Source organism: Tauraco erythrolophus, chromosome 11 (assembly GCF_009769465.1).
Source record: "Tauraco erythrolophus isolate bTauEry1 chromosome 11, bTauEry1.pri, whole genome shotgun sequence".
Taxonomy (NCBI): domain Eukaryota; kingdom Metazoa; phylum Chordata; class Aves; order Musophagiformes; family Musophagidae; genus Tauraco; species Tauraco erythrolophus.
Window position 1 is genome coordinate 2639526 of NC_141475.1, and position 70521 is coordinate 2710046.

General features: G+C 54.8%; 1 protein-coding gene across 1 annotated transcript; it reads right to left on the bottom strand.

Moving 5' to 3' along the window:
• Nucleotides 1–7969: 7969 nt before the first annotated feature.
• EPHB1 (EPH receptor B1) lies at nt 7970–59460 on the bottom strand. The gene is made up of 16 exons (XM_086618601.1): nt 59406–59460; nt 52267–52331; nt 47631–48312; nt 27987–28142; nt 25283–25618; nt 20967–21148; nt 19552–19714; nt 17209–17317; nt 16941–17005; nt 14054–14176; nt 12756–13003; nt 12311–12526; nt 9915–10064; nt 9111–9304; nt 8405–8560; nt 7970–8078 (listed from the first exon to the last, which is right to left on the bottom strand). The coding sequence occupies exons 1-16, from the start codon at nt 59458–59460 to the stop codon at nt 7970–7972; spliced, it is 3009 nt and encodes a 1002-aa protein (XP_086474727.1).
• Nucleotides 59461–70521: the final 11061 nt, after the last annotated feature.

Here is a 70521-nt window from a genome sequence, read left to right on the forward strand (position 1 = left end):
AGGTCAACCACCTCCCCAGGGAGCATCACCTGGATGGGCTGTGTGCCCCCAGCTGGATAAAACACCCGAGCGTAGCTGACGCAAAAGGAAAAATCCGTTTTCCTGGAATTATTGACCATAATCCTCAAGGCAAGCGGGTTCAGGCCGGGCATCAGCGTTTTCATGGACAGGCTCCGGCAAGACTGTGGAAGTGAGGAGCTGTCGCATCCCCGCCAGCACGGATGCCACTTTCCCAAGCGATGGCACACGAGGGCTTTGGAACGTACTTTGCGGAAAAATCAAACAAACCCTGTGCCAAGAAAATTCCTTCTCTCGGCTTTTTGCAGCAAGCGACCTCCGATAGGGATCACCAAGAATAAAGTCATTTACAAAGCGGAGAGCTGGATCTGATAGACATGGAAATCCAGTTCCCCAAATGAATATTCATGGAAAATATTCCCCCCAGCTCCCAGCCGAAGGGAAAGCAGCGGAAAAACTGCCCCTGGGACGGGGAAGGAGATGGAATCAGGCTTATTTCATCGTTTTTATTGAGTGCAATTTTTCTCTTTAGTACAATATTCTCTGAAAGTTACTGTTACAAACTGACGATTCCAACACAATCGACAAATTGGGGAAAGGAGGGGAGGAAAAGGGCAAAAAAAAGAAACCCAAATTACAAGGGGTGAAATCTTTTACAGACATCTCACTGGTTATGTACAGGACAAGGGGATGGCCGGGGGGCACAGGGCATGCCGTGGCTCAGGGCGGGGGGCACGGGGCTCCCGGGGTGCTGCGGAGACCTCCCGGCTCATCGGCTCGTGGGTGACGGTGGGGAGGGATCGACCCGCGTCAATCCCCTCTCCGGCGCTGCTGCCCGGCCACGACGCTGGACTCGACACCTCTGCAAGGCAAAAGGAAGAGAAAAGGGGAAAAATAAGGTGAGAATAAGCATGTTCCGTGCTTGGAAATGCAGCACTGCCCCAAAAACACCGGCTGAGCATCCCCCACCACCTCGTGAAACCCAAAGACTTCTTACAGCAGATACATCCTCTTAAAAAAAACCCCACGCAACACAAAAAGCTGTGATTAATTGTGTCAGAAAAGTGAGGGTTTCACTGAAAGCTCTTGATTTTCCCTTGTGGGGGCGGGAAAGGAATGGAAGAGATGCGTTCATGAAGCCAAGATGCTTTGGAGAGCAGAGGCTGAGGTTTGAGTTTGGGGGTGGGAGGGTTGCCGGGTCCCCCAGCAGCAAACATGGGTTTTTCTCCTCCCCTTCCAGTGCAATATGAGCAGCCCCGGGTGTAAAGCAGGAGTGAACCACCAAGCGCCATGAAAGGAAAGGGTTAAAAAAAGAAAACCACATTTTTTTTCCCCTTTTTAAAATATAACAGAAGTAATAGGGGAAGAACTCGGTCCCTGCATTGATTCCAGTGGCATTAGCCACGCGAGAAGCTTAACACCCGTAAGAAAAAAATAACCCATAAAGGTGGGCAAGAACTAAACAATAATATCTAGAAATACGCCCATTTAATTCAGGTAGAAAAGAGGCAATATCAGAACAATCTGTTTTCTTCGGAGAAATAAAAACATCTTATTGAACTCTCAGAATATCAGACACTCGCTTTTTGTGTTCCCTGATTTTAAATCTGCCCTGAAAGCAGCAGCAGCCCTATTTTTTCCCTTATTTGAAGGTACAAGCCGCTGCCAATATTTTATTGTTGTAACTCTTAGCTACGCGTGTTTGACCAGGGCTGTGTCTGAAGACAGTTTCGTCATCCTTTTGCCCTTATTAGCAGCTTTCTGAGTACCAAAGACTTGCAAATTTAATCTCGCTGCCTCAAGAGTACGAGTCGTGGCTCGTGCAAAGAGTTAAAGCGCAAATTTTATTTCCAAAATAACAAAACCCACCTGTTTTCTCCGCTGCCAGGGGGAAACCAGAAGGTTTCTGACCCAGAAAAGCAGCCCCAGGAGCACCTCCGTCTCACCCTGCTGCCAAGAAGGGCCACGCAGAGGCAAAATCCTATAATTTAGCCACTTGGGAGAGGCAAAGATGCTTATAATATACAATTAATATACAATTGCCCCATTAAATGACAAAGCAATTGACCGCTGCGTCCCTTTGGTCTGTCTTAGGCACTGGGGTTCATTTTTGGTGCCACGCTCAGAGATTGGGTTGGCCACACTGAAGCTGAAGCCGGGTGCGGGCTCCAGCCCCGGGCGCTGCTCCGTCAACCTGCCAACCTGCACGTGTCGAGCTGATCCTGAAGGACCGATCCCAAAGGACCCGAGGGACACGACGTCGCCAGAGGATGGGGAGGGGGCAGCGCAGTTGAGAGAGGAGCGGGTTCACCCCACCGCGATGGCAGCTCCCGTGGGGACGGGAGAGCGGAGAAGGGAACGCCGCAGCCCCGGCCGGGGAAAGCTGCCCAGCCTTGTTTACTCGGGGACGCGGAGAAAAGTTCACTCCAATTAATTTTTTTAAGTGGATAGGCATAATCCCTCTAACACTTCTCTAGAATTAACGCAGCCTTAAGCAGATTTTTGCCTAATCCACTCCCACATCTGCCCCGAAAGGGCGCGTCTGTTTTGGGAACCAGCAGAGTTCTGCTAATCCACTTAAAATTCCCGTGGCTGGTTTGTTCAGATTAACCTCCTCCAGCGTCGCCCTCCAGAGATGGGCCAGGAGACCTCGACGCTCATCCTGCCTCTGCCACCGGTGGGGCCACTCCGTCCATGGTCATCTCACCTAACAACAGTGCTGCTTTCGCCTCTGCTCGCCATCCGTGGGGCTTCACGGCGGCTCTAAATGCTGATGGCCAGAGAGGAGAAATGGGAGAGCGACAGATGATGGCAGCTCTCACACCTCCCAGAGATGCATTTCGGAGGAGGCTGAGCTCAGCTGGGACAGGCACAGCCAGTCCCCCATGGCAGGAGGGTTGGACGCCCCCATGGTCTTTAAAGGTCTCTTCCAACCCAAACCAATTCCATGAAAAACATCAGCCGAAACGGGAGCAGCGGGGAAACAGCCGATGGGGTGAAACATCTCACCATGGAAGACCTGTCAGTGTGGACTTCACCTCTCCTCTGTCATCACCTGGGTTCCAAAACTGAGAGGAACCTCATTGGGAACCACCAGAGAAGGCGTCCTTCAGGCTCTTTGCAAATAATTTGGAAGACACCCAAGTTGCAACGAGACCAGCATCCACCCTGGCAGGACCCTTCCTACGAGAGGAACCAAAGCAGACGATGACACGGGCACTATATAATCCCCTCGAGCTGCGGGGACGTTGCGGAGCAGGAGACACGCAGCGCCTGGCTGAGCGCACGAGCTGGATGCCAAACCCTGGCCCCACCGCCTGCCCTGCCATCTGTGGCTTAACGAGGACGGGTGGCCTTGGAGCTACGCCACGTTTCGGAGAGCTTGAAAACCCGTCGCGGGGTCTGTAAATCCATTCCTCATCTTAGAAACCCATTGATCCTTTTTTTTTTTTTTTTTAAAGTCAAATTCAACGTTTGAGAGTAACGATTTCCGAGCGAACACAGAGTGGCTTAAGTATATCGGCAGCTTTTATGGATCGGAGGCAAAAGCCTTAATTCAGATCCTAATGAACGGCGACGTGTCTGTCCCCATCACAGAACGGGGGCGTTCGGGGCGCTGCAAAAGGACCCTTCGTCAGCGCCACCCAATGGTTTATCATAGAATCATGGGATGGTTTGGGTTGGAAGGGACCTCAAAGATCATCCAGTTCCAACCCCCCTGCCATGGGCAGGGACACCCTCCACTACACCAGGTTGCCCAAAGCCTCATCCAACCTGGCCTTGAACACTTCCAGGGATGGGGCGGCCACAGCTTCTCTGGCCACAGGCCAGCTGCGATGCTCCCCTGGCTCCCACGGGGATGCCCTCGGAGGGCAGGGATGTGGGATGTAGGACAGGGATGTGGGATGTAGGACAGCCCTGTTTTCTCCTCGGGAGAGGAGCGTTACCAGCACCAACAGCTGACAGGCTCCGAAATACCGCTCTGAGCTCGCTCTTATTTAAGAACCGGCTGCCTGCTGTTTTCATCGCAAGCCTCGCGCTGACTCGCAGCAACCTTTAAAATTAAATATACATAAGTGCTTTCAAAGAACTGTTAATTTGAAGGTCATTAAATGGCACAAAATACACTCCTTTTTTTTTTTAAATTTTGTGCTAGAAAGAGGCACGTAATAATGCTATTAATACACACCCTGCTTCCACGTCCTAAAGCTCTCGCCTTGGATGCGCGAGCGGCCGAGTTCACCCTCGCGCGCAGCGGCGCGATGTCTCATTTTAATCCCTGCTGTTGAGAAAGCTGCTGCCTCCTCCACCACGTGGGGCACAGCCCGCCAGGGATGGGCTGTACGGAGGCACGACAAAGCCCAGGGGGAAACGAAGCAGCTGAATTGCCAACAGGGATTCAGCAAGGCCAAGGGCAAGGTCCTGCACGTGGGTCGGGGCAATCCCAAGCACAAGTCCAGGCTGGGTGGAGAATGGATTGAGAGCAGCCCTGAGGAAAAGGACTTGGGGGTGTTGGGTGAGGAGAAGCTCAACATGAGCCAGCAATGTGCGCTGGCAGCCCAAAAAGCCAACCGTGTCCTGGGCTGCATCCAAAGCAGCGTGGGCAGCAGGGCGAGGGAGGGGATTCTGCCCCTCTGCTCTGCTCTCCTGAGACCCCCCTGCAGTGCTGTGTTCAGCTCTGGGGCCCCCAACATCAGAAGGACATGGAGCTGCTGGAGCAGGTCCAGAGGAGGCCACAAAGCTGATCCAAGGGCTGGAGCATCTCTGCTCTGGAGACAGGCTGAGAGAGTTGGGGTTGGAGAAGGGAAGGCTCCGGGGAGACCTTCCAGCACCTAAAGGGGCTACAAGAAGCTGGAGAGGGGCTTTGGACGAGGTTGTGTAGTGATAGGACAAGGACAATGGCTTTAAACTCAAAGAGGGGAGATTTAGATCAGATATAAGGAAGAAATTTTTTACATTGAGGGTGGTGAGGCACTGGAACAGGTTGCCCAGAGAATTTGTGGCCGCCCCATCCCTGGAAGTGTTCAAGGCCAGGCTGGATGGGGCTTTGGGCAACCTGATCTAGTGGAGGGTGTCCCTGCCCATGGCAGGGGGGTTGGAACTGGATGATCTTGAAGGTCCCTTCCAACCCAAACCATTCTAGGATTCTATGAAAAGAAGGGCCAGTGCAAAGACGCACAAGGCTGCTGTCATGGCCAGGGAGGGATAACGCTGTCACTCATGGACAGAAAGGTTTCACGGTTTGGAAAACTTATTTCCCTTGAAAGAAAGAGCTCTAAAGAAACATAATGGTCTGACAGAAGTCTTCTGAATTTTTAATGGGTCTTTTTTTTTGTATGAAAAGCAAAAATCAAACATGGCTATTTTGCACTTTCCTCCTTGTTTTCCATTACCAGATCAGAAAACTGACAGCTTTTGATGAAATCGTCCATTTTGGATGAAAAGCCTTTTACTGAAAGGCAGGAAAGCAGGTAGCCAGTGGTGGCCCTCCCTCAGCTACCACCTTGACAGCAACCCCTTTGGCCAACTACGCCTATGGCCAACCCCCTATGGCCAACTATCACCGGAGGGATTTGTTTGCACCACCTTCAGTCTCCTTGCTCAGCGCTGAGCACCGTCACTCTGCTGCTGGCCCCTCACGTGACCCTGGAGGGGACATCTCCAGGTCCCCGAGCCACCACTGGTGGGCTGACCCAGGCAGAGATGCCACCCATGTGGCAAGGGCTGGTTAGAAGAGGTGGGATATGGGAATCACCTGCCACGACATCACCCAGGAGATGTCAGATGTCAACCAGCTGGTGAAGAGCAGCAGGGAGGAAAGCCCAACAGCCCTGGCATCTCCAATGGGCACTGCTGTGGCCACGTGTCACCTCTCGAGGGGACTCGCCACCCTGACCTCCTGCTCGTCTCCCTACGGGTGAGCTTCATCTGCTGGTGGTGTCACCCGGCATCCTCCTGAACCAAGACCCTGCACCCCATGGGACACACGGAGGTCCCCCCCAGCTATGGATAGCTCTGGCGTGGTGGGACAGAACTCACGCCCAGGACACATGGACAGGCGCTGGCAGTACGTAGAGGAAGGGCAGCAGCAAGCAAACCTGGCGGGGCACCTCCATGGCACAAACGCACATGGAGCAATCCCACGGCACGGACGGAGGCAGGGCAGTCCCATGGCACGGACAGATGCGGGGCACCCCCGTGGCGCCGGAGGACACCGAGCATCCCTCCAGTGCCAGCAGACACGGAGCATCCCCGCGGCAGGGATGGACGCGTGAGGATGGAGGGTTCCTCACAGACACACGAGCCACCGCACCGGTGAAGCCCGGCAGGGACCGGCAGCTTGCCGAGAGCGCGGTGATGGATCGTTAGGACTCGCACGCGGCCGCCTAAGTAAAAGCCTTATTAAGAGTTCATTCATTTTTATAAACTCTCGGCACGATCCGCAGAGGGAAGCGAGATCGGCCGGTCTTCCGATGTTCTGCGTAAACACCGACACGCAGCAATTTCAACTAAATCAATCTGCAAAGGAGATCGACAGTGGAATGAAAAAAAATAGAACATAAAGGCAAATTAAACACGGGGAAACATTCGCCGGGGAGAGGCTTTAAGGAAGCGAGCGGAAAAATACAGAGCAGGACAGACGGATGGACAGGGAGGCACGCGAGACAAACGGACCTACCTCTGAAGCCATGAAACCTAAGTCCGTAAATCAATATCAAAATCCTTAGTTCTGCAAGATGGGGGTGGGGAAAGTCCTCCATAGCCATCTTCTGCGCATGGCCGCGGCTCCGGAGGCCTCAGCAGTCTGTTTCCCAGAGCATCTCTCCTCCTCCTCCAGCCGTCACCACCACGCAGCCGCTCCTCCAGTCCCATCCCCTCGGCATCCTCCTCCGGCTGGCGGGACACCGAGTGTTTGCTTTGCCATCGGGCGCTTCCCAGTTGAAACCAGGACACACTTCCCGCTCCCGGGGGCTGGGGGTACAGCCCCCAGCCCACCCCCAGGGCTGGGAACCAGCCGGCCACGGGGTTGGTGGTGAGCTCTGGTTACGGACGAGCAGCAAGTCCACGGCAGGTTAACAACGTACACACGCGCACGAGCGCACACACACACGGGAACACCTCTTTCCATATTCCAGGATGGATTTTTTTCTCTTTTTTTTTTTTTTAATCCTTTTTTTTTTTTTCCTTTTTGCAAAAAAAAAAAAAAAAAAAAATGCAAGCAAAAGAGAAAAAAAAAAACCCAAAAACCAAACCCGAGGTTTTCTATTGAAGGTACATCTCTTCTTCAATATGAAGACATTAACTGGATTGAGTCGGATCCCCCATGCAGTGGTCAACGAAGTCCTTTGGTAGTTGCCGGAGTGGCACCCGGGCGGGATGGCAAGGAGCTGCGGAGACGTCCGAGGACACTTCCATGTGGTCCATGAGCAGAGGGGAGCGGGGCGAGCAGGGAGGGCCGGGGCAGGGAGGGAGGGCGAGAGAAGAAAAGAGAAAGGAAGGTGGTTTCTCCGGACGGGACGCTCCATCTCGTGCCTCTCCCTTCCCCAACAGCCCCTTCCTCCTCCTCAGTTTCGACCACTGCTCACTGGTGGTGGGACTGGAGTCTGGTCTCTAGGCTTTGGGTTTGCTTCCCCAACGCACGTTGGTTTGTCTTCATCGATTTTTGTGTTTGTTATTTTTTTTTGTTTTGTTTAGTTGTTTTTTTTTTTTTTTAAATATATGATTTGTACATATTTATACGTATTTATACGCCGTTCCCCACGACATCGGGTAAGTGTGCTTCTGTTGGCGAGGAACGGAAGTCGCCAGTCAGAGACGAGTCCCAGGAACGTCCTTTGCCCGCGGTCACAGTCCCCGGGCAGCGGTGGCACCACTCCGAAACGCGGCGCCCACCAGTTCCTCCCCTCCCACCTCCACCCCTCCCTGTCCCCTCCCCGTCGGTCGAGGGACGTCACGCCATCGATGTTGGAGACTGACTCATCTGTACTCGCATGGACTGGACGCTGTTCAGGATCTTCTTTTGGTGCCCAGCCAAAGTCACCCCTATTCTCAGGAGGTCTCTGGAAGACAGACAGACAGACAAAGGAACATCAGCAGGCAGGAACATCAGCTCAGCTGCTCCATGCCCCTCTGCAGCAGAATGAACACAGAGCCCAAGCACAGCCCTGTGAGCATCGCGGTGGCCAAGGTGGGACCCAAACACCCGCATGCCAATGCCAGGACGGTGAACGTGGCCACCTCCGGGACTCACGGTGCTTCTGCTGCCTGGTGCGATGGTCACTCACCCCCTTCTTCTGCAGGTGCCTTCTGCACCAGCCTGCCCACCCACCTCCCCGCCACGCCGACCCTCCCCGGGCAGCACCCGCCTTCCGGGCACCCAACTCACTCGGACGTCATCTGGGCGACGAGCTGCAGGGAGGTGAAGCCGGCGGTCAGGAAGCTGTCCCTGTACTGGCTCATCTTCACGGCGCTCAGCCAGTCGTCTACTGAGGTAAAGGCAGTGAAGTCGGGGATGGAGCGGTCGAGGAGGGGCTGAGAAGGCCTGGAATGGGACACAGCGCTGCCAACAAGCCCGGCCGGCGCACGGCCGTGCTTCCCGATCCCCTCCCCCTGAGATGAGGAAGGGTTGTCCCATGGGAACACCGCTCCGCCGAGCAGCACGTCACCATCCAGCTGCGGGAGCCACAGCACCAGAGGCACCGGCAGAGCCGGCACCGCATCTGTACGGTCACACGCCGTAAAGAATCAAGAGCAAAGAATTATGGCTGCTGCTTGACTGCAAACCACGTGCTCTTGGGCCGTCGGGCAGAGAGACGACAGAAACTCCCTCCCCGCGCCTGGCAAAGGATTTAGAATCATCATAGAATCATAGAATGGTTAGGGCTGGAAGGGACCTTCAAAGGTCATCTAGTCCAACCCCCCTGCAAGGAACAGGGATATCTCCAACTAGATCAGGTTGCTCAGGGCCTCGTCCAACCTGGCCTTGAACGTCTCCAGGGATGGAGCATCCACCACCTCCATTTACGGATTTACGGATTCCTCCCTTCCGCCGCGGCTCGGGATGCTGACCACGCGCGCACCGGGAGACTCACACGGCGGTGATGGTAGCCACAGTTTTGAGGCTCGCCGGGTTGCGGATCATCTTGTCGAGGGTGTTGACGATCTCGGCGAAGCGCGGGCGGGTGTTGCGGTCCTTCTGCCAGCAGTCCAGCATCAGCTGGTGCAGGGCGGCCGGGCAGTCCATGGGCGGCGGGAGCCGGTAATCCTGCTCGATGGCGTTGATGACCTGTGGGAGAAGGTGGCAGGACGTGAAGATGAGGGACTTGGAGGTCTCACGTAGGGAAAATCGCAGCCGTGGTGGGTGACGAGCCACCTCTGCCGCTTCCGTGCCGGAGCTGAGCCGCCTGCGTGGGCAGCGGTGCCGCCGGCTGGGAAGGCAGTTGCCAGCCCATCTGATCAGCAGCAAAGGGAGCGGGAGGAGATGCTCGTGGCTCCACTGGCACCGGGGCTCTCCGAGGTTAATCTCCGCTCTGATGCTCCGCGCGCCACAGCTCCTGCCGGCAGAGAGCTGCCACTCATTATCTCGGCGGATCGCGTCGGAGTACGGCAGTTCAACTACCAAAGCTCCTTCCCTGCTTGTAAGCCCTCTGAACATTTTCAAAGGCCCTGCAGCTTCCTGAAGTCCAATTACCAGCCCACTGGCTTTTCTTCCCAATTCCTCTCCTCGCGTCCTCTCTTCTCTCTCGCTCACCAGCCCGTTTCATCTCCAAAACCGAGCGGTGCCGAGGCTCCGAGAAGGAGCAGATAGCCCTTCAGGCAGGGCTTTCTTTTGGGAATGAGCTCACCCCTACACACCCCCCTCCCCGGCGCTGCCGGGACGACCCCTCGGTGCTTACATCTTGGTTGGACATGTCCCAGTAAGGCCTCTCCCCGAACGACATCACCTCCCACATGACGATGCCGTAGCTCCAGACGTCACTGGCCGAGGTGAACTTGCGGTAAGCGATGGCCTCCGGCGCCGTCCACCTCACAGGGATCTTCCCCCCCTACGGAAAAAAGGGAGAGAATTGGCAACCTTGGCAGAAAAGCCCGGCCACCCACGAGCCGGGGTCGGAGACACACCGCACACCCACGGCCACCGGCACCTGGGCACCCCGCTGAGGAGCTGACGGGTGATACCCAATGGGATGAGGACGCAGGAGATAAAAAACACCTCCGTGAATTTATCTTGTACCTGCACAGAAGGGCTCAACTAAACAAAACGACGAGGTTTATCCAAGGGTTTATCCCACCCGGGGTCACCTCCCTACTCCAGCCGCCCTGCGGGACCCAGCCCACTGGTGCCCCGTCCACAGGAAACTTCTCAAGGAGGGCCCAGGTAGGAAGAAGGGCTACGCAGGACCAGAATGAGCCGCAGGTACCCCCATCCCTCAGCCTACAAGGTCTAACCTAAGAGCATCCTCTACGGCATCACCTGAGCTCCTACAGCTGCTGGAGGGTCCTTCCAGCCCCACTTTTGGGGTGGGAAGCAAAAAGCAAAACACCTTTGAGCCCCAAAGGCGGCTTGGAGAGCACTGGAATAGGAAAGTGCCTTTGGCAGAGCCCCTCGTTCCTCCTGGAAGTTTAAAATCAGGCATCTCCAGCCACCCCATCAAAGCAGGGCAGGGCCCAGCTCCGGGCAGGACTGGAAGGGCTGGAGGCTGTGCCGGGGGGGCAGGGATGCCGTGGAGGGGCAGGAGGTACAGAGGGACCGTTCCCTGGGCAAGGATCACCAAGATAACCCCCGAAAAAAAGCCAAGGGGTGAAGGAAAACCAGAGGCACGGGCAGTGTTTACACGGGGCGGAACGGCATCGTAAACGGTCCAGCACAATCGTTTTCTGGAGCCTTTCTGTTGAAGCATCAGCTGCTCCCGAAGGATGAACAGCAAAAAAACTTTGATCTGAATAACTACAAATGGAGAAATTAACTGCTAGGTTGTTTTTCCTGCCTTTTCCCCGGAGCTAAAAACCTGCTGTGGGAGGCAGAGTGATGCAATCGCAGGCGCAGCATCGCTTCCCAGCTGCCGGGGAGCTCTACTAGGGCCTAAATTAAATAAAAACACAGATGAGATAATCTCTTTTATCTCAAAAGGTGAGGGAAAGGCTACTCCGTGCCTTGTCCCAGCAGATACTGCCGGGGTCTTGGAACACAAAATTACATGACGAGCGTCTGCTCCAAGGCCACTGCGGCAGGCTGGGGGTGGGCAGGGAGCAGGAAGGTCCAGGGATGGGGTGAGGAAACATCCCAGGAGCAGGGGAGGAAGAGCGAGGGGCTGCAGCTGGGGCAAAACGCCAAGTCAGCTTTAAAGGCATGTCCATGGGTTTCCCATTTTGGAGGCTGGAGCCAGCCCTGGCACCTTGGGCACAGCTCGGCAGCCCAGGAAACTGCAGGAGGTGCAGCCTTGTGCTGGCACCCAACGGACACTCTTTTAATTTATTGATAAGATGTGGGTGCCCCATCCCTGGAAGTGTTCAAGGCCAGGCTGGATGAGGCTTTGAGCAACCTGATCTAGTGGAAGGTGTCCCTGCCCATGGCAGGGGGGTTGGAACTAGATGATCTTGAAGGTCCCTTCCAACCCAAACCATTCCAGGATTCGATGAGATCAGCATGTTGCTCATCCCCTTCTCCTCTGTTCATCTTTAACACCACAAAGGGTCTCACGAGGTGGGGAGCTGGGGGGTCTCCGGAGCCATAAAGGCAGAGTGGAGCTGCCGTTACTACACATGAGCTATTTAAGGGCCAGAAGGGTGGCTGGGGAATGGCAGAGCTCCCGTTAGGCTCCTCTCTTTAATTAATGCCTGGAACAAGTTTCCAGCAGAGAAAGGCAGAGCAGACCTGGAGCACTGGGAGAAGGGGAGTTAAAATGTCGTCACTGTGCGGTCAGCAGATGCGGTGATCTACCTGCTTCCCCTTGCCAGGCTCCCCAGGGTCTCCTTCATGCATCTTCCAACCACGGAAAAGAGGGAAGAGGCTTATCTGGAAACTGCTGAGTGCAGAAAGGTGCTTGGGGGAGGAGGGTGGCAGAAAACTCATCAAAGGGAGGAAGAGAAAGGACAGAGAAGAGGACGGGAACGGTAGCCAGAGCTTCCAGGTCATGAGCCTACATGGTGGGAACCCTCCTGAGATGCTGCCGCCCATGGCAGAAGGTCCGGGGCTTATGCCCAGTGCCCTTCTCCCAGCTCCGGATGGCAGCGGGTGCAGGGCAGGCACGGAGGATGCTGAGCAAGACCGAGCCTTGCAAGGGGTACGTACCAAGGAGCTGGTGTAGGTGGGGTCGGATGTATCATCCTGCAAGTAGCGCGAGAGGCCGAAGTCCGACACTTTGCACACCAGGTTGCTGTTGACCAGGATGTTCCTGGCAGCCAGATCGCGGTGCACGTAATTCATCTCTGCAAGGTACTTCATGCCGGCGGCGATCCCTCTGAGCATGCCCACCAGCTGGATCACTGTGAACTGCCCATCGTTTTGCTGCGACCAGACAGAGCAGGCACCAAGGTGAGCGTGCAGACCCCACCACGGGACCAGAGCCGCTCACCCCCAACCTTAGGAGGACACCGCACCTCCCCAGAGGACTCCCCAGCTGCCCTGCCCTGCCTGATTAAAGCTGAGACGTGTGTTTTGGGGGTGTACGGCACGCTCAACCAGCCAACACCTCATCCCCAAATCCCACAGCCCGCATGGCTCTACCTCGCCTTACCCGCAGGAACGAGTCCAAGGCCCCGTTCTCCATGAACTCCGTGATGATCATGACCGGCCGGCTTTTGGTCACCACCCCTTCCAGCCGAATGATGTTGGGGTGGTCGAACTGCCCCATGATGCTGGCCTCGCTCAGGAAATCCCGCCGCTGCTTCTCGGAGTAGCCGGCTTTGAGCGTTTTGATGGCCACGTAGATCTCCCGCTTGCTGGGTAACTTCAGGCGTCCTTTATACACTTCTCCAAACTCCCCTGCAAGTGCGAGAGCATCTGCTACCACCTCCTCCTCCACACAGAGCATTACAAAGAGCACCTTGAGCTGCTCGGTCTCCAAATCAACGGGCTGAGAAACATCAGCCAGTTAACTCCAGTGATGTTCTCCTCTATAAAACTACTCGCCTGTCAAGGGGCAACGTCCGCTGCCGAGGACGTGTTTGGGCTGGCAACCTTCTCCAAGGTGACAGAGAGCCCAGCACTGACGGAGGCGGAGGCTGGGGCCGCTCTCATGAACCCCCGCAAGAAGGATTTGCAGAGCAGGAGCATCACCATTGAAGGAGCACCTCAAATACGAGGTGTCGGCGTCGGTAATCTCAGGGGCCTTTTTGCAAATCGCTTATCTCGGAACGGAAAATAATTGGGCTGCTGTTTTCATCGCTGCCCTCTGATTTAAAACACAGAGGAAGCATCCTCTCATTTCAGCTTTTCCTCCTCCGAGGCAAAATTTGCCCGGGGAGGGATTACATTTAAGCCAGGTTTGCAGCCACTTTGCCTTGATGAGCAGAGAAGAGGGGCTGATACATCGTGGAACTTGATTCCCACCGAACTAGCTCATCGCTTCCTTGCAGCTTCCCTCCCCGGCTTCTCACTTTCTCTTCTTCGAGGACGACACAATTATTTTAAAACGGCAACGAAAGCAGCACAGATGACACACGGATACGCGCACGCGTGCGTATATATACATACGTATGGGAATATGGCACAGGTGAGAGTGAGATCCGGCTTTTTCTCGTTATCTCATGGAAAAGCCAACTAGGAAATCCCAGGAGGCCCCGTGGTCACCCAGTGTACACGTTCATGGAGCCCTTCCCACCTCAGAGGAACTTTGAGAGCAGAAACCAATCTCGTGCCCACCATAACCCATCACAAACCCAGGAAAGCCTGATGCCTCGAGGCTTCCTTGGGGGTTTCCTGGTGAAGGACCACGTGTGCACCCCCAGAAAATTGCTCCGGTTGGGTGTGTGGCCATGCAGGAGCGGCTGAGAGGGCAAGGAGGGACGGGTGGGAGGGCATGGCGAAACCCACCTGCTCCAATGACCTCTTCGATCTTCACAAAGGATACATCGATCTCCTTGGCGAACTCTCGGACCGCCTCATTGGGGTCTTCGTAAGTGAAGGGGTCGATGTAGATCTTCATCCCTGGAGATCCTTGTCGTAGGAAATTTGGGAGCGATGGCGAAAGGAAGAGAAAACCAAGAGCAGTTGTGCCGTGGCCAAGAACTGGAGACCCTCGTGTCCTCACACTCTCCATACCTCCATCAAGACAGATGCCTGCACCACCTCCGTAGACCCTTATCGTACTCTTTGGTCCCTCGCTCCACCCGCCCCTGCCCCTGCATCCCTTCCTCTCCCTCTCTGCCCTCCGCTCCTCTGCCATTATCCTTCCTCTTCCTCCTCCCAGCGATGGGGAGCAGTTACAGACCTGAACTACACTGAGCTGCCTTTACGGTGAGGGCTTTATGAGGCCACGTGCGCTAGCGCAGAAATATTTATTTACCCAAAAAGGCCTCTGATAGCTTTGTGGCTGCTACTAAATTGACAGAGCGCAGCAATTATAACCAACACCTCGGACGGAGCCATCAAGTCCACCTTTGCCAGTTTCTGTGACGACGTGCGGCGGCGGGATCCGGCCACGCCGCAGGGAGATGCTGCAAGTGGGCTCTTGCGCTCTTCAAATGGGGGGAAAACCAAAACATGCCCCCAAACTCCCCAAAATGGGGTTTGTGGATGTCGTGTTCGGACACCCCGGGGCTTGCGGAGCTGCTGGGGGACACGGCCACAGGGTGGGCACCGCTGGCCCTGCAGGGCACCGGCGTTACACCGCGGTCCCCAAAAGGGACCCAGCGAGGCTGTGGTGCCTGCCGGGCCATTTCTCACCCAAAAAGGGGACTGGGGATGGCGGGACTCGGGAGGGACCCCACGGGAGCACCCTCATCCCCAAAAGGGGCGTTTCGGGGCGAAAGCTCTGCGCCGCGGAGGCGGGCAGGGAAGGCTGCGATGAAGCCATCTGTGCATCTCCCAGTTCATAAATCCCTTTACGGCTCTGTCTCATACACTTTAACTGCCCCATAAATTTTTTTACAAGAGCAGCTGATGCTCCAGCCAGGATTACAAAGGGATTTACAGGATCGTAAGCGAGGCTGACTCACCGATCAAAATATTGAAGAAATAAAGGAGACGATAATGCCAAAGTTTCCTGCCCACTGGCAGCACAGGCTGGTTTCCAAACACCTTCTGATGTGCCCCGGGGTCTGCCCGTGGGCTCAGTAAACACCAGGTTCAGCTTCCCCCCTTCCCTAATCCCCATCCCACCCGAGTGAGTGGGATTAGGGCACCTCAAAGCTCCCAGCAAAGCAGCGGCAGAGATAAACTACAACTTGATAGATCCCATCTCATCCCCAAACCCACCCGGGGCAGTCGCTGCCAGCAGGGACTCACCTCACCCAGCTTTAAAAATGAAAAAGCAGACAACACACTCCATTGCTTCCCCACCTGGTCTGAGCACCCGGGGTTTCGGGGCACTTGGGGCGAGCTAGGGACACGCACAGGGTGGGAGATGTTTCAAAACAGGGAGGGAAACAGGGAAAAATAAGTCCACGTGGAGCCTGACACGGGTTTAGCCATCAGGCAGCAAATCCGTCTTCCCCTGCCACCCACGGTGCAGAAAGGCAAAGGAAAGAGGGAGGAAAAGTGCAGGTCCATCATATTTAAGTATCACCAGCTGATGTTTGGAAAACAGTTTCTCGTTCGCTGGGAGGTTTATGGCCCCCCGCAGCCCTGCCAGCACGTTGGGAGGGTTCGGGGTGAAGCTGAGAAGGTCAGAAGAGATCTCATGTGGTGCTGCCGGCTCAGCTGAGCTCTCCTGGCTGCCTCCAAACCCCGTCCTTCCCTGCCAGCCCTCTCATTTCCTCTGCCAGGCTGATCACTCCACCTCCATCCCTCCCCTCTGCTCATCCATCCTGCTCCCGCGTCCCTGGCCAGCCTCCACCCATCCCTGCATCCCACTGCCATCCCCTTTCCCCAAGCAGATGGCCAGCACCCAAGGATGGTTTCTTCCCACCAGGCAGCAAAATGCACCTGGGAGTCATCTCTAGAAGAGCGTAAATGGGATTTATGTCCCATGGGGACAGGGCATGGTGCCTGCGGGCACCGGGTGGCAGCTCCTCACCCCTGGAGCTGCTGCTTTGCTGCTTTATTTTAATTTCCAGTGATGGCAACAGGCCACTGGCTGCTTTACCAGGAGCTGGAAGAGCACCTGAGCACACGTTACACACAACAGGCGCCTCAGATTTATCCCCATGTAGCTCCACCAAGCGCAAAGGTGTCTCAGGAAAACACCCGTTGAGCTCAGACTCTCCCAGTTGTTTGCCAAGGATCTGTTTGATCGGCAGCCCAAGGCCAGTCCAATCTTCCCACTCGCTGTCCACACACCCTTGCCCAGGGCAAGCCTCAGCTGCGCAGCCAGGATGGCAGCAATGCCAGCCCCGACTCCCCGGCCACCCTCCCAAAATCTGCTCCAGCACCAATCCCGGCACACACAGAGCCCGTGGCAGGAGATCCAGAGCTCATCCCCAATCCGCACACAGTCCCCCTCCTTCGGAAGCCTTCACAGCACCCTCTCTCCATCCCCTGTCCTCCTCCATCCACCCTGCCCCTTACATCCCTCCATCCCCCTAAATCCATCCCCATCCCCCAAATCCCCCCTCTTGCTCTTCTTTTCCCACCCACGGTGCTGCACCATCACAAAACCCCCCCAGACACCCTGACACGTCTCTACTCCCACCCTCCAGCCCTCTCCATCCGCCCCACGGGGCTTTCACCGCCCCACCGAAGGTGCCAGAAGGCCGGGGAGCAGGGCACGTGCCGGGCACAGCTTTAGGAGCGCTCCCCCCGCTCGCTTCTCGCCGCTCACCTCGCCCGGTGCTGTAGTGCTGTAATTTATCGCTGTACACGGCCTCCTTGCTGTAGGCACGCTTCCTGGGAAAAGAGGGGAGAAAACAGCCGGGTTTGAGGATCCAGCAATCGGCAACGGCCCCGGAGCGCTTCCCACGCGGCGAGTGGCGGCAGCTCGGCGCTCTCTCCGGGGGTCCCCTCCATCTCTCCCCTCCTACCCCAAATCTCTCCCAGCTACATCTTCCCACCTCCACCTTCCAGGGACTCAGCATCCCACGGGGACCCACCTGCTGCAGACAATGGAAATGGCCACCAGCGAGACGATGAAGACCACCCCGGCTGCTGCAGACCCCGCGATCAAAGGCAGCTGCTCTCTCAGCTCCGACTTGTAGTCATCTGCAAGAGAGGAAGGATGGGGTCAATTCATGCTCAACGGAGTAAGAGGTCCCATAACACCCCTCTGACTCCCTGGGTGCTGCTCCCGTGTGAGGGTGGTGGGACACTGGGATCCCGGCGGGGGTGCTGGTTGAGGCAGGCGATGAGTTGTGCTGCGTTGTGCGAGGAAGGATTGTCACACTCGGCTCACATGGGTTTTGGGTTGAAGAGATGGAAGAGAAGATCTGGGAATCGAGTCAAACCATCAGCATGTGGGCTCGGTTTCCCAAAGAGATGAGGTTTAAAAGATGTCTTTGTCCCTGTCTCTGGGGTTTCTCTTCCCTCAATAAGTTTAAAGCTGTCAATTGTTTCAACCAAATTTAACATGGGGTCTCGCCGACACAAAGTTTCCACCTGTTCCAGGAAATGAGGGTGAGAAGAGACCCTACTAATAACCAAACCAGCTGGGGAAGGCTGTGCCAGGAGCCCACCTACATTAGACACTGGAGAACCCACTACACGACAGTGAACCTCAAGAGAGAGGCCCAGGAGAATCCACCTTTGCTGCGTCTCTGCTCATGGACCCACCGGTCTTTACATCTCCAAGGACGGCAAGAGCCGACCTCTTTCGCAGAGCCGTGGCACCCACAGCACCCCTTCCTCACCAAGCATCCCCCAAACTCCCCCACATTTAAGGAAGAAAGTTTTTACACTGAGGGTGGTGAGGCACTGGCACAGGTTGCCCAGAGAAGTTGTGGCTGCCCCATCCCTGGAAGTGTTCAAGGCCAGGTTGGATGAGGCTTTGAGCAACCTGGTGTAGTGGAGGGTGTCCCTGCCCACGGCAGGGAGCTGGAACTAGATGATCTTTGAGGTCCCTTCCAACCCAAACCATTCTATGTGTTTTCCCCCCCATTTTCCCCTTCTCCTGGCCTGCCCCATCAAGGGTGTGGGCACCCAGAGCCACGTGGGTGGATGGTACCCGGCAGAGCCCCCGCTCCTGGGGGCTCCTGCAGCCCTCCAGAAACACCTCCCTTTCCATCCACACCCAGCAAGGTCTGCTGGGCTGGGCCAGCAGGCACAAGCAAGGGTTAAAAGAAAATTCAATCCAAAGAAAGCATTTAGCACATTTTTATCTGTATTTTTCTGCTTGGCAGTTAATTATTAGCAAGTAGATTTCTCTCTTGCACGCCGCTTAAATCCTGAGAAATTCTCATCTAACAATCAATTATTATTTAATAATCTACACTATCCATCCTTATTAAATTTCAATTAATTGCTTATTTGAGGCAGGATTTTTCTTCTCGCTTCTCTAATCCTGAATATTTGAGGCATTGGGGGGGTTTATTACCATTTCCTTCCCTTCGGTCACCCCGTGTGATTTTCCTCTTCCCGCCCCAGCGGGCACTCGACATGAGCACCAGCACGGGGTGACCCAGTTTTAGGGAAGAAGGAAAATTTTAGGAAAGACAGTCAGAGAAGCTGGGACCCATGGGTGTCACCTAAGCAGAGCAGGAACCATGCTGGCAAAGGCAAGGAAGGGGGTCCCTGCAGGGACTTCAGCTCCCCAGTGTCCAGAGGGGCAGGAGGACCATGAATGGAGCCTTGCGTCATTCGCCGACTTCTAGATTTGTCCCAAAACCAGGATTAACGAAAAACCTTCCCATGAGTTATTAGTCTCTAAGGGAATCCAGTGTTTGTGGGTGCAGGGAAGGGCTGGGGCCAGAAGAACGACCGCACGACTCTGGTGAGGAGGCCAGAAGAAGTCGTGAAGGTCGTGAGCTGGCCTTTTCCCTTCGACACACCACCTCAGGGTGGACAATCGGCATTTAGAGATGGGTCTGACCCTTCCAGCTCAGATACAGCTCTGAGCATCCCTGGAGAGAACTCCAGGAGAGCATCCCTGGAGAGCATCCCAGGAGCCCTTCCTCTGGGGGGTCTACAACTCTTGCCCACCTTGCCGTGCTGGACTCCCAGCCGGTGGCAGGGGGGCTCTGCCACCACGGTCGGAGGCAGGAAAGCCAAAACCACAGCTAAACATCAGGGGAGAAGACAGAGGTAAGAGATTTAAAGCAGATCCCTCCTCCAGCTGGCGATTAATAAGGCATCGCTGTAAATCACCCGGCTTTGGCCACGCTGCCCGCTGGGACAGAGCTTTGCGGAGACAAGTTCGTTTAATCCAATTAGATCCCGTAGCTGCTGCTGGAAAGACAACCACCCCCCTTGGCCTCCCTGTCCCCCCCCCCATCCCGACTCACCATCCGTCAGCGTCTGGAAGCACATCTTCCCGCTGTACTTGCCGTAGCCGGCCACGGTGCGGGCTCGCACCTGCACCACGTACACCATGCCGGGCCGCAGCCCCTCGATCCTGGCCGTGTTGGTCTGGCTGCGGGCCATGGAGGAGTTGTACTCGTTGTGGTCCTGCGGGAAAGGCCCGGAGAGATGGTCAGCCACGATGGGGATGGGGGACAGCGGGGACAACAAGGTGCCCTGCAGCCAACCCATCCCCAGTGATGGCAGGGAGGAGGTTATCTGCAGAAGGTTGAGCGGTGGCCCTGGTTCTGCTCTGAGAGGACAAGTGCAGGAGCCTGGGCAAGGTGGCTCAGACCCTCCTGGTTGCCCTCAACCTCTGACATGGAGAATCCTGCAGGAACAGGATCTATAAGCTCTGCCTGGCCTCCAGGGAGCTGGGGAGGTCCCCAGCAGCCCCTTGGTCCCACCACAGCGAAGAGCATGGAGCAGCGGGGGGAAACAACAAGAGCATCCAGAACAAAAACACTCATGAGCAGCAAATTCCTCCTCTTCGAACCACTGACATCCCTGCAACGTTTCAGAAACACCATGGAAACACCATAACGTGCCCTACGAGACGCCGCTCAAGCAGGTCCAAGGGCAACACTCCTCTGCTGAGAGCCCCGGTCCCTACGGTCCCCGCTCCGCTGGCAGGTGGCTTTGTGCTAAGCCTCGGTGGAAACCTCAGGCACATCAAATCTCATTTTTTACAACGTTCCCCAGCGATTCGCTGTAAAGGGGCCGCTGGTGAGATCATCTAATTATTCACGTTTAGAGAAATTCATTAAAGCTGGCCCCCCGCGGCGGGCATGGAACAGCTTGGGCTCGGCACGGTTCACCACGAGGGTCGAGAGCGGGTCCTCTGCGGGGACGGACGGCTGCCAGCGAAAGGACCCGGCAGCAGGCAGTGACCCAGGACAGGGACAACCCTGATAACCTTCACTGCTCCTCGTCGTCCCCCTAATTCCCTCCCCACGCTCTGGGTTCCTGCTCACCCCAGCAGATACCAGAGCCAAGGCAGCACCAGGAATCAACGTGCTGGAGAAAACGCTGCCCACGGGGCAGGAATTAGCACCTGCAGCTGCAATGTTGCTTCCCTTCCTCTGGTTGCACGTGGCTCCCACCCTCCAGAGACAGTGCACCCATCCCACTGCCCATCCCACCACATGTCCCACCATGTGTCCCACTGCCTGTCCCACCACGTGTCCCACCGCATGTCCCGCCACCCAGACCCTTCCCAGCAAAGAGTCTGATTCAGAGCTCATCCATGTTCCTCCTCTCTCAGCAAGCTGAGGACCCAAGCAGGATCCTGGGCAGCATGGTACAAAGCTCCACATGTCCCCATCCCACCCTTCATCTCAAGGTTTCCACCAGAGCTTACCGCTGCCGGCCTGGAGCCCACGGTGCTGCTGACGTCGGGCGTGCAGATGCGGCTCAACTTCTCGTAGTAGCGGATCTCGTAGTCCAGGATGATGCCGTTGGGCTGCTCGGGCTGGGGCCATGACAGCGTGATGCTCCTCATCGTGGCACTCACCTGGTGCATGATGGGGACGGTGGAAGGTGCTGCCGAGGAAGCAGAGAGGGAGGGACAATTAATGGAGGGCAGTAGGACCAATGGCCCTGGGGAGGGAGACAATCTCCTGGGCACGTGGAGCATCCCGAATCTCCCCCACCTGCAGTTGCTCGCTCCATGGGACAAGCTCCCACGTTAGCAGTGGGAAGAGCGGCATCTCAGCAGCTTACGTGGAACCAGAGCAGCTAGCTGGCGTGGGAATTCTGGTATTTAAACCAATTACTCTTTTTTAATTAGAGGCTTAGAAATCCTCAGTGCCCCTTCTCCCTGGGATTGCTTGCTCCAAGGATGTCTCCCACAGTGGGGCAAAGACAGCAAAGCTCTCCTCAGCGGGGACAAAGCAAGGCTCGATGACGGTCTCCAGCTCTGTTTGCCATCTTCTGCCATAACAGCCTCTCTAGGGGAGTCAGCACCCAGCACCCAGGGAGCCTGCGCCACGGCTGTGACCCCACGTGCTGTCAGTAACAGGGTGTAGGTGGAAAAATCTGTCCACCCTGAGGACAATGTGCACTGGCAGTCCAGAAAGCCAACCGTATCCTGGGCTGCATCCAAAGCAGCGTGGGCAGCAGGTCAAGGGAGGGGATTCTGCCCCTCTACTCTGCTCTCCTGAGACCCCCCTGCAGTGCTGCGTTCAGCTCTGGGGTCCCCAACACCAGAAGGACATGGAGCTGCTGGAGCAGATCCAGAGGAGGCCACGAAGATGATCTGAGGGCTGGAGCACCTCTGCTCTGGAGACAGGCTGAGAGAGTTGGGGCTGTTCAGCCTGGAGAAGAGAAGGCTCCAGGGAAACCTTCCAGCAGCCTTCCAGTACCTAAAGGGGCTACAGGAAAGCTGGAGAGGGGCTTTGGACAAGGGTGTGTAGTGACAGGACACGGGGCAATGGCTTTAAACTGGAAGAGGGGAGATTTCCATTAGATCTAAGGAAGAAATTCTTCCCTCTGAGGGTGGTGAGGCACTGGACCAGGTTGCCCAGAGAAGCTGTGGCTGCCCCATCCCTGGCAGTGTTCAAGGCCAGGTTGGATGAGGCTTTGGGCAACCTGATGTAGTGAAAGGTGTTCCTGCCCATGACAGAGGGGCTGGAACTAGATGATCTTGAAGGTCCCTTCCAACTCAAACCATTCTCGGATTCTATGAAACCCGGACAGGGACATCCCAGCCCAGCTAGGGCACCCCAGGGTGCTGGAGCCTGTAGCACAGCTTTGGCTCAGCCCTGTCGCAGAGGAGGTGCTGGGTCCACTCTTAGAGGCGCTCGGGAGATGCCCATCCTCAGCACCCAACATGCTTCTCCCAGGAGTTTTATTTCTGAAGCCAAACTCTTGCAGAACAGTCTCAAACCATCCTTCAGCTCCTCGCCCACTCGAGGCCACGGCACAAGGGTGCTCAAAAGGCAGCACCTCCATCCCTGCAGCCCACAAGACCTCCGAGGCAGCAAACCACAGGGGGCTCAGGCACCTTGTCACAGCATCCCTGGAGAAAGCAAGATGCTCAGCACCAGCCAGGCATGCAGTCGGCATCGGATGGGAGCCTGGCATGGTTTGTCCGACTCCATTATCCTCAGCCCCACACCATGTTGCTCAGCAAAGCAGCCCACAGCACTTCAGTCCCTGCACCGGAGCAGAGCTAAGCCAGCAGGTTTCCTACAACAGCTGCCAGGCACATCATCCTCGCTGCCGCTGCTCCCGGCCCTGCTCTCCACGTGCTCTGGAGCAACCCCGGGGCTGCTCTGTGCCTGCTGGGGAGCCCGGCGTCTCTGGAGCTGAGCACCCCCAGAGCCGAGTAACCCTGGAGCTGAGCATCCCCGGAGCCAAGCACCCCTGGAGCTTAGCACCCCTGGAGCTGAGCACTCCTGGAGCTGAGCATCCCCCGAGCTGAGCATCCTGGAGCTGAGCACCCGTGGAGCTGAGCATCTCTGGACCTGAGCATCCCCGGAGCTGAGCACCCCCGGAGCTGAGCACCCGTGGAGCTGAGCACTCCTGAAGCTGAGCATCCCCAGAGCTGAGCATCCTGGAGCTGAGCATCCCTGGAGCCGAGCATCCCCCGAGCTGAGCATCTCTGGACCTGAGCATCCCCGGAGCCGAGCACCCCTGGAGCTGAGCACCCCTGGAGCTTAGCACCCTGGAGCTTAGCACCCTGGAGCTGAGCATCCCGGAGCAGAGCACCCCTGGAGCTTAGCACCCCCGGAGCTGAGCATCCTGGAGCTGAGCACCCCTGGAGCTGAGCACCCCTGGAGCTGAGCACCCCCGGAGCTGAGCACCCCCGGAGCTGAGCATCCCCGGAGCTGAGCATCCCCGGAGCTGAGCATCCCTGGAGCCGAGCATCCCCAGCAGCAGCAACACCATCCTTCCACCATCAAGGACACTGAGCCAATAAATTAGCCAGGAGCCACTTTTCCAAAGGCATTTTGCCCTCCAGGTTATGCTTGAAAGGGCCAGAGCCAGCCAATACAGCCCTGATCCTGCACTTGTTCCTACCAAAAGCCTCCAAGAAAGGTACCCAAGTCTCTCCACACCCACAGCAGCGCTGGCATGACCTGCTCGCAGAGTCAAGTCTCTATCCAGCCCCCTCTGCCCTCCTCCTCCTCCTCACCATGCCCAGAGCGCAGGCAGCGCTGGGCAGGGAAAACACCTCCTCCGCAGGGTCCAGGGCAGAGCCGAGTTGGCACGACCAGCCTGGGGCACAGCATGGTGCCATGGAAGGAATTTGGGGGCAGCGGGAGCCCCGCTCCACACGGCCACACTGGAAGACGCTGAGTGTTCGGCACCGCCTTTGTTTACCCGGCATATTTAATCCCGTATTATTATTATTATTTTTTTTTTTAATCTCTCCACATCCGCTCATCCGAGGAGATGCTCGTGGGCTGAAATTAAACACTTAGCTTGATTGCTGTTTTGTTAATTGCTGCGTTCCCTGCCCCGTCAGCGCGGATCGCGGCGGGCGGGCGGATGGGGCTGGGAGCAGCCCTGCGGGATGAGATGCACTAACCAGCCCGGATCCGGCCCCGTGCGGGGACAGCGGGTGGAAAAACCTACTGCAGAGCCAAAGGGATTTACAGAGGGCCAGCACCCATCCTGCCCTTGGCACCCCTGATACACTTCCATCAGGCCACCCCGTAGCCCGTTCTCCAGCACTGGGAGCATTTCCACGTCGAGATTCAGCCTTTGCAAGACAAACAGGGAGCGCTGGGGTATGGACAGACAGACAGACGCAGGTGTCCTGGCTGCTCCCAGCTCCTGGGTAGCCCGAGAGTGAGAAACAAGCCAAGAAACACCCCAAAATTCCCACCCCAGGAGAAAAGGCGTGGAGATCAGAGGCAGGTTGGATGGCACGTGGTTCAGGAGCCAGCGACGCCAGCTGGGCACAAGCGTACGTTCGTATTCCCCGGAGCTGGGAGACCAAAATATTTCCATCAGGTTTCCATCTCCTGCTGTCCCAAGGGAGTGGGTTGGCGCAGGCTGCCCGTGTTACACGCTCGGCACGAAACAGAAATTCCCATCCCCTTTCTTTGTCCAAATTCCCATCCCGCGGCTCCCTGCGCTCCTCATCACAGCCTGGGACGGGGCCCCCCCTCGCCATCGGCACACCCACCCCCTCGGCAGCCCCGTTTGGCCCAGGTGTGGCTCCCGACACCCGATCAGGAAGGAGGAGGGAGAGGGGACAGGGGAAAATGATGGGAGAGGGATGTGCCAGAGAAGATGGAGCCTGAACTCAGCCCCAAGATGTTGCTCCCCCTGTGCTACGATGCAGCCAGGCAGCGGTTTGAGGCCAGATTTGCCCCATTCTCCCTGCTCCCACTGGGAAAAGGGGGGAAGTGGTGATGTCGTTTCATCCCGAACAATCTACAGGGGGATGAAAAGCTGACATTGGTCCTCACCCCCTGCCCTCCTGCAATCCCGCTCTCGCTTTGCCCAGGGCACAGGCACCCCTCCACCTCCCTCATCCCTCTCCCTACTTCTTTTTTTTGGCTTTTCTCTCCGCTTCCCACCTTCCCCTTGGCTCACCTAAAGGGCTGGGTGCAGGTTTACTGCACCCATCGGACCCAACTCACACCCCGGGAGCTTTTTCCTTCGGACTCAGAGCTTGCAAACGGATTAAAATCCCCGGCATGGCATCGTCCCAGGACTCACCGGCTTGGTTGGTGGTGATGTTGACAGAGACGTGCTGCGGTGGGAAGGGGCTTTTGTTGGAAACCCCGTTGACAGCCTGGATCTCGAAGGTGTAGGGGGTGTGAGCCCACAGGTTGCTGATGAAGACCCGGGTCTCCGTCAGCCCCAGCTGCCTGGGGACAAAGTCCACGTTGTCATCGCAGCGGGAGCAGGCGCGGCGGTCCGACCGGCACTTCTTGCAGACGATGTTGTAGGTGACGTCATCCCGACCTCCCGTCTCCCGCGGCGGGTGCCACTCCAGGATGATGGACGTCTCGTTGACGATGGAGATGACGTTGCGAGGGCCGGATGGGACGCCTGCGGGAAAGGAGAGCATTGAGATGGGGCCTTCCTCAAAACATTACGCTCAACTCTACTGGGGGCTCCAGCACAGAGGACACCCCACCACTCTCCTCCGTGCCCGGCACCGCTCGCTGTTTTTCGGCACCAACCGAATGTTGGCCGAGGGATGAAAATTGCATTGACCAAATCTGCCGGGAGTCACCGCAAATGCTTCAGAGAACGGGAACCTGGAGCAGGGCCGGAGTCGATAGGGAGTGATTCAGGAGGAATCCAGGTGGGAGAGCACCATCGAGGCATAAACATACGTCTGCCCGAGTCTGGGGAAGGATTTGGGCTCACCAGGACGGCACCACGGACAAAACCACTAAACCCAGCTGCTGGGTTATATTAACTACGGGGAGCAATTAATTACTCATGCTGGCGGGCTTGGTACTGCACTTCCGAGGAAGAAAAAGGACTTTGCCACCATGGGGGGAGCCATAAAAATGATGGAGGACTTGACCTGCGAGGGAAGGTTAAGAGAGCGAAGCACACTCCGTCTTGGGAAAAAACATCCCGGGGGAGCCCTCCGCGTGTGTGTGCTGGGAAACGTCGTTAGCGGCTGCAGATTAATGAGCCCCGTTAGTGGCTGGGGATGGGCTGGCGTGACGTGGCTGGTGGGATGGAGAAGTCATCCTGCACGGAGGACCTGGCTGTCACCTTGCACCTGCCACCGCTGCCAGCTGGCACAGGGGGGGGTCATGGGTGGCCCCCTCCTGCCCAGCTCCTTGCCCGCTCCCGGGATGGCACCCAGGGAGGCACTTCGGGAGCCTCTCGGAGCCGTTGCCGCGGATACCGCGGATGAACACGTTTTGTTAAAACCGCCTGGAAAAACGATAGCTTTTAAAAAGAAAATGAAAATAAAGGAATTCCATTCCCTTGAATTCTTTTTGCCCTTTAGCGGAGTAAACACGTGGGGCGCGGAGCAGCTGCCGGCGTGGCGTCCTGGCTGGAAAGGGCTGTCGGGGGCTCCAGGCACCAAGCGCGTCCCATGGCAGGGCTCCCCCCAAACCCCATCAGCACGGAGCGGAGACGTCCAAGGGGGTTCACGGGAGGGGTGGGTGGGGGACACGGCAGGAGTGAGGGGAAGGACATCAATTCCACGGGGGAAGCAGACTGGGGAACCCGCAAAGGCTGGCGAGAAGGATCAATAAATAGTGAGTTACCCCTAACAAGCTGCGATCTGTTTCGGGAACCTTAATCCCCTCTTTGTACCTTTAAGCAGATGGCACCTTTTCAAGCATTTTTTTTGGAGAAAAAGATAGAAAACCATCTTTCTTCCCTGGCCCAGAGGCAAACCAGTGTGGCCTCAAATTCCTCACCCCCCCTCTTTAATTGCAGCCCCTTCCCTGCCCTGGCAGGGGCACGGGGCAGGAGCGGGGCTGGCGGGCATCACCCTGCGGAAGGGCTCTGGTGCAGGGCAGCGCCCGCAGCTCCACGCTGTTGTTTACGCCTCTGACACAGAGAAACTTAGTCGGTGAACAGCTGGCACCTCGGATGAGAGCGCTGTAAAATGAAGCGTCAACGAGAAGAAATAAAAAGCAGCAAACGGGGTTTTTTTAGACTGTATTCCTATACTGTAAATCCGCTACGTAATGAGACGTAATAAAGCCATACGGATTTATCTGCGGATGTGCTACCTGCCGACTCCCTCCGCCACGGCAGCTCAAGCATCCAGCAAAACGTGCAAATCCTCTTTGCTTCCAAAGTGTGTTTCAGGTATTCCCAAGCACCCAGGGCCCGGAGCATCCTTGTGCTAAATCTCCCCGATGGGCTGATTCAAGGACCTGGAGCGTATTTTGGAGTGGGGAGCCGAAGCTGAGCCTCATGTTCCTGGGAAGCTGAAGAGCACAGCAGCTCTTCCTTCTCTCTTGGGCTCTTTTCTCACCAAAAGACAGGCTGGAGGCTGCTGTTGCCATCCCAGGCGGCTCGGACAGAGAGCCGAGCAACGATCCATGGCACGCAACGCCACGCGGAATGCCAACGCTTAACACAACCTTTCTCCCTATAAAAAAATACTCCATCTGCAAGACTATGAACAAGACACCAACCACAGACAACTTTAAATTCTAATTTATCCTGAGGACTATCTCCCTGCCATCACCACCGCTGCCAGGGCGATGTATAAATTCAAATAGCTGACGGAGAGGCGGGTGGCGGGGCCGTCCCATCGCTCATCAGTCGGTGGGTATCACGGCGGTGCCGTGGGAAAGCAGCAGGACAGGGGGAGAAAATAAGATTCAAAAGCTCATGGGGCGAGAACTTCACCCCTACCGCTTCCCAAGATGCGGAGGGGAGCGAGACCCTGCAGCCCCCCCCCCATCAACCCCAATCTGTTACTCACTGGTGCAGGCAGCTGTCGGCGGGTCGAAATCGGCCCGGTAGTAGCCGTTGCGGCACGTGCAGAGCGGCGAGGCCTCGGCGGTGGAGCGGCTGTTGGAGGGGCACGGGGCACAGACCCCCGTGCCCTGGCTGGCCTTGAACGTCCCCGCTGGGCAGGCTGCAAGAGAAAGGAGAGGAGAGCGGTTGGGTGGCAGGGGTGAAAGCAGGGTCGTGTCCTTGAGACAGGGCAGAAAGAAGAAGAAAAGAAAGAAATAGAAGAAAAATAAGACATGGAAAAGCTTTGCACCTGTATCAGAGCCAAACGGGGTAGCACCTTCCTGCGAAGCCGGCATGACCGTAGTTTTCCACGTTGGCCATAAATTATTTCTGAAGCCACCAGGAAAACGCTGCCATCACCCAGCGATGGGCAAGTTTGGCACAGCGTCCCCCAGGACATCAGCCAGCCCCGGTCCCTGCCAGGTACCACCCTACCCACACTCTCCGCAACAACACCGTAATGAGCCAGGCAGAGCAAGGGGGCTGCGGCAGCCGCTTCGCCCCTCGCATCCAGGCAGGGGGACACGGACACACAGGGTATCAGGAGAGCGTTCTCCTTCCGCTGATCCCAAACATCCCTTTCCACCACCCCAACAGCACGGCTCAGGTCTCACATCTCTTTTTCCATGCAAAATTTGAGCATTTAAATGAAAAAGTTGATGCAATGCCCATGACAGTGTCTTATGGGTCCATCCCGTTAATCCGTCGCAGCCCGGGAATGGGGCTAACAACCTTCCCAGCCTTCGCCCTCTGAGTTCATTCAAGCAGGAAACGGCAACTAACTCATGAACGAGAAGATGCTCCAGTTATCGTTATGGCAAGGCTTTAATCAGCAACCAGGGTGGGGGAGCTTTCATTAATCAAGCATCTCTGTGGCTAGAGGGTGAAGATGGAGTGCCAAAGATGGGGTCCCTCATCCCTGCCCCACCCCACTGCTTCTCACCAGCTAGGCACCGATGAACAGATGCTCATCCATCCTTGAAGTCAAACGAACCCCTTGGGTGATCTCTACAAAACCTAAGGCTGCGGAAGGCGTCGCCTGTATTTTGGCACATGTACCCCAGGGACCAGACCTCTATCCAGGTCCACCACCTGGATGGGGGGAGATGGTTCCTGGCCTCGCACACATGGTGGTCCCACCTGCATTTGCCTCCAGGCTCTGCCCCCGTGATGCTGTCACCTCCAAGGCACGGCTCTGCAGAGAGACACCCTAAGTGTCTCATAAACACGGCGATGATTGAGATAATGGAAAGTGCCTCTTAGCCCCTGTCTGCTGCATCAGGATATGAGGCATCTCCTAGCAGCCATGAAGAGGAAATTAATAGGAGCAAGCAGGAGTAACCACTTTGATGCAATTTCCTTGGGAGATAGTGGACCATCTAATCTTTATTGGAGCCCTTTAACCTGTCATTCAAAACTCATGAAGGCCTCTTGCTCACACAGCCCTTCCAGATATTAAAAGATGATAAAAAAGGATAAATCAAAACAATATTTTACAATTTTATTATTCAGGGGATTTTTTTCCCCCCGCCTCAGGCACGCAACCAGCTGCGACAAACTGTCTCTTCCCAATGGCGTTAGCAGCTGAGCAGGGATGCGACACCCCAGAGGGACCCCCCACCATCTCGCACTGCCCTTCCTCCTCCCCACCACGGGAGGACTGCTGAGTCCTCCACGTCCTACCACAGCCATCCCATACATACGGCCTCTTATGGAAGCACTCGGAGCCATCACCCATCACCTCGTGCAAGTAGGCGGCTAGACGTGTGGGATCACCACGCACTCCAGGACACCAGACGGGCACACAAGGGCTCGAGGGGAAATTTCAGGATGCCAAAGCAGAAAGCAGCTGGATGCAGCCCCTTCCCCGAGCCACACACACAGCCCTGTGCCCCAGAACAGCACGAGAAAGCACAGAGTCACACCAGACACGCAAGGCAGGAGGCACAACCGCGTGCGGACACCAAGACTTGGAGGTGGATCTCCGTTTCTTCACCTCTCCCTTCCCACCAGCACCTCCCTGTGACGTCCCAGCAGCATCGTGCTCCCGCCAGCAAGCATCAGCACCCATGAGATGTGCAATGGGTGACCTGTGGGCTCCAGAGCTGGAGGATGTGGTCAGAAAAGTGCCTGAAACACGTTGGGCTCTTTGGAGGAGCAGGAAGGAGAGGGCAGCAGTACCAGGGAACAGTCACCTGGATTTGGATGGAAGGGGATGGGAGAGGGAGGGGAATGGCACTATGAACGCACCGTGGTTTTAAGCACAGGGGCACGTCGGTGGGTCGGTCGAAGGGGTTTGTTAACTTTTAATTACGATTAACCCAAGAGATGCTTTGGCAAAACACCTGAACAAAGTCCACTCTGCAACCCGGCGTCCTCAGCGTTCCTTCATCACTTCGCTCATCTGTAAATTCCTGTAATCTCACGGGCACGTGGCTCTTAATTGTTGTTATTATTACCAATTAGCTTTCCTCTCCTGTAATTACACCGTGCTTGCCTAAAGCCTCCCGCAGTTCCAAGGGAGGCCGATGCCTTCTCCCTCCTCCCAACGCCGCCGCGGGCTGCGACCCTCCGCTCTCACCACGTCTCCCCTCCTTCCTGGGGAGCCGAACCACGCACCTCAACCCCAACGATAAAGCTGGAACCCTCAAGCCTGCAACGCCGCAGCGGGATTTACGGAAACTCAGGCAGCGCCGGATCCAGAATCCTTTGGATGGAAAACGCGTGGTCTGAGTTCAAGGCTTGGAGAGAGGGCTGGAGCCCAGGATGGAGCAATAAATCATCCCGCTAACGGCAACAGCACTGTCCACCTTGATTTAAGGGCTGCTGCCAGAAAGTTCCGTGGAGTTGGTGAGGTCTGGATCCGCAACAGGGCCTTGGACAAGTGTGGGATGAAGCTCCATCTCGGCTTTCCCTTCGGAAACAGGCTCCTTCTGCGCAGCCTGCAGCTCTCCAGGCCAGAGAAGAATTAATTGATTGTTGATTATGTGGGCTGGGTAAGATTAACGATGTGCTTAACTATCTCTTTCCTTGCCTTCATGTGCTGGCTGGGAGGGAGCATTGTTGGGGGGGGCTGCTTAAACCGAGCTTCTTCCAGCTGGAGTTACGGAATCGGTAACGGCAGCAGCAGCATCGCGAGGCTTTTCTGCTGCTGAAAACTCTCCCGTCTTAACGGTGCGTGTCCTGCACCCTGATATTTTGGGTGCCAGGGGTCCTGGAAGAGCTGGAGGTAGGCAGGACCTCCGTCCTGCTCCTGGCCAAGGCAAGGCACCGTCAGCAGGCCAGATGCCCCACGGGAAGGGCGCAAGCACGGGGGTATCCGAGCGTTCCAGTTTTCAAAATAAATCTTCTCCGTTAATGCCTGGAACTTGCACTTTTTAATTACTCTCTCAGGGAAGCTTTAGTCAAAAAAAGAAATAAAAAGAAACAAAAAGAAAGAAAGAAAGGAGACATCTCCTCTGTATTAACTTGCTCTAAAGCTCCCCGGGGACGCGCAGTGGCGTTTTTTCCTTATCAGCTTTTAAAATAAGGGCTTCTGCAAAGAATTCGAGATTTCGGCTGGCAACTGCCCGCCTCCCACCGCCAGCCCTCGCTGCCACCCCGTGCAGCTCCCTTCGCTCACGCCATCTCATCGTCCCCACGCCCCTGACGTCCCCCCTGGGGCAGAGCTAACCACGTTCACTGGCTTCTCCCAAATCCACACTTGGTTTTGGGTTCCTTTTTGGGTCTAACGCCTTTAGGAATGCCCATGCCAGCGGTTACGCTGGCACAGCGGGTAAGGAAAAGACAGGCTGGAAGTCGTGGTGCTGCATGAGGCGATGCCCTCGAGCGAGGCAGAGGTGTGGAGAGGATTGCTACGTGCAACGGCACTGGAAAAGCCCGGATGATCCAGCACGCTCCAAAAAGCTGCGTGGCTGGTACCTACCAGCACCCCCAGCAGCAGGGAAGGTGCCCTGTTGGGTTTGAGGACACTACAGCCATGAACCGTGGAGGAACCATGGCTCATCACACTCAGAGCCTGCTGGAAAAAGATTCAAGGCCGTTTTCCTCCCTTTCTCCAAACAACAATTTTTTGTTAAGACAAAAACCTGGCTCCTAAACACAACGCTTGCTGCACGAGACTCACAATTTTGGATGAAACCAAAAAAAAAAAACAACCAACCAAAAGACCAAAAAGAGAGGAGACGCAGGCTAGGAAGCCCTCCGAGATGCTTTCAGCTGAAAGACACCATCCAGGCAAATAAACGCCCCCGCAAAGCCACATGCTATGGAAAATCAACATTCAGAGGATGTTACAATGACAGGGACAGGTGTTCCGGGGCTTTTCGGGGTGGCTGCTGGCTCCCACTCGCCCTCCCGGGCAGGCAGCGGCACGGGGACCGGTGGCATCACATTCCCCGGTGACACACACCCCTCTGGGCTGCAGAACCGCAACACAACCAACATTTTTCAGTTTCGATCCCTTTGATGTGATGACACCAGGGATGCGGGCTGCAGGCTGGGGAAAAGCTGACGGAATCAGGCGAGTTGGCACCCACACACCAGCACTCCCCACGGGAGCTGCCATCTCCCCATCTTCAAAGGGCTACTGGGGTGCTGCCTTCCCACTCCGCTTTCATCTCCCGCAGTATCCCCCCGCAAACATCCCAGCAGGGAGTGGGCGCCCGGTGCCGGAGGTTTAAGCGCATCCCTGACTCGACACTCTCCCTTCATCCCTTCCCTCCTGCATCTCCCTTGGGGAGGGGGTTGTTTGGTGGGTTTTTTTCCCCCTCCCCTTTCTATTTTTTAATGATCCGATTCCCTTTTATATCAAGCCAAGTGCTTCTCCTGAGCACCTCCGCCCTGGCACGGCCACAGCGAGCTCAGCAGGCAGCCGGCAACACCGGTGGGCATACTGCTGTGCCATCCTCCGGGAGGCATCTGTACATTAATCCTGAGAGGTTTCTGTACTCGGAGCAACACCGTGCTCCAGTGAGGAGGGGTGGGAGGGTACCCGTCGCACACATCCTGCCTTCCTGACCGTGCCGAGAAGGGAGACACGGATGAGACCCGGCCCTTAAACACCCCATCAGCCACCAAATTTCCTTTCCTCCATCCCAGTCCTTGGGGCAGGGCAAGGAGCGGGACCCAGATGGAGAAAGAGGGAAGTCAGAGCATCCCTGGTCCTGAAGCATCTTTGGACAGACTAACAGATGCTTGTTCCTCCAAGAAGGGAGCTCAGCACAAATCCCACGGAGGGATAAAACCTCATTGCGGTGCAAACTTCACCGTTTGTGCAGCCAAACGTGCAAATTCTCGCCGTTCCGGATCACCCAGAGCTGCTCCCACCTCGGGGCCATGCGCTCACCCAACGTAATTACAACCAGCACCCACCTCATCGCGTTCTTTCCATATTCCAGAGCTGTACAGGCTGAAGGTCATGGGATAAACATGAGCTTCCCAGCATCTGGGTTTGCATCCTGCAGGCAACCAGCTTCATCCCTCCCCGATGGGGGAGGAAAGAGGCTCCGGCCCCTCGTGACGCAGACAGTTAATTAAAGCAGCCCTCCACTCTGGAGAAATGGGTTTAGATCCACCTTGGGACACATGGAAATTAAAGTCGGTGGCTTCTGAGCCCAGCCCATCCTGGTTTATTCATGAAGGAAAAGTAAAATTCAATGTGTTTTTTTCCCCCTTCTCAGGGTTTTTGGGGTTTGGGGTTTTTTTCCTGTTCTTCTCACAGATGAGAAATGAATCTCGCAGCTGCGCGAGGCCAATTAGAGGCAACAAGGCGTGGGCTCTCCCGAAAATCCCATCCCTCATCAAACCAAGGGCTTGCTCCCCGGAGCGGACCGAGGCGCTCACCGACCGAGCCGCGCGTGCTCGGCTGCAAGCAAAACGCACCCGATGCTCACCCAGAAGTGTTTCTTGTCCAGGAAGGCAGGCTTGGGAAAATGAAGGGTCTCCAGACGCAGAAGAGCTTCGACACCAACTGTTTAGCGGGTAGTGTGACCCTAAACGATGAGTTTAAGCCCAGAGTGGGGCACATAAGAAGGACATAGAGATGCTGGAGCGGGTCCAGAGGAGGCCACGAAGATGATCCGAGGGCTGGAGCACCTCTGCTATGGAGACAGGCTGAGAGAGTTGGGGCTGTTCAGCCTGGAGAAGAGAAGGCTCCGGGGTGATCTTATTGCAGCCTTCCAGTACCTAAAGGGGCTACAGGAAAGCTGGAGAGGGGCTTTGGACAAGGGTGTGCAGTGACAGGACAAGGGGCAATGGCTTTAAACTGAAAGAGCGGAGATTTCCATTAGATCTAAGGGAAATATTTTTCACTCTGAGAGTGGTGAGGCACTGGACCAGGTTGCCCAGAGAAGCTGTGGCTGCCCCATCCCTGGAAGTGTTCAAGGCCAGGTTGGATGAGGCTTTGAGCAATCTGGTGTAGTGGAAGGTGTCCCTGCCCGTGGCAGGGGGGGTTGGAACTGGATGATCTTTGAGGTCCCTTCCAACCCAAACCGTTCTGTGATTCTCTGAAAGAAGCTGGTTGTGGCTCTCCCATGCCCTGCTGCTTGTGGTACTCGTCTTCCCATGCTTACCCGTTTAACCACCACTCTGGGCTTGGCTTTCTCTGTTTTTCATGGTTGAGGGGATTTTGAAGGTCTAAAGACGAAATCTGTCCCTAGATCTGTTTGTTGGATGAGACGGGGAGAGCACAGGCGCCCTGGGCAGACGGTGCCGCGGGGCTGCCAGCTTGCGCAGAGCAGGGAAACGCGCTTTGCCCTCCAAAGCACTCAATGGGGGGGAAAAAACCCAAACCCAACACTGCTCAAGGTCACGTTCAAAAATCACTTTTCCCCCACTTGGGTTTTGTTTTGTTTTACTTTCCACTTCGCCCCAGGCCAAGGCTGCCCGATCTCACGCCAGAGGAGGTTTGACAGTGGAGTAACCAGCAGTCGCGTGGCCATGGTGATGCTCCTCACCATCCCAACGTGTTTATTATGCTGAGTCAGCAAATGAAGGGAGCTGAAGCTCTCCGCTTCTTGAGGCTACTTAACCTACCTATTCTCTCCTTAAAAAAATGCATCCAGCAGCTGCAGTGTGCCACGGGCTCTTCCCTCCCCCGCGGTGCAGCCCTGGAAGCAGGACAGGGCTGGGCTCATCGTCGCTGCCCCAAACAAGAAAGATGGGGAGAGGCTGTTCAGGAGGGCCTGTTGTGATAGGACAAGGGGTAATGGTTTTAAAATAGAGGGAGGTAGATTCAGATTGGATATTAGGAAACAATTTTTTACCATGAGAGTTGTAGAACACTGGAACAGGTTGCCCAGAGAGGTGGTGGATGCTCCATCCCTGGAGACGTTCAAGGCCAGGTTGGACGAGGCCCTGAGCAACCTGATCTAGTTGGAGATATCCCTGTTCCTTGCAGGGGGGGTGGACTAGATGACCTTTGAAGGTCCCTTCCAGCCCTAACCATTCTATGATTCTATGAAACCCTCACGGGCAGTGGGGCCGGGGCGGTTGGCAGCTATCCAAATAGGAGCCACAGAACAAATGCCACAACATGGCATTCCATGGGAATGTGATATAAGGAAAGAAGAGATTGATTTGCCAGTAAATAGACAGCGGTGTCCAACCCCCTACTCCTGGGCTTCCGACCGCCCCGACCGGCGCTATATGAATATTTATGTCTCTGCTGTGCGTTAAAACCAGAGCTAAGGGGTGGGAACAAGCCAAGAAATCCATCCTGCGCCAGGGCTGCAAAAGGATTTAAGGAGAAAGAGGGTGAGGAGGACAGGCACGCTGGTGGGGAGCCGGATGGTGGCAGGAGCAGAGCGCTCGGGGTTAGCTCCAGGGCTCCGGCAGCAGGACAGGAAAGCCACAGTCTGTCCCGGAGTTTGGGAGGCTGCTCCCACCGACCTCTGGCACCCCGAGCCCCGCCACTTCACCCGTTTTTAACAAACAGGGTGGTTTAGCACAGCTGGGTGCCCCGTCCTAACCACAGGCACAACCATAACATGGATTTCAGGACACCCTTGCAATCTGGGTGCACTTGGTTTTAACGAGGGTGGTAGAACGAAGGCTGAGCTTAGGTGGCTGGTGCCGCTAAGGCGTCACGTGCCACCGTGGTGATGCTGATGTGCATCAGGACTACACCAGTTCTGGTCGATCAGATTGAGCACAAGCTGGAGAGAAAACCACCAGGACCAGTCCCAGTGAGCAGATATATCCCCAGTGCTGTAATGTCACCTGTAATGAACCTCCCGATGAGCTCGGAGCAAACAACTCGGGGAATCAAGATTCAGGCCAGGACTCATGTCCCGAAAACACAAGCCCCAGAAGATGCTCTACTCCCAGCCCAGGCATCGGGCTCGATACAGACGTCACAGACCAAGATTATTTCCCTCGTGAAATTCCAGCAACAAGAGACTCCAGGAATCAATGGACACGGACTGGAAGCCATACAGAAGAGCCGATACTTTCGTGTACCACTTAACCCAGCACATCAAGTCCACCCCAACACCTGCATGAGCTATCGAGCCACCCAAGGAGTAGGAAAGCGAGCTGCCGCCAAAACTCACCGTGGGGCTCGGAGAGTCGCTCTTCCCCCAGGTACGGAGGTGCTGGTGGGGGCTGCAGTCAGAAGCCCCCCAAAAACGATGCGTCTTTGCTTTGCAACCGGCAGAGCATCCCTGGGGATTTTGGGAACCACCGATGTCACTCCATAACGACATGAAATCAGGGCGGCATCGCCCCTGGGCTCCCCGAAGTGCAACCCCCTCCTGGCTGGGAAGCAAACATCTCCCGTTCCTAATAGGAACTAATTAAGCGCCTTTTCCTCCTCCGCCAGCTCACGCCACGCAGTATCCCCTCAATCTAGAGAGCATCAAGTGCTTATTAATTACGTCTGAAGTAGTTCCTCGTTAGCGCTGACGCCGCGAAGGATGAGTCACCCCGGGATGGCGTTGGGCAAGAGCTTCAGCCACGAGGCCGTGGATTCCTCGTGTCTGCGCCATGGCACCAGAGGACATCGTGCCTTGGGTTGCACTGGGATGGTGGGATGCTCCGTCATGGAGCAGGACCCCCTCATCCTGGCAGGGATAAGCCTTGAGGACCATGCCCAGGGGTGGATTGGGCAAGGGGAGGCTGGATCGGGCAAGGGAAGGATATCCCAACCAAGGTGCAACTGCTCTCCCACATCCCTCATCCAACCCAAGAGCCCCATGCTTGGAATTAATTAGAAAAGTAATTAAAAGAGCTCCCCTATGAATATTTATAAGGCAACGAGCCATAATTCCTATTCCTTGGAGGAAAGGTGCCTTCCTACCCAGCTGCAGAGAGGAGAGGGGAAACGTGGCACCGACCAGGAGACCGGAGGCTCCGGCTGCTCCTGCCTTCGCATGTCCTTGGCCACGCGCAGCCCTGGCCCCCGGGAACCTGCCTCCATCATCCCACGCAGGTCTGAGCACAGCGCTCCCTTCCCAGCCCCGGGGGTGGCATTTTCGTCAGGAAGCCTTATGCCCCACAGTCGGGTGCAATTTGCTTTTATTTCTGTATACGAGCATCACTTATACGAATTTTGTACGATTTCGCTCTCTTTTAACAACACCTCGTTTCCCACCCTAAGCCGTTAAACGGCGGCTGCTGCCAGTGACTTGCCCTGCTCATGCCGAGCAGCTCTCATCAGCCCAAATCTCCTGGAGCCAGAAAACACCTAAAAAGCAATTTTTGAAAGTTTTACCCGGCTCCCTTCTACTTATTCATTTTTTTCCCACCCACGCTCTCCCTCTCTGCTCTTTTCTTACAGTTTTCCCTGCCCAAACCGCTCACTTCCAAGCACCTTTTCCCAGTAAGCTGCTGGGGAGTCCCCACCTCACTTGCCTTCATCCCAACTTTCCAACACCCCAACAGCACAGGAAAGCACCGGAGACCATAGAAATTTTGACTTTCCTTTCCAATTCTCCTCTTTCTGGATATGGCTGAACTTAAAAACTCTTCCCAACTTCCCAATCCCGCTCCAGCTGGCAGGAGAGTTGGTCCCAGAAGCATCCCAACCCTTGGGCAGCCAAGCCCAGCTGCCACCAGGCACCGCAATGGCCAACGGCATTAGCTACAAAAGAAATACTTTGGAAAAAATGTTTTCTCGTGGCACGTGGGCTCCACTACCTGATAGAAATAGGAAGCGAGGAAAGATGGAAAAGTGAAAAATCACAGATGGGCTCCTCAGGCAGCACATGGCCACAGTGCCAGGGCAGAGGAGAGGGCACCGCAAGGAAGACGAAACAGTTGGATCCCCATCCACGTCCTTCATCCTTTGAGGTTCTCCTGCAGTATTGTACGTACCAATGGAAAACTTGGCCAGGGCCAAATTTCCACCCTCTGCTCCTCAAGGGTACATACTGGGACCAACGCTATTCCATATCTTCATCGACGACATGGACAGTGGGATGCAGTGCACCCTCAGCAAGTTTGCAGAAGACACCAGGCTGAGTGGAGCAGCTAATTTGCTAGAGGGAAGGGATGCCATCCAGGCAGACCTTAAGAGGCTTGAGGAGCTCACATGAATCTACTGAAGTTCAACATGGCCAAGTCGCAAGATCCTGCACCTGGGTCAGGACAATCTCCGGTACCAGTACAGACTGGGAGATAGATGGATTGAGAGCAGCCCTGCAGAGGAGGACTCGGTGGACTGGTGGGTAACAAACTGGACACGAGCTGGCAATGTGCGCTGGCAGCCCAGAAAGCCAACTGTATCCCGGGCTGCATCCAAAGCAGCGTGGCCAGCAGGTCAAGGAAGGGGATTCTGCCCCTTGGCTCTCATGAGTCCCCCCCTGCAGTCCTGTGTTCAGCTCTGGGGTCCCCAACATCAGAAGGACATGGAGCTGCTGGAGCGGATCCAGAAGAGGCCACGAAGATGATCCGAGGGCTGGAGCACCTCTGCTATGGAGACAGGCTGAGAGAGTTGGGGCTGTTCAGCCTGGAGAAGAGAAGGCTCCGGGGAGACCTTCCAGCAGCCTTCCAGTACTTAAAGAGGCTACAGGAAAGCTGGAAAGGGGCTTTGGACAAGGGTGTGTAGTGACAGGACACAGGGCAATGGCTTTAAACTGAAAGAGGAGAGATTTAGATTAAAACTGAGGGTGGTGAGGCACTGGACCAGGTTGCCCAGAGAAGTTGTGGCTGCCTCATCCCTGGAAGTGCTCAAGGTCAAGTTGTTCAGGGCTTTGAGCAACCTGGTGTAGTGGAAGGTGTCCCTGCCCACAGCAGGGGGGCTGGACAGGATGATCTCTGAAGGTCCCTTCCAGACAAACCATTCCATGATTCTATGATTCCCACACCAGCTCATCCCCATGGCACACCAAGGAGGCAGGCAACCTGCTCAAAAGCTCCCGGCCAGGGAAAGGACCTTCTGCAAATGGCATGAAGACACTGGCACTGTCCACGTTGGTGCCACCACTGGGGACAAGAGAGATGCCCAAAGCTGCAACATGGGACTCACCTCCAAGCACAGCCAGCTTCTCCCTGCCAAAATCCCCACCCGTGTCCCACATCGGTGGTAGCAACGAGTGGGGAAAGAAAAAGTAGTCTCCTCCCTCCTCAACATCTGTTACACATAAGTCAAAGCCACCTGAGATTACAGGGATTTACTGTACGCAGGCAGCTCTGGAAGATAATTTCTTAGCTGTGAAACATAATTTGCACCTTGGGCTCTCTAAGAATAAAGTTGTCTTCCATAATCATGCGTGATGAAGAGCTGGTGAGCAGATTGGACGTGGAGGCAGGAGGTCTGTGATAGCTCCAGGTCTCACCCTGTCACCCTTGTCCCGGCACCACCATCCCACTGCCAGCACCAGCCCCGCTCACCCGGCGTGCTGAACGGATGCCCGGGGGCAGAACTGTGAGATCTGGGTTTCACCAGAAGATGATGGTCCCCAGCAGGACCTGGCCATCCCAGGAGCCTTTCTGCCCTTCCCAGAACCACTTCAAGCTGTCAAACAGACTCTCCATTTTCCAAGAGCAAAACCCACGAGCACCAAAGCCATCCGTGTTCCCAAGGAGGGCGACCGGCTCCCTCCGTGCCACCTGGGATGGGATCCCAAAGCTACGGCCCCGGCAGGTTTATCGAGCAACTGGTTTTAAGCACCTCGGTGACATCACGCCTGGATGCAGGCAGGTACTATGATAGAGTAAAAAATAAAATTTAAAAAAATAATGAGATCAAAGCAAGTCGATATCAAGTCTCACCTCACAGACAATTCACCCTCCGGGCTGCAGACCCAGCAGAGGGACGCTGGTCGAGCTAAGGTGGAAGTTCAATTCCTAATTCCCCTCGGATATCAGTTCCCCGGGACGCCTCCGCTTTTCCGGACAAGTTTTAGACAGCAAGTCCAGAAGCCAGACCCGAGGCCGGACCCCCCGGCACAGCACGCGGCCCCGCGCCCCGGGCTTTGCAACTTGTGCCCAAAAGACCAAGGAGAGGGTAAAGCTTTGCCCACACCGACCGGAGCATCGTCCCGCTCCCCGCTCAGCGACGACGGGGCAGGATGCGGCCGTGCCGAGAGCACCGACCCATCCGTCACCATCCGCATGCAGGGATATGAAGAGGGTGGAAAACTAAAACCTCAGGAACTTGCATTCCTTAGTTTTCTTTTTTCCGTTGCCCCGGTGGGCTCCATCCTTCCTCCGCACGCACCCACGGTGCCCCAAGTCCCACCTGGCAAATCCAACCGGTGCCGGTGTTCCAGGAGGAAGCCAGGCGAGGTGCGGCAGCGCAACGCACTCCACCTAATCCATGGCTTTTTCCCAGCTTGCGTTCACGCCGTTCGTTAAAAACGGCATCAGCAAAGGCCAGTTTCCCAAAGCAGAGCAGGTAGGAGACCTGCAAACCCGACCACAAGCCCAGGGCACGGCTCCCAAACAATTCCCTGAAAAAAAAATTCCTTTTTTAAATTATTATTATTATTACTACCCAGCTAGGGCAAAAAACCCTTTTTTTAAAAGTTTTTATATCTAACTAGCTGGGGTAAAAAAATAAATCTTTTTAAAAATTATTACTACTAGTCAGGTGGGAGAGATGCCAGCTCCTGGAGAGCTCACCATGGGCTGGACAAACACGGGTGACATCCCCATCCCTTGCAAGCAAATAACAGCAAAACGGCGCTGGCCGGAGCCGTTCCCGAAAAAAAATCCTCATGACTTTAATTGAAAAAAAAAAAACACAAAAAACCACAAAACACACAAAAAGGAAAAAGTTGTACCAAAAGTGGCTGGCTGAGTCACGGGGTTTGCCAGGTGCTGGCGGTTTGCAAACAAGGGTGGGAACAACACGGGCACCGGATGCGGGCCGGATCCTGTGCTTCCTTGTGGCTCTCCCATTGTCCGGGAGAACAATCCTCGCTCCGGCCGGAGAGCGGAGGGCCTTCGGCAGGGTGGGAGCAGGGTCTCCCGGGCTGGCACGAGCGGATGAGGTTGGGAAAACTGGGTGGGTTTCACGGCACGGAGCTTTGCACCCCGATATCCCTAAAAAAGATGGGTTTTCCCAAGCGCTTCAGCTGCCTGCCAAAGTTTCCTAGTTGGACCATTAAGGAGCCACAGGTTTGGAAGTGGATTTAGGTCCCTGTTTGTAAAGAGGCTCATGAAAAGACCCTGGGGGAGCGGGGAACCCAGGGGGGACTTTTCTTCCTCAAGACTGGAATCAATGTAACACTCAAAACTTCTCATTATGGGGAGGAGAAATAGATAAACGGCCCGTAATAGAATTTAAGAAGGAAAAATAAATAATAATAATAATGATATGCAGAAAAATAAAGGCATAAATCACAGCTCAGGGGCCATTCCCTAATCCCATCGAGGCCACGGGCAGCGACGGTCCAGCAGTGTGATGCTCACCCCTTCCCTGGGGCATTTCCCACATTTCTCCTCCATTCCTCCTTTGGAAGGGGCTGGATGAGAGCAATGACCCCCCAGTACCCCACTCAGGATTTGGGGGCCTCAACCTCCCCGCCGGCAGCGAGCAGGACACATGGGATGGGGAAAAACACCCTGAGTCCACCAGAGGAACATTTTGGCTAATAACATCTAATTAAGATTTCCATTAAAACCCATCACGCTCATTAGAAACCAAATTTAACAAGGTTTTCCTGGACATTTTCCTTGCTAAATTATTACAGAGGTTAATGGATGCCTTCATTAAGGTATAATTTAAGGGGAAAAAAAATAATCACACTTTTTTTTTTTCTTTCCTTTTTTTTTTTTTCTTTTTTGGAGGTGCGGTGATTCAACTGTGTCTCCTCCGTAAAACTGGGCTGCCTGTTCCACCCAGTGGTGGAAGCTGGGAGGCTGTTGCCAGGCGAAGGCAAAGCCCCTGCAACAAAGGGGAGCATCCCTCCATCCTTCCATCCCTCTGGCATCACTGCCAGGATTCGGGAAGAGCTGGGAGAACTCTCGCTTCCCAGCGTAGCCCGGGGAAGGATGGGAGAGGGAGCAGGAAACTTGCTATTGTGGAAAAAAAAAAAAAAAAAAAAAAAAAAAAAAAAAAAAAAAAAGAGGAAAAAGCCCATTTTTGAGCAGTTGGGAGGTTCGTGGTTTGGCTAAACCTGGAATAAACACCCCTCGGATGTCACCACTGCCGGTGCAGGCAGAAGGTGTCCCGGCTGTGCAGACGCTCTCGTTTTGGTCTAAAAGTGGCGTTTTTGATGGTCCATGTCTAGTGGAGGGTTTTAAGCCCGATTCTTTAAAGATTGTGGGTGGGGGTCTCCATGGGCACCCCAGCCCTGCTGCCAGCCCAGCCAGGCACCCTGCCTGGGACTGGGACAGGGCTCGGTGCCACGGCACCCGGGGACACCCAGCACCCTCACCAACCAGGTGGTGGGGCACCCACAGCCACCAAAGAGGGGATGGGGGGGAAATAAGAGGGGATGGGGGGGAAAATAAGTGGGGATGGGGGGGAAAAGAAGTGGGGATGGGGGGCAAAGAAGAGGCGATAGGGGGCAAAGAAGAGGGGATAGGGGAAAAAAAAGGGGAGGGGGAAGAAAGGGGAGGGGGAAAAAAGGGGAGGGGGAAAAAAAAGGAGGGGGAAAAAAAAGGAGGGGAAAAAAGGGGAGGGGGAAAAAGGAGAGGAGGGGAAAAAGGAGAGGGGGGGAAAAAGGAGAGGGGGGGAAAAAGGAGAGGGGGGGAAAAAGGAGAGGGGGGGGAAAAAGGAGAGGGGGGGAAAAAGGAGAGGGGGGGAAAAAGGAGAGGGGGGGAAAAGGAGAGGGGGGAAAAGGAGAGGGGGGAAAAGGAGAGGGGGGAAAGGAGGGGGGGGAAAAGGAGGGGGGGGAAAAGGAGGGGGGGAAAAGGAGGGGGGGGAAAAGGAGAGGGAGGGAAAAGGAGAGGGAGGGAAAAGGAGAGGGAGGGAAAAGGAGAGGGGGGGAAAAGGAGAGGGGGGGGAAAAGGAGAGGGGGGGAAAAGGAGAGGGGGGGAAAAGGAGAGGGGGGGAAAAGGAGAGGGGGGGAAAAGGAGAGGGGGGAAAAGGAGAGGGGGGAAAAGGAGAGGGGGGATAATAGAGGGGACAGGGCAAAAAAAGAGGGGACAGGGCAAAAAAAGAGGGGACAGGGGGAAAAAGAGGGGATGGGGAAAAAGGGGGGATAGGAGAAAAAGAGGGGATGGGGAAAAGAGGGGATTGGGGAAAAAGGGGATGGGGAAAAAGGAGGGGATGGAGGGAAAAAAGAGGGGATGGAGGGAAAAAAGAGGGGATGGAGGGAAAAAAGAGGGGATGGAGGGAAAAAAGGGGATGGGGAAAAAAGAGGGAATGGGGAAAAAAAGGGAATAGGGAAAAAAAAGGGAATGGGGAAAAAAAAAGGGAATGGGGAAAAAAGAGGGAATGGGGAAAAAAGAGGGGATGGGGAAAAAAGAGGGGATGGGGAAAAAAGAGGGGATGGGGAAAAAAGAGGGGATGGGGGAAGGGTTTGATTGGGATAACTTGACGTCTCCCTTATTTTAAGCGTTAGCAAATCGTTCTACTACTAATTACAAACTGTTCGTAATTATAGTTTTTAAAAAAACTAAAAAATAAAGCAGCACTCTATAAATCCTGCGCTCTGCTATTGTTTCCAGCCTTCCGCGACGGATAAATGGGGGAAATCAGTAATTACTGGCAGCGCTGCTCGGCGGGAGGGGAGAAGGGTAACGGGGAAGCGGCACGGGGTCGCTGGCGGCTGAAGAAGGGCCGGGGGATGTGGAAGCCGGCAGGGTTGGGGAAAGCCAGGATGCCTGGGAGCAAGGATGCTCCAGGAGCAGCCTCGGCATCGTGGCCTGGCTTCATCCTTACTTTGTGAGTTGGTTTGGGGTTTAAGTTGCCCCCCCTGCTAGCTCGGTTTGTCAGCTCTCGCGAGCGAGCAGGGCATTCCGTTATCCCGAGCCACACTCGGAGGCTCCCGACCACGCTACGACAGGCATTTGCCAGGAAGGGGAAAAAGAAAGCAAGACAAGCCCAGGAAGCAGCAGGACTGCTCTTGCACCCCTTCTCCCTGGCTTTATAAATAGAAAGCCAAAATTCAGCGTGAAGCTGATTTAGATCCAGACTTTTTCCGTCGCTGGCTTCCCCATGGAACTGAGTTATCGCCCGATATCAGGAAGGTCAAAGAGAAAGTCAGCGCAATTCCAGCAGACACAAATTCAGTGCCCCATCCTCAGAGTCCAAAGGGATAAAAGCTGAGAGACCCACTGGCATTCTGGTGAGGGGTTACCTTGCCATCATTAGGTTTCAGAGTGAAACACCGGCAGAGAAAGGGTTTACTAATTTTCCTCGAGGAGAACAAGCGAAATCCACCCAGCATGCTCGTCCAAGGTCTCGAACGATTTCCCCAGCCTCCCAACGATCCCCGCTCCTGCTTCTCTACCCACCTCCTCCCTGGCACGATGATGCATTGCACCTTGACCACGCGAGGAAGCCATAAAGCAAGGCTGAGGGATGGGGCAGAGCAAGACGAATGGATTTAATATCAACCCGAACGGCGCGTGGGCTATCGCGCCCAATGAATTATTCATTCTGGATTCAATAACAGCCTCCGTTTCGCATTGACCCGCAGCTCTCGGGGGCACGAGGGGCCGCGGAGGATGAGGTTAGGCAGTCCCACCGGGTTGTCGGGTACGACGTGCCACCACCCAGCCGAGAGCAACGCGGTTTCGCACCAGCGGGGAGCTCTGTGCCAAACCCCAACCTGCCCGGGGACAGAACCAAGTAACGGGGCGGATGGATGAAGAAAACCTCCCTCCCTCCCACCCCCATCACTCCGACCCTAAATCACAACGACGATCTCGCCGGGACGCGAAACACCCCCGACGACGATGGCGTTCTCCCGCGCCTTTCGCGAGCGGCTGAGTGCCGATAAAAGCCGGGATTAATGAATCCCTCGGCTCCCGGCACGAAACTGCTCCGCTCTAATAGCCCCGTGATCGGCACAGCCTCTCTCCCAGGGGTGGGAGGGATGAGAGAGGGCTGGCGGAGCTAAACAATTCAACCCTATTCTTTTCCCCACCGCGGAGGAATTAAGCCCATTTTCTCAACCTTAAAAGACCGAGGGATTTTTTTTTTTATTATTATTATTTTTTTTGCCTTGGTGACAATTCCCCCAGGCTGGTTAAATGGCTCATCTCAGGCTGACGAGGGCTTTGAGGAGATGTCAGGAGCACGTGCCTCCCGGGAGCCGGGGTGCGATCCCGGCAGCATCCCTGCGAGGTGAAGCCAGCGGGTGACCCCGACCCCTCCGAGAGCGTGAAGACAAACAGAAACGCAACAAATCATTATTTTTAACCCTTGCAATGTGCCACCTCTAGCCCACCGACTTTTGGGAAGGGCAGCAGCAGGCTCATGCCATTCCCTCATGGTCTCCAAGGTCCATGGGGATACAAGGAGGAGCTTGATGGCCAAAGGGTGCATGTCAGCTACCAAGAAGCCAGAGTCCAACTCAAGGTCAGATTTTTACTCAAACACAGTTAATTTCCCAACAGTCCTAATGTAAGTCCTGGCTCAGGCTTTTAGGGCTGGTCTTAGTGAACTTCCAGGAGGGGCTGGCGGGTTTCTTGGGTTTGGGTTCCCCACCAGCGCTGAGCAGCACCTTCAAACGTGCAGGTCCCATTTGCTCTCTCAGCCTTCAACCGTCTTCCTGATACTGGGAACTGGGAAATACTCTCACAGGACTGGGAGAAGGGAGGGAGTTACTGGAGCTCTTCTCTGGAGACAGCATCCTACCAGCACCTGACCACGCTCATGGGTCAAGGTGCTCAAAACCTCAGCCTCCTCCACCGCCCCGGCCAGCGGCAAATAGAAAGGTCAACGCCACCAAAACCTGCAGCAGTTTTACATTATTATTCTTATCCTACCTTTCTGGCAAAATGACATTATTTCCCGATTCCAGTCTTTAGCTAAAATTAGCGTTTCTTTTTCCGTGATGAGAAAATGTCATTTTGCCGTAAAACCCATGTGCGCTTTCTGTTTGTTTATTCAATAGCAGAGGAACGTCTGGCCAGGAACGCTCCGGTTTGCGAAGAGCCCTCCCTCCGATGGAGCGCTTCAGCTCCTCACGGGAATAGACCAGCTCCTGGTGGGAACAAAACCACGCTGAGGGCCAACCATGAAACTCAAAGGAATCCACTGGTGACGGTGCTCAGAGCAAAGCATGAACGCATGGACTCCGGTGGTCTCCCAGTTGTCGGAGACCCGGCACGGAAGACATCGCCGTCCCCACCTCGGCCAGGTGGGAATATGGTTTTTCACAGGGAAAACCTACACAAGTTCCTGGGTTTAAAGCACATGAACAAACAGGTTTCTCCAAAGCTTGAATCTCAACTTTGCCATTTTCAGATCTCCTGAGTTACAGCTGGAGAAGAAACACCACGGTGGTCACCCCAAGAAGCATCACAGCCAAGCCTCGTGCTACACATGCTGCCACCTGCACCAAGAGGTCTAAGTCAGATCTCTTTCCATCACTCCCCCCAACAAAACCAGCTCTAAAGCACTTTGACACCTGCCTTTGACCTTCTCCCTCTTCCCAACCCTTCCTTGACCTGGTGGTGCCCACTATCTAGAAGCTATTTGGAAAGCACCGACGAAACGAGGTTAGCTTCTCAAGCAAAAAGCCCTCTCCTCTTCCCTCCTTCCAAGCAGCGTACAAAAACAATACCTTAATTCGGGCGAGGAGAAGGAAAGGGCAGCGAGTAAAGCTAATAAAAAAAGAAAATAATCCTCCAACAGTATTTGGGAAATATTCATCAGAACGGCGAACGGAGATGAAAAGCAGCGAGCGCCATTTCCATATTTATAAGCCTGTGCTGCAGAGGACTCCAACGGGAAGCAGCACGCTGGCGGCGTGGCTGGGGGAACCCGAAACACCAGCCCCAAAAATTCCAATTAATGCCAAGAATCAGAGCGCCGGCCCGCGCAGCGCTTTGAAGGCAGCGGATCGCAGAGGCGGCTTCCAGCGGGCTCGCGGCGGGAGATGTTCCGGCACCCGCATCCTCGCCGCGTCCGGCCGCCGACTGGAGCGTGCCAAGAAGCCACGGGTTGAGCACTGCTCCCAAATCCCTGCCTGGTCCCCGGAGCAAAACCGCTTCAGGGAAACGGTGCAGAGCCAATTTCACGACAGACATCGGCCAACCTTACCTTTGCAAGCCACGTTGTTCTCCGGCTCGTAACCAGCCTTACACGTACAGCGGCCGATGGGGACCATCCACTCCCCATCCCCATTGCAGTAGAGTTTGATGGGCACGTCCACCTCCTCGGCGTTGGGGATGCAGGTGCCGCGGGCAGTCACTAGAGAGGTGCTCTCCGCTCCCGTCATCGTCTCCGGGAAGATAGCGAAGTTCTGCACCACGCTGGGGCACTTCTTGAAGAAGACCCTGACGGACAGCAGAGACATACAAGCCCCGTAGTCCTGGAAAGCCAGGTAAAAGCCATTGCGGGTCAGAGGCCCAAAACTTCTCACTTCTGTGTTCACCTTCATCAACCTGCCACCAAAGTCCACCTGGGAGAAGCTCTCGTCAGCAGCAATGGTGTCCACTTTGAGGTAGGGTGCCTCTGTCCAGAAGGCGGACTTCTTGGTGGCAATGACAGAGTCTGTCTCGTAGTAGTAGAGGTTGAAGGTCTCCTTGCAGGAGCCGGGGACGTTGGGGAGGCTGCTGCAGTCCCGCACAGTGAAGCGCATCTCGGTGTAGATGCGGTGAGCTCCACGCCGGTTGATGAAGGTGGTGAGGAGCCAGTTGTTCTGGTTGGGTTCGAAGACGTTGCACACCTGGTACGTACGGATGGTGTTGAGGTTCTCGTCGTAGCCACTGACTTCTTCCCACTAGAGAAAGGAGAAGGAAGAAGAGATGAGAGGGAGGCAGAGGGACCAGCGGTGGCCCGTGAGCCACAGAGGTGCCGCTCACTCTGCACAGGGCAGGGCTGGAAGGAGAACCCCAAAGCCCCAAAGGGGACCAGGAACGCGGTCGAGGACACACGATGTGAGGCACGTGGCAGAAGCACCAGAAGAAATCCTCACCCTCTTGCCCCTGCGTGCCTCTGCCCATCGCTCCCGGCTGATGCTAAAACATCTTCTCCACGTGGGCAACTATTCGGCTGCCCTCAGAAGACGTAAAAACGGGAAGAACGATGGTCACCCAGGCACCCGGAGGCGGGAGGGAAAGCAGCACAGGAGGCTACGGCTTCATGAAAGCCCGAGCCAGCACGTGGGCTGGAGGGCGAGGCTGACCCCAGGCTCTCGGCACGACGGGACCATTTCCCCGGCAAGGCAAACTAACTAAATAAAACATTACTGCCGCGTAGAGAGAGAATATAGATTTGCAATTCGATTTATAGGAGGGCATTAATATAATCCAGGCTACAATTTCAATTAAGGGACAGCGGCAAACTGTGAATAGTCTATGATGGCATTAGAGTCCTACAGACAGATTTACAGCCTCATAATCCATTCATTTTAACTAATCCATGTTTACAGTCTCCTCGTAACAGCATTATTCATATGGCAATCTTTAAGCAGCACTCGGAATATCATGCATAATTTCCAGGAGCGACGCTATAGCAGCGCTCACGCGTCGTTGCGCTTACGTGGGGGCACGACGGCAGACGGGCGATGCCAACCTGCCCCGGCACGTTGAGTCCTGCCAAAGAGCTGATGCGCCACAACCAACTCTGAGACCTTACAGGTTTTGCCCTCTTCCGTTTTTTCCATTAAGCACCCACGTTCCTCACCTGCTCCCCAAGCTTCCCCTTTGTAAATCACAGCCCTGAAGTTAAAAAAAACGCAGGTTTTCGGTTTGTTTTCAAAGCAGGGTCCTCTACACGCTGCCAAGAAGCGCTGTGGAAAGTCTGCTCCGGGTCCACCTACTCAGCTCCATGAAGTTTAAGCAAAGACCACAGCTCAAGGTTGCACCTTGATGTGAAACTACATTTACCAACCCAGCAATAAAACCTCACGCATCCAGCCAAGCGCTCTCCCTTCTCATCCCGCGCCGCAAAAGCATCCCAAAAACCCTGGACAAGACCTGTGAATTCAACACCCTTTCATTACTGGGCACCTTTTCACACGAGAAAGCTGCGAGTTCCTCCATGACCGAGGGGGTTGGCATTGTTTGCCATTCCCGCCTGGGCTTTGCATGACAGCCCTGTCATCCCATTAACACCAGACAACGAGCTCACTTCCAGCACTTGCCCATCAGCTTCTCCACCAGCTTTGCTGCCGGAATCTTCCTCTTCATCCCGCTCGCTGGCTCCTGCACCCCAGCCAGGTGCACGGGAGGGGACCTGAGCCACTATCCAGCGCGCTCCTGCAACCGCGCGCTGAAGAGCAGCAGGTCCCCATGGCTGGGAAGACCCACTGGCAGCGGCTGCTGCCATCGATGGTCTAACAGCACCAAATGCATCGTTTTGATGAGATCCCACTAAATAATTCACACGAAGCTGAGGACTGAGACCATGTTCTCCGTTTCTGCTAAGATTTAAACCATGTCCATCAAGGAGGGCAGAACAAGAACCTACGTCCCACCGCAGCCGGACCCTGGGGACCACAGCCCCCACTGCCCAGCCAGCATCTGTGCCCTGGCATTAACATCAACAGCCCCCCAAGCCCCGGGGCACATCTGTGAGCTGGGGCAAAGAGTCACTCTCAGAGGGATGTCACCACCCAAAGCAACCCAAAGCCTGCATGGAGCCCATGCCAATAGCAACCTTGGGGTCAGGAGAGGTGGCTCATCAAATCCCTGTACCTCCAGCCCCAAGAGAGGTGAGAGGAGCCCGGGAGGAGGAGCTGACACCCCAGCAGCAGCCAGGAGCCCCTTTCCCATCCTCCCATCTACTCCTTCCTGCCCCAAGGAGCAAGAAAGTCCCATTTACAGATGGCTGCTGCTCTTCTCCCTCTTATTTCTTTGCTTCCCTCTCCGGTACTTCTCATCTCCGCTCATTCCTGCGATGCTCTGGCTTGTTGCTAAGCCCCAGAGCAAGGCTGCTGGTGCACACTCAGTTTTTGGATGGAGGAAGGCAAGGCAGAGGCGGAGCTTTTAGATTCTTACCCCAGCTTTCAGCAGTTTGGGCTGAAAAAGAAACAGCACAACCCGAGGGTGGCTGCTTTGGGGAACCAAAGACTGAAAACAAGAAAGGACCAACTAAATTTGGGGTCTTTGTTGACTCCCACCCAAGCAGAAATCCCCACGTGTATCTCTGCATCTCTACATCAGGACGCTTGGATGGGTCACGGTCTGCAAGCCCTCTCTGGCACCCACACTCTGGGCAAGCCTCACCCAAAAATTGGCCATTAGCAGCAGAGAAGCCGAGCAGCAGCACGAACCTGCTCTCAAACATTTGTTGTGAACTATTAAGTGGGACAAATCCTAAAAACCAGTGCTGTAACCGGGAAGCTCATAAAGACTCCTGCACGCCTGGAGCGAGAGGGAGACGTGGCTTGTTTTCAACTGGCGTCCAACCTACTGCAAAACGTGCCTTGGCTGGGACAAGGTATCTACAGGGGGGTTCACTCCAGGAGTCCAAAACACACCTTAAGGTGCTTCATCTCCACCCAGCAAAGCACCTGGTGCTACTGAAAAAAGCCCAATCCACAAGCAAGGGGATGTGACAAGGGAAGTGACGTTCTCCAACACACGCTACGGACCGATCCCGTGCCTATTAAATAAAGGATTTGGTATCTTAAAATACTTTGTAGAAGATCTAACATACACTCCTGCAAAGGAGAAGACTCCCCAGTAACTCTCAGAAGAGCAAGAGACAGAGCATTAACGCCGCATCACCACACAGACACGCTCGGGGCACCCGGAGGTGATGCCAGGCAGGGCCAGAGACCGGGGGCCAGGATGAACGGAGGGATGTGGGGACATGCACGGGGGGACGCACGGGGAGGGATGCAGGGGCTTTCAGCGACAGCAGCTGTGGGCAGCTATTCCTATCCTGTCTCCACCATCTGCACGTGGCCCCACTGCATTCTGCGAGTGCTTCGTTTGGGTTTGGATTTTTTTCCGAAGCAATTCAAGGGCCTCTGATGTGCCTGGAAAGGATTTTGTGCCCACTTCGGCTTCGGTGCCAGTGTGCAACCTCATTTCTTTTGAAGCCCTGGCCGAGGCAGTTGCACCCTAACAAAGACATGGGCTGCCATCGTTCCCCCTGCGGTGCCGCATCCTGGAACAAACCCCACTGCTGTCCCCTGCTGCTCAAACCACCCCCCCCGACGCCCATCCATCACCTCCCATCCCCTCCCGCCACCGCTCCTCTCCCCATCTCTGCCAGGGGAACGTGAGTCAGGTTATTTTATGCTTCCATTCCTCAAAGGCTCGTATTATATAAAAAAGATGTTTTAAGTGCCTCAGGGTGTTTTGTTCCTCATTACTTCATAAAAGTGACATTAATAGCCAGGGAAGAGCACTGCCGAGTGCAATTACGGATGATGTTCCAGGTATGAAAGCTGTTTTGAGCCTGCTAATGTTTCCTAATTACGAGCCTTTTGGCACAGGGAGAGGGAAGGCACGAGCGGGGGGATTGGGAGAGCAGCGACGGGGCCGGACCCTTCACCTGGGAGGAGGACAGACAGGGCAGGAAAGAGCACGGGGATGGAGAAAAGCTCCGTCTCCGCTCAGAGAAGGGATGCTGAGCCCCGGGCCAGCGGCGCAGCTCACCACAGCGATGCCCTGGCCACCCCATGCCAGCCCCTCCGGGCTCCCAGGACCTCTCTGGCTCAAGGGAAATAGCGTGAGCCCCACAAGCCCACATCAGGGTCAGCCGGGCAACGGGCACTTACCCCCGACGGAGGGTTGGCGGTCCAGCCCAGCTCGGCCGTCGCCGTCCGCGTATCCATCAAAGTCTCTGAGGAAACACAAGAAAAGGAAAGCGAGCCAGTTACTCCCCAAGTTTTCGCTGACGTTGCACACAGTTGTTATTTGTCAGAGTGATTTCAAACACCGCAAATAAAAATCACGCCGGCGGAGCGGTGGTCCTCTGCTGGGGGTCTTCTGGTGGAGGATTCGGTGGGAAATACTTAAAAGCTATAACACAGCTGACATTTCCCTACTTCTCTTCTTTTTTTTTGTAAAAAAAAAAAAAAAAAATCACAACAAGAATAATAGCGAGAGTAACAACATATACAAACAGATGGGAAAAATCCTCCAGGTTTTATTTATTCGTTTGTGGCACGCAGACATGTAGATTATTTCCTCCGATCCGGTGTCTCGACCAAACGGGAGGAGGAGAAGCACCGCCGGCGGCTGGCGGAGCTCCACAGCCCCATCCCTGCCCAGTCCCGGGTCCTCCCGGCAGCTTTCCAGCGCCAGGAAAAGGTGAAACCGGAGAAATAAAAGTCAGGAAATAAAACTCAGCCCAGGAATACGGCCTGCCGCCGGTCTTGCTGCTTTTAATCTCTCCGTGCTTGCTCCAGCAACCTCAAATGGGAAACAAGGCTCCTATTAATCTTCCCACCCCTCTCTTTGCCGGCTGCCCCGGCACGGGAAGCCGGAGAAGCGTGACCGGTAACTCCCTGCCCTGCCACGAGTGATGAACGCTCCCTCTCCCGAAATCCCCGTCGGAGCTGCCGACTCGGCGTGGCTCCCGGAGAGACGAGCCGGGCCACGGAGAGCGAGGCAACCCCCTCGGAGACGGAACAGAAAGGTGCTCGGGAGCTTGGAAAGCTTCTGCGCCCCTTCACGGGTCCCAGGATGCTGCTGGCTCCAGTGGGGCCAGGGGCTCGTGCTCCAGGGATGCTCCAAGAGTCCCTAAAATGCATGGTTTTTTTTTCCCCCTGCAGCAAACGGGGTGTCCCTGTGCCACACTGGGGAAACTGAGGCAGCAGAGCCCAGGGTGACACGGAGCGTGGCCGGGCTGGGACCCGTACCCCACTCGCTCACCCGCCCTCTGCGGTCAGTAAGGACATGCTCGGTTACAGGAAAGGCTCTTCTTGCAAAGGTTTATTCCGAAAGGATTCTCACTCCCTCGTCTCCCTTCCTGTTCCAGGCACTTACAGCTTCCTTCCCAGGGCGGTTTTTCCTTTTTTCCATGACAGAGGAATGTACTTTTGATAAAGGACAGCCGCGGCACGGGATGGCAGCACGCGAGGACCAGCTCTGCTCCACCGGCATCCCTCCTCCCAGCAGCTCCTTCCCAAAAAATCTCACCCCTTCCCTCCTGCTCCGTCCCTCCCCGAAGGCTCCACACTTTGGAACCAAAGCAGGAACACACAGCAGCAGCTCCCGAAGCGGGAGGCTTCAAACTAACTAAATAAATAGAGAAATAAATGAATACATTGAGAAGAACCACAGAGCAGCTTTTCCCTTTGGAGGATTCCCAAGTCCCTTAGGACTGGGGGTCCCAGTGCCAGGGAGGTCGTGCTCGCAAAGTTTCCACGGCAGATGCGTAACTCGCCCTTCAACAACTCCAAATGTTTCTAAAGGAATGTGCAAACCCAAGGAAAAAGAGGGCTGAGAGCCACAGCAAAAATCCTGACCCTCTACCAACCATCTCCTGCCCCAGTTCCCAAGGATGTTGACATGGACAAAAGAAGCCACAACCTGGTAAAACAGTTCTGTTTGTTCAGTTAGGTGGTTTTTTTAAATAAAATAAAACGGTTAAATCCCCCTTTTCAGCTCAAATTCCTGCAGAGCTCACCCAGATCCCGTGACCGCAGAGGCACTGGCACCAGGAGGACTCGGCTGAGCAACTTCCCATTGCCCTCTGCTATTTCCTCTTGGAGGAAACCTTGGATTTTACTTCTTTTTCTGGGATGTATGAGTGACACTGTGACCCTGGAGGAAACCCCGCAGGGACGTGCATGGCCAGGCAGCTGAGAGCCAAGGCTCTGCCCAGCACCCTCCTCCAGCAAAGGGGTGCTTTGCAGGTGCCCATCACCTCAAGACCCCGCAGAAAAAGGGGGGGGACACCACATGGACACCTCGCACCTCTCCTCCCGCGTTCCTCTTGCCTGCCTCGTCCTGTTGCAAGGACCGGTCCTCGTTATTTGGCACTGGGTATTAATTAATCGGGGCCCTGCCTGGGGCAGGGGGGTTCTGCTGGGAGAGATGTGCTTGGCCCCCCTCCACCCTGGGCAGCCCCCAGGGACATCATCTCCCCGTGCCTCTGACATCCAGCACAGCATCATTGGCCACGTCGGGCGAACCGCGCTCGACACGCTCTCTTGGAGGAGATTTTGGGACCTGAGCCGGCTCCAAAGACGGCTGACCAGGACATAACAGTCGAAGCCCTCGTTAGGGAGAAGATGAGCTCTGCCATGGTGAGCTGAGCTCTCTTAGAGTGAAGAATCTTCAGCTGTATACAGTAGATTTTCTTTAATGGACACATTACTTTAAACTAAGCCTTCGCCATCTGTTCCAGTCCCTAATTATCAATACAAAAACAAACGTCTACTCACAATTACACTCATAATGAGTAAAGATGCCAGCAATTAGAATGCACCAGCATCCTCGCCGCCGAGCAGCGCATCCATCTGTGATGGCACTCGCGCGATCCAGGCAGGGAGGACTCGCTGCCGTCCCGGGCTCCCGGCACCCTCCCGGGCAAACGGGTGCGAGATGCGGCCGGAGCCCATGCCCGCGGCGGGAGAAGCCACATCTCAGAGGAGCAAAGGGTGGGCTGGCATCATTCAAGCAGCAGGAGGGAAAACGAGTTATTTGGGGCGAGAGTAGCCAAGCGCGCAGGATCCACCACGGGAGCCGTCGTTTCACACCAGCTGATGCCGTCTCGCCAACTCCCTGTTCCCGATAGGATTCAAGTCTCTTCCAGGAAAACTCTTCTGAAGGACCCTGAAACGAAGCTGAGCTCACTTCCCAAAATCCCCACCTGGAAACCATATTTCAGACCTCCCCAGCGTGAGGGCTCCTGCCAAGTCCCACCATGAGAAGGTGCAACTTCTCCCCGGCAAGGAGCGGGGTCTGGCTGCAGGCAGAGAGAGATGGAGGCAAGGAGGCCAACCCAACTCGATCGCCCTTCAACGTTGTCCATCTGGAAAGAAAGAGATGTAACGACAAATTTTCTGCTCAGGGAGAACATGAAGAAACTTCTACAAGCGCTGCACTCCTCAATAGACGCCTCGGGGACATGGTCCCTCTCTCAAAGCAGGAAGCAGCAGCTCTCACTCCGGCAAGAAGATAATGGCAGGAACCAGCCTAAGGCACTCGAAAGCAAATGCTTGGGCATATGCAAAGAGACTCGGGCATGGCTAAGATGACCGGGAGGAAAAAAGATAGAAATTAAGCAAAATAAGGAGAGAGGAGGCTTGATAACAACAGATGGGCAGAGGGAGATTTGGAAAGGATGCCAGCTGCTGGAAATAAGCCCCCCGAGATGTGTGGGGAGCAGAGAGGTGCGTGTCGATCCCTGAACCTTCGGAGGGAGAGGGGAGACAGGAGGGCAGCTGTCGACTGAGGGGCAGGGTGCGCAGGGCTGGGATCCAGAGGATGCTCCATGGGTGGGATCTTCAGAAACTCATCCTGATGTGCCCTCCCAGAGCACAACGCCAGCCTGAGCAAGTGCCGATGGGGTCAGCGCACGGTCCAACCCCAGGGCACGTCCCACAGTGTGACTTTCTGAAGGGGGAATGAAAGCACAGCTTTTTTTCCATAAGCAAAGCACCATATTTTCCCCTCTATTTCATGCTCGTGAACGCCGAGCTTGCTTTCTACCCCCTCCTTCTCTCCCAAGAGCTTCAGCAAAATCAGCCCAAGGCAAACGCGCAGCTTGGGAAGCTTCTGTCCAAGTTTGGTGACATTACCCGAGAAAGGGAACAATAGAGAACCAGAGCCAAGATGCTTTATTACCAAAGACTAACGCTAAATAGCATTAACCGCTGTGATGCTGCAAGCTCTGCCTTCCTGCAGTTCTCCTGACTTCCATCCAAGCCCAGGTTGCATCACAGCTTTCATCACCGCTACCTATATCCTCGTGGTTTGCATCACGCCTCCCGACGTCAATGGAAAAGAAAATCCCACAGGTGCCAGTGGAACAATCCGAATTTAATTCTCACTGTTCCCCATAGACCAAGAGGTTCAAGCACACGTCAGGAGGTTGGCTGAATAGTTCCAGGTTGCTCTCCATGACCATGCTCCTGACCACAACACCCCACGCACACGATCCAGCTTCGCCCATGCAAGGTTCCGATACATCCTGAACTTCGGACTAAGCCGGGAAAAAGCAGGAACACAAGATCCGTGCGGCTCTGTTGCAGGGACCAAGGCAATGACCTGTTGGATGCACATCCCACCCAAAAAGTCTCTTCTGCAGGAGGACTATCCATCTCGTGCCGTGAAGGAGCTGGTGCCCTGACGTCTCCCAGATGGTTTAATTATGGCGCTGGAGAGGCAGGTAGGGGAAGAGCAGGATCACCCTTTCCCCTTTGACAAGTGCCGCTGCTCTTAACAGTCTCCCCGAGAGCACCGGCTTCCGAAAGAGCCGCTCACGGAATCTATACACTTTCAATCAAAAATATTACAGCAACAACTAATTACGTCCCATCATTCCCAGGGCTCTCTGCCTTTAATGGTGCATTTTGCTGCTACGGAATGATGGTGAAACTGCTCTGGAAGTGCATAACGAGCTCTCCCCATCAATCTCCCGCGGGTTTGTTATGAAGGATTAGCCACCGAACAACAAACCCAGTTGAGAAGGGAGAGGATGAGCTAAACAACAACAAAACAAGCTGACACCAAACGTTTTCCACCTGTATTTTCAAGGAAACTTGTTGATGCTTTGGGGTCTGGATGAACCTCCGAGGGCGGAGGAGCGGCCGTGCCTGCTCTGCGAAGACATCCCAGCCGTGCCACCACCACCCATGGCCACCAGCCAGCCTGCGATCATCCACCGTAGCCAAAAAAACCCACGAAACCCAACAAAACCCTATTGTTTTTGGTTGGAAAGGGAAAGAATTTATATATATCAGCCGAGGACAAGCGCGCTGTGTCCATTTGCAACAGGATGCATTAAGCCACGGCCGTGCAGCACAGCCCCGGACCTCCTCCGGGATCTCCCGTCAACGGCACGGATTTCGGCGCGCAATGAAGATGCATTGCAGCAGGGCGGGCGAGAGCTTAATGAAGCTCAGATTTGGGGGTGTTGGCTCAGCAACTATATAACAACTTTATCAATAAACCGCTGCCTGCTGTGACTGCGGGATGAAACGCCCTAATTACAAGCGGCAAACGCTCTCCGGATCGGGATATTGAAATTGAAATATGCTGCTTGATGTGCCTGAAAGCGCCCAATAAACTACCTGCCTACGTCTTCGCAAGCGTGCGTACGCACGCGCGCGGCAAAACCGGCGCATCGAGCAAGGGAAAAGCGCAGATCAAAATCCCTCCGCCGAGCCCCAAGCCTAACACAGGCTAAAAAAAAAAAATTCGGGAGGTGGCACGAAGCGTGGACCGTAAGGACCACGTCCCATTCACCACGAGCCCCACGGACCCAGCACCAGTGTCTCCCCTCGCTTCTCACGCTTGACCCAGCGCGGGTCCGTGGCGTCGGACGAGCTCAGCCGGAGCCACGCAATCCATTTATCATAATCCTACCGAGGAGAGATACAGTAAATCAAAGAGACAATCTGCCTGCAAATAAATTACAGGGGGGAGGAAGAGGGGGAGAGGAATAGAGAGAGAGATAAGAGAGAGGGAAGGAAACGACAGAGAGTTACCGAAAATAAGCATGGATCACAGGGGAAAAAAAGACAATGGGGACCAAATCAAATCTAGAGATAAGACAGAGGAGATGAGGCTTTCAATACCTTCTGTTTTCCATATTGCAAACCTATTTTAGAAAATCTGGGAAGGAGTTTTAATCCACCAAGCTCAAGCCAGACATCGGAGGCAACGGGAAAAACCTCAGGATGGCATCTCACAGGTAACTCAACGTTTTCCAAACATAAGGAGCTCGTTTGCTCCCGTAGTGACAAAGTCAGTTGCCAATATCACGCTTTTTATAATCACACGCAGCCATGGGTATGCAAAACCCACACAGCTATACGCACAGATCCCAGTCCACACGTAAGTGATGGACTCAGGTGCGTTTGGCAACTCAAAGTCAAGCAGCATCGAAGGCCGAGAGCGCACTTTAACGAATGCCCTGGCCCACCGACACAGACCCAGCCACCCCAAGAGCCCAGCTCCTCCACCACGCCATGGTCAGAGGAGCCACCCAGGGCTGTCAGACGATCTTTTACGAGAACGTTTTCCAGAACAACGTCACTATGTGTTTAAATCCTCATCTTCGCTTTCTCCAGGCTGGGCTGCCAGCAAACATCACCGAACACCGCAGCCTGCCCCAAAAATCACCATATGTCAAGCTTGGCAGTTACTTGTTTCACCCTCCAGAAGATGTGGAACAGAAGCTCAGCCACCCATGGACGGGCAGAGGCTTTCCCAGAAACCCTCCCCTCCGAAATGCTTGCGAGGCTGCCCAGGAGAATTATCGTCCTCCAACTCGAGTCCAGCTAAGTGGTGTGAGAAGGTCTGGCTTGACCGAGGGATTGCTTAGGTTGGGGAAGGGCAGTTGTCTGCTCTTCATCATCCAGTGCTATCACCACCCAGGAGCACACACTAAAGCAGATGAAGGCTAAAGGCTTGTCAAGCAGTCGGGTGGCTTTGGCACAAGCTGGGCACAGGAGCCTCGCACCACCGGACTTCTTGGGTGGAGACCTGCTGGCTTGGACAACCATCTCACTAGCCAAGCAAGCGAGAAGAATCCAGTACCCCAAGCCCATTGTACCTCCCAGCAGGAGCACAGCGCCTTAAAGGACGGCAAGGATAAACCAAACATCGGGAAGCGATGTCAACGGCTTCGTATTTTCTGCTACTTCTCTGTAGTTCACTTTTTGGTCAACAGCCATGTACCACCATTGGCTGCACATGGTGTGCTCCAGCCAGGTTGGCTGGAAGCCAGCAAGCTCACCCACGAGCAGGACATTCTGCCGGGAGCTCTTGGGAAGAGGGGGACTGATCTTCATCGTGCTATGAGAACGCAAGGAAACCCAAAAGAGAGGGACTGGGGGGAAAGCAGGGTTTGAGATGTCCCACACAAGGGCCATTGAAGCCTAACGAGTTCAGTGGAGCTGGGCTCCTGATCACCTGGGATTCCTTCAGAAATGACAGCCTCTAAATACAGAATTAGTTGACTGGGAAGACAGAGCAGCCATAAACATCAACAGCACTCGCAATGACATGCGCCAGGATGAATTAAAAGGATGCGCAGTCTTCGCGCCTGGATGCACAGGATGTTCACCCGTGGGGTTGCAGGAGGATCTCCCCAGCAATGTGCTCACATGTGTTTTATTTTGGCTACAAAGCCAACCTCGATGGCCACCAGCAACAGCGGAGCAGGTGCAACAAGCTTTGCTGAACTCGTGCACCAGACCTGTGCCCCCCTCTGCCGGCGGCTCTCCTTCCCCACTGGATTTATTTTGCCTTATTCCGGGACAGCACCGCCTATGAGGAAAGCGCTAAAAATCAAAACATTTATCCTGCGTTTCCCTACACGCCACCACTTCTTTAGAGATTCAGGATGAGTCACTGTCTTGGACTGTGTTCTCCAGAAAAGCTCCGAGCTCGCTACAAAACACGCATCTCGCAGAGCCCTAAATCTAAAATGCCATCCGTGCTGTCAGCGAGCCCTCGCTACGAGAGATGCACCTGGCGTCGTCCGGCTCCTATTTACTAAATCTTGTTTTAAAATGTCAGAGGGATTCTGCACGAGCTACGAACATGACAGACTGCTCAGATGGCGAGCGAGCGCCGTCGGGGGACTCGGGGTCAGCGAACGACATCCCATGCACGCCGCCTCCCGACACAGCCAAGCGCTTGGGGTTTCCCCTAGACACCAAAATTTGGGGGAAAAGCCTCCTTTATCACCCTGACAAAGCCCCACCAGCTGCCAAAAGCCAAAGCCAGACTGCTCGGTCCAGCCAGAAACCGAATCATCCCACCAAAATTAGATGTTTGCAAAGAAAAACCCCACTCGAGCTTGCCGGCACGGCCCCGGCGCAGAACAACTGCAGCCAGATTGATCCGGTATTTTTTAACGCAGCATCTGCCACGTACTAAAGCCTTCAGGGATGCTTGGCCAATTATTTTCAGATGTGAAGAAAAACCAAACAACAGCAACGGCATTGCTGGTCCGAGGACGCGTCCTGGAGATGCCCCGTTCATGCACTGGGAGTCTTGGTGGGGGTAGAAGGGTGAAAGTGAGAGTGGAAGCGCGCAGGGATGCTCCGGGGGCCGCTGGAGATGATGAGCTCAGCCCCAGCCCCCGGAGCGGAGCCGTCAAGGGGAGGAGGTGGAAATATTGAACCTCAAACGAGAGAAACTGCAAAAAACTCGTCGGTAAGCGGCTCCCCGCGCCGCCTCCCCTCCCCTCCCAGCGCCGGCCGCCGCGCCGAGCGCATCGTCTCTCCGGTTTTCGCGCCATATGGAGTCAGCTCGCGAGTGCAAACGAGGCAAAGAGCGCGAGAGGCAAAAGGAAAAATAAATCTGTGCCGCCGCCGCAGCGCGCGGGGCTGCCGGCAGCAGGAGGAAGCCTCCGTCGGGATGCGGCCGGGATGCGGGAAGGCTCTGCCTGCATCCAACCAGGATGCCCAGCCCGCCCCACTATAGGGAAAGGAGGGAAAGGGGATGTGGCAAAGCCAACAGGTCCCTCGCAGAGGGCAGAGCACCCCATGGGTGGGTTCCGTTGGGTTTGGTTTTTTTGCTCTGGCCCCAAGTCCAAACGCCACTTCCTGAGATGCCCTGCGAACCCTTCCTTTGGTTCTCCCAGCTTTGCCCAGGACTTATCTTTTTTTTTCTTTTCTTTTCTTATTCCTCTTCCAGATTTGGTCAAAAGAGCCAATGGTCAGGATCTGTAACTACCCAGAGTCCTCCCCCGAAAACTGAACTATCGATCTGAGCCCTTTGCCAAGATTTCTAAATGCCCCAGCGGCTCCGACAGGCCAGACCAACCCTTGTCCAAACACACCGACAGCTTCCAGCCCCTTTGGAAGATGCTCTTCACCAACAGGGTGCGCAGAAGGGGCTTCAGGACCCCTCTCCGTAAGCTCTTGGTGCATCACCTGAACCGTGCCAGGGGCAGCGGGCAAAACACCACCTGCCTCCCCCAGCTCCTGCCCGCACAGAGGCAGTGCCGGGTCCTTCGTCCCCTCACATCGTATTCCGTGAGAAGAGAGGAGAAAGGAGCAGTGCTCCAAGTCGACCTTAAATCACAAGATTTTGCTCGGCACCACGCTTACGCCGAGCTTTTCCTGCAAGCTGCAGCAGCCGGTTGAGCTGCTGAGCGGCCACAGCTCCCGCCAGCCCTGGGAGGCAAGGAAGAGAAGGAGGAAGAGGAGGATGCTGGCAGGAGGCCCCGCTTGGCAGCCAGCCTGCCCAGCACACCCCTGCCTCCAGGGGAGAAGGCTCCAGCATGAGGACAGCCATCTGTGTGCCAGGAGCCATGCCAAGGCGGGTTCAAGGGATTATTTTCCCCCCGCTCCTCGCCAGGACAGTCTCCTTCCTGAGTGCATGGGTAGATCTGACAACACACAGTGACATTTCACCGAAAAACTTCACCCTGGGCTTGCAAGGAGGTAAGCAAGGAGAAGTCCACCAGAGTCACCTCCAGCAGCCTGCCAGCCCGGTCACCAGCCAACCCCCCAGAGATGCCTACACTCCCCCATGGGCGAGGGATGGTCCCGGCATGACCGGCACAGCTCCGTTCCACACAACGCCAGCTCTGCTCCTTTTTAAAGCAGCAGCGGTTGATGATAAAGTTGCCCCTAAGCTCATCTCCATACCCACCTCTTCTCCTGATGACGCTGACCCATCCTCCCTGATTGTGGTTTCCGTACTGAAATAAATCACTTTAAGTGCACATTGTGCTCTGGGTCTCATTACTGTTCATCATCTGCTGCGCAACGGAGCTGTCACATCCTCGCAAACTCTGTCACCTGGGCGACATGGGAGCGATTTGGGAGGGCAGGCAGGGGGGGAGAAGATGCCTGCAGCTCACCGGGGTACCAGGAGCTCCCTACCCCTCTCCTCCGCAGCTTTCGGAGGGTGGGCTCGCACTTCCAGCCTCACATATCCCTCAAGGTGTAAAAGCTCAGAAGAACAAAAGCAAGAAGGTGCAACACATGGGCAAGATGGGATTGTCGCACACAAGCACCCAGAAGATGGAAGATGGCAGGAACGATGGCACCTTGATGGCCAACAGGGTCTTCCTTCAGCGACTTATGTCCCTGCAGGGAAATCTCCTCCAGAAAGGGTGGCAGGAATTCTCTCTCCTCCCCAGATTTAAACACCTAAGGGAGGGAAGGAGGTGACCAAGATGGTCACCAAACCTTCTCCAGCCCGGATCCTAAGCAGCACCACATTCAACTCCTCATCACAGACAAGATCTTCCAACTCCGTGAGGTTACTCCAGCTCAATCCAGAACAGATCGCAGTCGCGCTGCACGCGGTAAACTTAAAGCTCTTTGAAAAACCCCGCGAGGACCGTTGAGGCGACAGCAACGCAACGGCATCGTTTGCCTGTCACATCACTTGGAAAAGCCAAACACTTGGAACGTGAGAAAGGGAGCAATTAAAGCCACCGCTGATCTTGTAGCATCCACAAAGACGGGTCAGCTGGTTTTGGTTTTTTGTTTTTGGGGTTTTTTTTTTAAAATCGAGGAAGGAACATAAGTGCCACCAGCTTCCAGATGGCCAGCGGCCCCACGAGGGGCTGGGACCTGCCTGGTATGAAAGGCCAACCCAGCTGGCAAGGAAGGAGCTGCTCGCCCATCGCCACGTGGCTGACGCCTGCATCCCTACGCACCAGCACAGCTCTCTCAAAAAATGCGCTGTTTCCCGACACGATATTTGGGAGGGTGCAAAGGTTCGGGTTTCCCACCAAGCACACAACACCTACACACACCCTTGAGCGTGGCCATAGAGAAGACATGCTGCTGTCATGCTTCCCGTAAGGTCAACACTCGTGGGTGTCTCTCGATCTCTCCACCTCCCCCCGTCCCATCACAACTCCATAGGAAAACACCCCTCGCTGCCCCGGTGACCACAGCAGGAGGAGGAGAAGACCCCAGAGATGCTAGAGGAGAAGACCCCTGGAGATGCATGTGCACCAGGACATCCATCACTGCCAGGGAGGACACCCACAGGCTTTGCTTGACACTCACAGCATCCCACTCCAAAAACCCATCCAGCCTGCTGCAGCCCAGCCCGGAGACCCCCATGCCCCCCTCCTTGCCCAGGCTGCTGGCACACGTGTTCGTACACGCCGGGACACAGGAGGGGGGAAGCCACGTTGCAGAAATAACACAGGCACACAAACAAAAGAGCACAAGCCATTAATCTGGGTGAACCAGAGGAAATGAAATCATTATGTCTGCAGCTACAACATCCCGAAGAACAAATTTCCTGCCTGGATAATAAATGGATTCTTTTGTTTCACGTTGGCCCCAACCACGTGACCATCTTGGCCTATTCCTCATCCAAAACATCTCGCTGTATAAATACCCAGACGGGCTCCAATTTCAGCTGCTAAACCTTAGGGCTGTACAGGTTTTCTTCTGAGCCAGGTTTTCTTCTGGTGGCTTTCCGATGCCTCGCTGGGGCTTGGGATTTATTCGTTAGATGGATGGGGAACGCAAGTTCTGGCCTCCCCTGGCTCAGCGAGGGTATTTGTGGGCCGTAGGAATGGCTCCGGGGGTCTCGAGGGATGCAGACCTCTGGGAGAGTTGTGTGAATTATTGGTTTCACTGTTCCTTGAATCCGCAGCTCCACCAGATCACTCGCTTGAAACCGTTTTGGCATCTAACTCCGTATTTTGCTTCTGATTTCGGCTTCTTTTTGTCTTCCCAGCTTCACAAACCCACAGCAAACGCTGCAACGAGTTTCAAAACAAGACATGGTTTCGAATCCAAACATCAAAGCGCCTTGGTGCAAAGAACCTCTACGAACAGAAACGAGCTCAAAAATCCCCCCAAGCCAGCAGGTAGCGAGAAGCCCAAGTTTCAACCAAGCCCACCCTGTCTTACTACAATTGAAAGGTCTCCTTGGTTTGGCCAAGATCACCAGCCCACTTCAGCCTCCAAAGTGGTCCTCCAGCTGCCTCCTCCTCTTATTTGGTTTTGGGGAAAGTGTCTTGGGCTCAAACCCACCTGCAGCCCCCACTCCTTGGGGAGTTCCTTCCTCCCATGCACGAGCATCGCCCCAGGTAGGACACAGCAAGGAGACTTCTTCCAGAGGTTTCCTCAGAAAGGCACATTTTTCACCCCAACGCTGAACAAAGGCGCATTGGAAAGGCCAAGGTTTTTCATGGAATGGGAATTTTGTCTCTCCCCAAAATATTAGTTCAGCAGAAAATATTAAAGGGGATTAACAAAGGCCACTCTCAAGCCAGCTGCTGAAAGCCATGCTCTCAGGCCAACCTCCCCATGCTCAACCACAGCCCTTATGGACTCCAGGTTGTACTCATCCATCACCCCGAGCATCCCAGAGCCAAAACCTCTTCTCTTCAACTTCAAACATAAGCAGAGAAAACCCTCCTTTTGAAAGCCAGCTTGGCGCATCGCACGAGCACAAGTTCAATTTCATCTTCCTTTGTGGATCATCTTTAATTTCCATTATAGTTTGGATGCTGGAGAAAGTGTCCAAGCACAGCCGCCGCCTCATCGCAATCGCTCGTCGTTGCTGTTTCTTCAAGGAAGAAGCAGGGGGAAAGTCCTTGGAAACTAAATATTTACACACCGACGTACGCTAATCCCAGTCGATCCAAGGGTGGGAAGCCTATTTTTTAAAAAAAATCCCTAATTACTTTCCCATTTTAAAGGGAATAAGCTGGCGATTAGCTAGAACGCTCTCCTTAAGTAAACAGATATTTTTTTTGCAGATGAATAATCTGCTGGCGTGTGCACCGACAGGACAGGGCTCCAAAAAAACATTTTTATACACTTCCCTCACGTACAGCTGCCGACAGCCGAGTGGCACGGAGGAGCCGGAGGCACAGAGGGTGGTCAGGGGGGTTATTAAATGCCACCCTTGGGAGGCCACCCCGGGATGGGGACAAAGCTGGCTCGGGCAGCGATATCCAACTAGTCCCTGGATTGCACCACAAGGAAACCTCCTCGCTGGGAAAATGGCAACAGAACCCAAAACGCCTCGAAAGGCCATCGGTCACCTCGCAACGATGCCCCGGCAAGTGCCCGCGGTGCCACGAGCGCGGCGGGTTATCAGTACAATACACTGATTTATCAGGAGCATCTTTTCATCCCTTTTTGCTGCTGTATTAATAAAAGTTATTTTCTTATCAGACAGTAAAGTGGTTCCTGCTGGAAAAAAAAAAAAAAAAAATCTAAATAATCCAGACCGGGGGATGTGCTTAAGGATTTTGAAAGTCCCCCCTGCCACAGGAAAGCAAATAGAGTAATTTGCTAATTAGCAACAGCCGCTGCGTTGCTCAAGGAAAGGGCTGAAGTCTTGAGGATGGGTGGAAGTTTGATTACAAGGCGCGCACGGCGGATCATTTAGAAAGATAAAACCCCGTTCGCTCTGCCGCAGCCAGCTATTAAAAGTGGAGAATGTTATTTCAGGTAATAAAGAGCAAGACCTGAGGACCAGCCTGGGAATTCAAATTTACAACTTGTATCAAATTCATATGCTGTAAAACTTCACCTAGTTTATAAGTTTCTCGCCAACTTCATAAAACATGTTTTATTATTATTGTTTTCTGACTCTCCTGCCTTAATAAAATTCCTCTCCCAGCCTGTGTGGGTGTTGCATTATAAACATTTGCACTTTGATTCATTCAAGACTGAAGAAAGCTTTCAAGGTAACCTATTAGGAATACTTTAAATGTTTCAAAGACATCCCAGTTTCCCCTGAACGTTGCCAAGCTTTGAAGAAATAAATAAAAACGGGCTTTGCCGCAAAACACCTCCAAAAAATTTGCTGGGCTGGTGACTCCAGAGATCGTATTTGGGAGCGACCAAGCTGCGCGTGAGCCCGGTGGGGTCCGTGCCTGGCACAGGGTGGGCAAACACAGGGGTTCTCGGGGCATGGGGTGAGGCAGGTGCCCACCCAGCGCCCCCCAAGCCCCCGTGGCAGGGATGCTGCCCACTGGGTCCCACTGCTCGGAGGCAGCCAGACCGTTTTCTTCCCAAGTTAAGGACCGGACTGGACAAAAGTAGGAGTTTCCCCATCCCTGGTGAGCAAAGCCCAGCCCTGGCACGCGGAGGCAGAACGAGAGAGTGCTCGAAGCAGCCTCCTTCTCAAAGCAGCCCGTTTTCTCCAGCCTGGGCCAAAGCCCCCTGAAGTTAATGAGCGTCTTTTTATAGCCCTCGGCAAGCTTTCCAGCGAGCCTTTCAGCGCGGCGGTGCCAGCCGTTTCGGTAATCGCCCACGCACGGCACGAGGAGGGATAATAAAAGCCCAGCTTTAGAAAGACACCGAATGCAACCAGCTCACGGCTTTACAGCTCCTGCCAGCCTGCATCCACCCCCTCTCCTCCGCAAGGTCGGTGTTGGCACTGGGGGGGCATCGCCCGACCCAAGCTGGGACCAAAGGAAAAGGAATCGGTGCCTGGAATTCCTGCCCAGTGGATGCTTTTTCTCCGTTTTGCTGAGCAAGGGTAAGGTTACCTGGTGCGATGCACGTGGCTCAGGGAGCTGCACGTCCCTCCCCAAGAAACGTGGCACAGAGCTCATCCTTCTAAAGTTTATCATACCAGAAATTACCACTTTACAGCTTCATATCTGGTCCCAGTGACATCGTCATATGTGACCTCACGGTGCCTCTGCCAAGAGCCTGACAAGCTCGAATGACTTCGACCCCCCACCAGCAATTTCATCCGAAGGGGAAAAGCAGGGACAGCAAAGGCTACACAGCTCCAAAGGGTTCACCCACTTGCCTGAAGCTTCTGGACAGCTTCAGCCAAACCCCACGGGCTGGGGAGCAGCTCTGTGCGTCTCGGGGTCGCCCGCAGCCAAGTCGTGCCCGTAATTTCCTTTATGCTTGATAAAGGATGCGGAGACTCAACATCGCTGCTTTAAAAATAACTATGGCAGAAGCCCAGGGATGGAGCAGCCACACGATGAGGGCATCTCCGTGCTGCTGCGCACCGCGGGCGAACAACACCTACGGAGCAACCTCGCTGGCACCGCGGGCACGCTGCGCGAGGAAAAAGTCCTGAGCCACCCAAAAACGTCATAGGAAGTACTTCTGGCAACACACTGGTGATCTCAAAGAGCCCCATTTTGTTCTTTCCAAAGACATTTGTTTCAAACGGAAAGCAGAGCTGACGCCCCACGGAGCGCTCGGAGAACATCCCGCTCTGCGCCCGGGCGTCCAGACACGGACACGCTGCTGCCCATCTTGTTCCTCAGGCATTTGGAAATACGAAGATACAGGTGTCAGGAGAAAAAAAAAAAAAAGAAATTTAAGTGCTCAGTCACCTAAGACCAACCCCCAGCTATTTCTTCAGGCCACCCCAGCCTGTCCCTCTCCCAGCACTGACCCAGCCGGAGGGCAGGGGGCTGCCCAGCGGGACCGGAGCAGACCCCCGCAGCCAGCCCCATTCTCCTCCTGCCTCCCGAGGACGGCGTTTCCTTTTCAACTCTTCTGCTGAGTTCCTGGTTTTCCCAGGGCAGATGTAATTCACACCCCTTTGCCTCTTCCGCGGTGATTTAATGTCTTTTGAGCAAAAAGCAATTATCCTCATATCAACAGGACCCTGGCGAGGACGGTAATGAGTCGGCTCCGACCCCGCGGCTACGGAAGCGGTTGAAGCAAGCGGAGGTCTCTAGTAATCAAAGGCCCGTCCCTGGCCCCTGATTGCAAAAAAAAAAAAAAAAAAAGAAAAGAAAAAGAAAAAACCTCCATAAAACTTCCATCATCGCCGTTCCCTGCCCCATCCCTCCATCTGAAGTGTATGTTTTAGCACCAGGAGAAAGGGGACTAAAACTGGCCCCAGGTCCCTCCTGCTTTGCCATCCGGGTGCCTTCCGGGTGTTGCCAACTCGCCCGCAACACCCCATGGCAGGATTGATCTTGTGCTCAAAATCAGACACCCCAGCCCTGTTTTCCAAGGTTCTGGGGCTCAAGGAGAAGCAGCCCCCCAGCCCGAGCCAAGCCCAGAAGGTGACACAGGAGGACAACCTGCCCAGCAAAAGAAAAGGTGTCCTCCTGCTCTGCCCTGCAAACGGAAAGAAAATAGGAAAAAGGAGGCAAAGACCTGGATGTGCAACAGGTCTTGGGCTTTGCAGGATGGGAGAGGGTCCCTGGGAGATGGCAGAGCCAGGAATGGAGAGCATCGGGCAGTGGGCTGAGCTGCCCTTCCCCTCCAAAAAAAAATAATATATAGGCAGGGGAAGATGTCAAAACTCAGCCACGTTCAAAGCAGCCCAAGCTGCTTTGGGTTTGAATAACCCAAAATCTGGTGCCCACCACTGCTGGGATGTGGCGCACGGGGTACCGGCACATTGGAGAGGTGGGCAGGAGTGCAAGAAGGACTTTTGGGGAGAAAACATCCAGAAAAAAAACTCTTTTAAGGTCATGACGAAGCCTCCACCTCGGACGGGAGGAAAGAGCCTAAAAGTGAGGATTTCCACAGCCTCCTACCTATTCCCAGCCACCGCGTTTATTTGCTGCGTAACAAATTAAAGCTTAATCAGCTTCAAACACCAATAACGCTGACGGAGATGCCTCCCCAGATATTAAACGTTTTTTCTCACTACACTAACAAGCAGAGAGCTGAGGCTTTACTAACCCCTCATTACCTGGCATGGCTATTTCCAAATTAAAAAAAAAAAAAAAACACAACACAAAACAAAAACAAACAAAACACAAAATAAGCTTAATACCGTGAAAAAAAACACAAGATAAACTTAACGCTGTATTTTTTTCACCCTGCCATCTGCCAAGACCTTGAAAGGACTCCACCTGCTTATCAAGGACTACAACTGAGAAGAGGAAAAAAAGCAAATTACAATCATTATCCAAACCCACTCCTGAGCCTCTCCCCTTCCAGGTGACCGCTTGCCATCGCCTCCCACCTGCCCCAAAAGTGGAGCACAGAGATGCCAACCAGAAGGATGCTCTGGGGGCTCCTCTCCTCCCAGCAGCATCCTTCCCAAAGCCAGGGTTAGGATAGAAGAAGCGAGGCCGAAGGAACGTCGTCTTCCTCAGCCGGTGCTCGGCGGCAGAGCCCCTTCCCCTTTGAACTCCGTGATTTTTCACCGCAGGGCTCCCGGCAGGAATTTATTAGAGCCAGACCGAAACGTGTATGCTTTAATAGTAATTAGGTCACCCTGGGTTGTGGGCTTAGCAGGCAAAACTATAATTATTTAGAAACATCAAGTTTAAATGCCAAAGAGTCTTAATGGAGCTGAGCTAATTAACCAATTTCAACAGAATAACGGATTAGTTTTAAAAAAGAAAAATCAATGATCATAGACAGCAACATTTTCTTTTAACAGGTTGTTTTCTTGCAGCAATTCTCAATTGCACAAAAGGAGACCAACAACCCCCGCTAACCAAATATTATTGTAATTAAATATTCAACAGAAAGCCTCTTCAATTATTCAAAGGACTGATAACACTTATTCATAATTAGGGTGGTGGGAAAGGTTTCCAGAAGGGGGGATTTTGCACATCATCAAGCTCCGGTCACGGCCGCAAACCCACGCGGGCGGACGGGTCGTGGCATCGGAACGCGGTGCCGGCTCCGGATACCGCTCCCATCCCACTCCCATCCCTCCTGCAGACACGGAGCTCAGGGGAGACGGATGCTTTCCAGCCCAGACGTTAGAGGATGGACCATATGGTCCACACACTTTCTGGATTTCTGTTATTAGACCGAAAATTTAGGGGACTAATGGCCACTTTCCAGGTTTCACACCATTTTCCGATGGTAGCGTTATTTCCCCGGCAGAGAACCGGGAGGAAAAGCAGACCCTGGTGTATCGTTATAATTCACTGAGCGGCATTACCATAGGAAATTACAAATTAGCTTTTCAGCAAAGGATGTGGGGATATTTAGATTAGCTAT

Bases quoted from the DNA above. Each gene is read 5' to 3' on its own strand.
- EPHB1 (XM_086618601.1), bottom strand. From the start codon at position 59,460: ATGAAGATCAGTCCCCCTCTTCCCAAGAGCTCCCGGCAGAATGTCCTG. The intron at 12,527-12,755 runs GTAAGGCGAGGT...GTCTGGTCGCAG, and splicing joins CCTTGGACTCGTTCCTGCGG to CAAAACGATGGGCAGTTCAC. The intron at 9,305-9,914 runs GTAAGCACCGAG...CTTCTCCCACAG, and splicing joins GGGACATGTCCAACCAAGAT to GTCATCAACGCCATCGAGCA.